The 72,089-nt window shown below is 35.0% G+C and overlaps 2 protein-coding genes across 5 annotated transcripts; both read left to right on the forward strand.

Moving 5' to 3' along the window:
- The first annotated feature begins 251 nt into the window (after positions 1–251).
- LOC104589630 (coatomer subunit zeta-1-like) lies at positions 252–10,394 on the forward strand. The gene is made up of 6 exons (XM_088900004.1): positions 252–434; positions 3,383–3,542; positions 4,202–4,349; positions 4,479–4,556; positions 9,439–9,523; positions 9,650–10,394. The coding sequence occupies exons 1-6, from the start codon at positions 432–434 to the stop codon at positions 9,707–9,709; spliced, it is 534 nt and encodes a 177-aa protein (XP_088756130.1). The 5' UTR covers positions 252–431; the 3' UTR covers positions 9,710–10,394.
- Positions 10,395–24,314: 13,920 nt separating this feature from the next.
- LOC104589617 (putative 3,4-dihydroxy-2-butanone kinase) lies at positions 24,315–53,590 on the forward strand. 4 transcript variants are annotated; one of them, XM_010247981.3, is made up of 21 exons: positions 24,315–24,744; positions 25,024–25,097; positions 25,225–25,288; positions 29,246–29,358; positions 29,470–29,517; positions 29,759–29,830; positions 29,920–30,009; positions 30,734–30,907; positions 31,531–31,614; positions 32,042–32,097; positions 44,248–44,378; positions 44,465–44,557; positions 45,245–45,309; positions 48,261–48,404; positions 48,496–48,539; positions 51,339–51,422; positions 51,577–51,650; positions 51,718–51,830; positions 51,906–52,001; positions 53,064–53,197; positions 53,328–53,590. In XM_010247981.3, exons 1-20 carry the CDS (start codon positions 24,705–24,707, stop codon positions 53,187–53,189), a joined length of 1,785 nt encoding a protein of 594 aa, XP_010246283.1. In that variant the 5' UTR covers positions 24,315–24,704; the 3' UTR covers positions 53,190–53,197; positions 53,328–53,590. The 4 variants fall into 4 exon arrangements, with proteins under 4 accessions (XP_010246283.1, XP_010246282.1, XP_088756131.1 ...); XM_010247980.3 differs by having other exon boundaries at positions 53,064–53,590; XM_088900005.1 differs by having other exon boundaries at positions 24,538–24,678; positions 53,064–53,590.
- The last annotated feature ends 18,499 nt before the right edge of the window (positions 53,591–72,089 follow it).

Genomic DNA, 72,089 nt, shown 5'->3' on the forward strand with positions numbered 1-72,089 from the left:
TAACATCCTTTTTTCTAGCAAGTGGACCTGCCCATGTAACAGAACTAACATGTGGGTTGAATTTTTATTTGAATAAACCACCTGCAAGTGGTTTTTTAATAACTACTCTCACTGTTTTGAGAAGTGGGTGTTTTTTCTCGAAAAAATGATGCCACTTGTTTGATAGAGAAGGTCTTTAGTTGAAGTTGGTAGACACATATCCGAAAAAAAAGAATGCTTCTATTTGAGAGTAGAAATAACCACCCTATATCTATTCATAACAGAAAACTTAAAGTGTTGTTTCTCTGCAACTCTTCCATCACCTCAATTCTTTCTATTCAATTTGTTTCAGTGGTTCTTCATTGTTTCCTACCTGGCTTCCATGGTATCTACAGAGGAAACTCAGATGCACTCGTATTTTTGATCCTTTGTGTAGCACAAGGGATTCTATTATGGTAATTCGTAATCTACACTATTTCTATTCTTAGAAGTATATGTTTTTCTTTTCTTCTTGCATTTTTTTGGTTGATCTAGCTATGGTTTTATTTGAAATTTTGATCCTATTTTCAATCTAATGGATATAGATTGGCTTTTAGATATTAAAATCTACAAGGGAACAATGAAACTAAAATTCAAATATGAAATGGTGTTTTCCACAAAACCTTCCTATGATCCCTTAAGTGTAGAACTAATTACATGTAGACTATATAGTCTTCTTATTTCCTATTCTTATTCTTCTTATTCTTTTGGATATTCATTTATTCTTTAATTGGTAATGCAACCCTAATAGAATTGATTTTTGTTGATTCCATGGGTTGACTTTAACCCATCCACCACCCAAAAGGAAAAATGAAAAGGTCTGAATCTAGAAACTAGAATAGAGAAAGCCTATAGATCCATGCAGTTCTATATGCATGCCTACACCTCTCCCTTTACTTGTAGACTATTCAGTTTTGAATCCATTAGACCTTCATAAAAATCTATTAAGCATGTATTTCTCACAGGTCCTTCTGTTAGACAAGAAAAAACTTGCCCAAGTAGTCTATATATGCTTATTGCTCATCCTGTTCACATGGGTCCAAATAATGCCCTAATAGCATACCTCTTGTAAATACTAACTTAACCTTTTCCATTTTGGTGATAATTAATTTGATGTGATGCAAACATAGATGATCAATTGATCCATTGGGACAAACCTAATTTAATATTGACCCTCTTAGTTCCCACTACTAGCTGCACCTTGGCAAAACAACCTCCCTAACATACTGGTAAAATCTGTCTCCTACCAAATCCAATATCACTAGGAGGTCTATCTATATACATTGATCATGTTTCTTCCAGATTTCCATGTATCCATTTTAGATGAAATTCAAGATTTTAGCACAAGTGCTTTAAGAACTAGAGCTGGACACCATATCAGCCAGAAACAAGGATGCTTCAATTTTTGAAAGAGGATCTGAGGTTTTCTAGGTTCAGTAGACAATGTTTTGGTAAATATTTCATCTTATGCGATATAACTGAATTAGAGGTGAAGTTTGTTCAGAATTTTATTGGAAATGTTCATTTTCTATATACTTTTTAAATTAGAAATAAGAAAGAGAAGATATATAAACAAAGGCTAAAAACAATGATATTCTAAGAGCCAAAGAACTGAAGAAGAATTCATAAAATGAACAATTAGTCTGGAAACAAAGATCATTTAACACATTTTATTATGGAAGCCCAGTTCAGAGTTAAGCCATTAATAATAGAACTAGCAAACACAAGCTTTCACAAAATGTTCACAATAAAGTAAGTCTCTTTGTAAATTGGGTTTTGAGAATATTGTTGTAGATGGTGATTCCTGGATTGTGATAAAATAAATGAGAAAGGGAAGAGTTAGTTTTCTTAGCTTTTGAGTCTAGAAACCTAGAGGTTATCCCAATATTTAGGAATCATTTTTTATGCTTTTGTCTAAGTGGGGGTACAAGTTGGTTAATTTTATAGGGAAAAAGGCCCTATAAATGAAATGTAGGAATCATGTTTGGTATTCTTGTTTTATTTCAACCCTTTTCTAGGTATATATCAATTACTTAAACTATTGATCGTAATTAGAACTTTAGGAGGACTCATATCATGTAGTTTCTTATTTGTTTCACCCATCCTATGACCATCTTTGATGGGAAAAATGTCATTACTCAATTGCAACGGGCTAGGCCTTGGGCCAAAGCCTATTCAAAATTCAAGGAGTGCCAAGCCCATGTTTAATTTGCAGGAAAATATAAACTCTCTTAATTTTATATTTTTAGTCATGTATCTCTTGGTTCAAATTCAGACAAGAATGTTAGACTTTCCAATAATTTTAGAATTTAAGGAAAATGAAGAAATGCTTCTTCTATGACTCAAATTAACTTGAACCCATATATATTACCATCATGAAACTAGAAAACTGATAGAGCACCAATTCTTCTAGTTTTTTTGAGTTTGTTGGAGGAACCATTGCAAGATGTGCAGAGAACCATTAGATACATCAAAGTGATAATATGAGATCTTAAGGGAGTACTATAATCTAAAGGCAAGATTATAGGAAGATTTGTGTTGTAAAAGAGTATTTTCAAGTTTACTATAAAAAATAAAGACTATTTTCATGTTATCACTTGTTAAAAGTCCCTCATACATTTCTTTAGATAAATTAAAAAGCACTTGCTTTTAATTTTATGCACAACTAAATTATTTAGATTTGTTGGATCACAAGTATGAATATGACGGAACTCAAGATTTATTTTTTAAAATTTGAAATTCTCTTGTGCCCTTTGTTAGAAAACAAAAAAAAATTATAATTATTCTAGAAATAGTGGAATTAATAGCTAAACCTTAAATAATTCCGTATATGTTTAGATAATATGGTAATAGTCTCTTCTTTAATAACTAAAGAATGACCCTGTACTAAGTATGGAGAAACTACAACATCATTTAGTTTGAAATTTACTATTTAACTATAAAAAAAAAATTAGAAAAATTAATATGGGTCTTACATCTTTGTAATTCACAATGTATTATGACTTATTTTGTTTGAAAATCAATACTAATTTATGTTGTTTTTAATGTGATTTAAAAGAGATTAAATGAAGTCTTATTTATAAATTGGTATTTACTATTTATTTGATAAATTTATTGAGTTTTTTTTATAAATAACCACATTTGTATCACTTCAAAGTGGATTTAATGTGTTTGAATAAACCTCTTCTAAGGAAGTTATTCTATTTGAAAGTGGAATTAATCACTTTTAGATTCTCTTTTCTAAAACATTGGAGTACCACGTGTCTGAATGGAGGGATTGTTGCCTGACCACATTCCTTTTGCTCAAAATGGTAGCTTTCATTGCTTTTAATCAGCCATTTATTTTCCACATTCTTTTATACAGGAGACTTGCCCTCAAGTAAAGAACATACTACTTCTGGATTCTGAAGGGAAGCGTGTAGCTGTCAAGTACTACTCAAATGACTGGTTAACAAATAGTGCAAAGTTGGCTTTTGAGAAATCTGTCTTTACTAAAATTCAAAAGACAAATGCCCGAACTGAAGGTGACAAATGCAAAATTCCCTATCACTTATATATCTTCTCCATATACTGTACTGTTTAACCTTCTTAGAGGAACTTATGTTGCCTCTCCTTTATCATTTTATTGTTGTCATTCACAAGTTAAATGAGCCATTGACATTTCCAATATATCTGACTTTTTCAACAGCAATTATATCAACAAACTAAGACAAGTTATTTCTTTTTCCATTTGTATAATGGGAAAAGGGATACTAAGAAATTTCAAAAGGCTATGGGAAAAACACATGCTCCTTGCTTCTGTTCTCATAGTTATGAACACATGAACATGTACAAAAATAATTTGTGTATGCTGAAATTGATTTTCAAAAATGACCTTTTCTATGGTTTACATTGACTTTTCTTCTATTAATTAGCTAGGTTGAAGATGGTCTATAACAAATTATTCATCCCACCCCAGGATGGAAAAGTCTCATGTTTTCATATATTTTGTTGATAAAATATATTTTCATACTAACTTTCAAGCATGGAACTATTGACCACATTTTCATCGGTGAAAATGTTCCCTAGGTGTAGAAATAGAATAGTTTCAGTTGGCTTGTGGGGAACAAAATATATTCTATTCATAGTTCAAATTTCTTATGTCTGACTACTTATTACATATGCTTCTATTTCACCAATACAGCGGAGATTGCGATGATTGATAGCTACATTCTTATCTACAAGTCAATTCAAGACCTATACTTTTTTGTCACTGGAGGTGACGATGAGAGCGAGATCATCCTAGCAACAGTTCTTGAAGGATTTATTGAAGCAGTTACACTTCTCCTCAGGTCCTAGTTGTCATAGTTGTGCCCTTCTCCCTCATTTTCTTTGCACATGGATTTTTACTTTTACTATATACAGTCTTTTAGTTTGTGTACTAATTTGGTTTCTTAATGTGTATCTTCATCATCCAACAGGGAAAATGTCAGTAAGAGGACTACACTTGAAAACTTGGATCTCATCTTCTGTTGTCTTGATGAGATGGTTGATGGAGGGTATGGATTATGTGATTCTCATGTAATTAGTGTTTAGTTATTTTGTTGTTTTTTTTCTTATTTATTGGATAAAAGTGATACATGTTTTCTCTCACAGTAAATAATGCACTAAGGCCCTATTCGCTTTTCGGTAAGTTACTTACCCGGGTAAATGCAGTTTTTTGGGTAAGTTTTTCTGGGAAACACTTACTCGGGTAAGTGCATTTACCCATGTTCTTTTATTTCTCATGTAAATAAGGAAACGATCATTTTAGTCATAAAAATCACTATTAAAAAGGGCATTTTTGTCCCATTCAAGTGTTGGCAACTTTCCCCCTAGGTGGGAAAGTTATTTATCCACCTAGGAAATGGATATCACTTACCCGGTTATTTACCCACCTAAGTGATACCTAGGAAAATAAACTTTCCCTGGTCCCACATAAATCTGAAAAAAGAACATGGGATTCTTGATCAATGGAAACCAAAATTCCATTGACCAACTTTCCCCCCTCTCAAAATCTGAAAAAAGAACACCGCCTAAAAAAGTAGGCAAATGCACCAAAATAAGTACTTGGTGCTATCCCCTCAAGAGGTGGTTACTTGAGAGACTAAGGAGAATCGTAAATTTTGTTAATTGTGGCTTCATTCCCTGTTGATAAAACATATGGAAAGAAAGCTCTCAAAAACTCTCTAAACTTGAAGGATCAAGGAAAGCTGCTTCTAGGATTTAAAGACCAATATCTTCACAATGCTCAGAAAATGGTCCTCATTTGGACTTCTAAAGGGCCTAAAATCAAAGCCATAAGTCCTTCATGAAAAGATTTTGACCCTTATCCATCAAATGATACTCCTTTTTCTTTCCTACTCCTATTTTACAGGAAATTTGTTTTCAATCTCATTGTCTTTCCTCCACTGAATTTAGAATAGAGAACCATGAAAAAAAAACATCCATTAAAATGTATGAGATAAATTATACAAAAAAATCAAGATTCTTGCTTTCAATTACTAGTGTTTCTTCATCAATATCAGATATTCTAGGCTGAAAATTTCATCTCAAAATATTCAACCATCAAGTTCAAGTGTCAATAGAATAATATCCGGGACATAGTGAGCAACCAAATAAGTTTAGAGAAAGCTTCACCATTTTGCACCCTCTAATACTTGCTAAATATGATAGATTATTTATTTGTTTGTTTGTTTATTTGTAAAGAGGAGAAAATTACGAATAGAGAAACCCCAAAGGTCTTCTAATCCAACCCTCTCCATATCTAAAGTAGGTAGGGACAAATCTACGGAATGGCTCAAACCAACTTAATAGTACATATAGTTCAATTACAACTCGAGTGTTCCTTTTACTCTGGTAGTAGGGGTAATCATGGGTTGAACTTGCATTAGAACCAATGATAAGTGTTATGATCCAGGCTCGAGCTAAGCTTTGCACCTGTAACTTTAAATAATAAAAATTTTATTTATTTATAATATTTTATATTATATGGTGTAATATATCTATGTACTATTAAAAGTATGAATGAGAATTTGGAACTTTTGTTTGACTAATGTACCCCTATTTTTGAATTTGATCACTCTCTAATTTTAAAGGCAAAAAATGTAATTTGAACTACTATTATTCACCCCCATTCAATTCCCCTTTCATTAATTAGGTATTAATTCTTATTATCTTCCATTGAATCTTATTCTTGAGTAAAATATCCCTATTTTCAAATTTAGTCCTGCTCTAATTTTGAGGGCAGAAAATGTAAGTTCAACTACTATTTTTCACCTTATTCAATTCTCACTCATTAAGTCTCATATTCAAGGTATTAACTCTCATTCTCTCTCATTGAATCCTATATTTAAGCTATTTTTCTCGCCAATATTATGTTTTATCAATTTGATCTTTATAGAAAGCATTTGGGTACATAAACTTTCTCGCCAAAAAAGAATACATAAACTTTGTAGAAAGCATTTGGGTACATCTCTAACATTTTATACTAATCATATAGGTGTGATAAAGAATAATTGCTTTTATTGATGATGAAAATAAATTACAAAATTTAAAACTGATCCAAAAAAATAGAATTGTTTTCCTTTTTTATGGCAAACAATAGTTCAACCTTTTCAGTCAAATGTGTTGATCCTTGATGTCATAATTAAATAAAAAACTTTCAAAAATATAAACACATAAAAAATTATAAAAAGTATACAAATTTTATAGAAAACACTTAGACACATATCTAATATCATATATTCATCATATTAAACCAAAATAAGTGTGATAAATAAAAATTGTTTTATATATAGAAATATAAAAAATGTAAAAAATTAAAAAATAATATTACTATCATCACCATCTAAAGCTGCAATGTGTATAGCATGTACACATTTGTTGGTATTGAAAATGTTATGTGGACTTGGGCTAGGCCAGGTTTGGCTTGGCTTTGGGCCGATGGCATTAAAAAATATGGGCTTCAACATATATAGGGATGTCAATGGGTTGGTTCTATCCGATTAACTGAGCCAATTATGTCAATTTTGGTTGTTGGATCTTGTTTCAATTAACAATTAGGTCAATTTTGGTTATGTCTGATTACCTGAGCCAATTATGGCATTAAAAAATAAGGGTTTCCAAGTTTTAATATAAATTTTATTATATTTTATGTTTGAAATGATAAAATTGATAAATAATATATAAGATAACATTAGTTAAAAATGCTCAATTTAAAAATATATAAATAATATAGTATTTCATTATCATTTTTATTAATTTTATATTATCAAAATTTAAATTTTAAGTTATTATTAAATAAATAAATATAGTTGTCAGTATAATCGAGTATATTGGGTCAAACCCGATTATCCAAATTATTAACCTAGGTGGTTTTGGGTCCATCATTATGTCCCAATTAATAATCAATTCTAGACTAGGATCACCCTATCCCATCCCATTGACAACCCCAATTCAACACATGGTTATCTATCATTGCCTAATTACTAAAATGAAGGCCTTGCCTTCATCTATATTAGTGTAACAGAATATGCTATGCGCATGTGCAAGTAAATATTATATGGTATTTTGATTGAATTTTTATAACTTGCATGCAACCCAAGGCAAGTATCGACTTTATATAGTATAGATAAGGATAGACAATCCTATTTATCTATCTATCTATCTATCTATCTATCTATTTATCTATCTATCTATATATATATATATATATATATATATATATATATATATATATATATATATATATATATCATAAGTATATTATTATTATTATTATTATTAGGAAAATCCCTTAAACCTCACCTAACTTTCGGGGATAAAGGGACTTACAAACCCCTTCCATTACTTTTAAGTGGACAAAGACATTAAATGTCTATTATGTCCATACTAAGGCTGCATTTGGCATTCCTTATTTTAAGGACTTATCTCATTTTTGCAATTAAAAATTCAGTGTTCATAAGGGCATTTTAACAGCAAAAGGGAGACAAGTCCTTAAAATAAGGAATGCCAAATGCAGCCCAATTCCTCCTATCAAGTTTGTAGATTTTTCCTATTCCAACTTTATCATTAAACTATTAATATGAGTAAATATGTTTTAGTATTTCAATTTTTGATGCCATAAACTACCTCATTTTTTATTAAAGAGAGCTTTAAGGTTTTTTTTTTGTTAAAGATTTAAGGGAATTTGCATTTGTTGATTTTACGTATGGGCAAGATTGCCTTATAATATATTTAAATCCGTGACATCAGCAGATGCTATTAGATTTACAAGGATAAAGTAACGGAAGGAGTGCATAAGTGGTTTATCCCCAAAGGTCAGGGGAGTTTTAAGGGCAGGTCAAAGTTGAGAGGAAGTTTAAGAACTTTTCTAAAAAGAACAGGGGAGGTTTAAGGAATTTACCCTATTATATTATACGAATTGGGTTGGGCATGAAGTATTGGGCCCAGGCTTGGCCCCCTATACTTTTTGGGCCTGATGCAGGCTGGGTTTTTGGGCTGGGCTAAGAATGATCACCCCTATATTGTAGTTTCCACTTACTCCTTTCCTAGAAAAAGGGGAGTGCTTGTGGCAAGCTATATTACCACAAGCACTCCCCTTTTGCCACATAAAGAAACTGTCATGGCAGAGGAAAACTTGAGTTGTAATTGAACTGTATATAGGGATATAAAGGCAATGTCAAATTGGTCTATTGAGCTCCTCAATGGCAATGGTTAGAGTTAATTTTTATATACACCAAGTTGACACATGAAAATTCTAACAGGAGAGCCACTAACCAGAATTTCATCATTTTCAATGTTCATTACAAAAACCAAGAATGTCAACCCTTACTCTAGCAAGGCTCAAGGAAAAACACTCTAGGCTCAACCTTAGGCTCATGCCTGAAAGAATAATGCACATGTTTGAGGTGCTTTATGTCAAATTCATGTCTCTCATGCACTAATTGAAGTGAAATAAATTCTCATCACAAGAACAAATCAAAGACTAATCCTAAGATTTCGGGTATATGCCTTTAATTTATATAAGTATGTAGGGTTTTCAACTCCTATTTGAGGCTTTTGATGAGCTTTGCTAGTCCTTGTTTATATGATGAACAATCTTCTTATATATATATATATATAAATAGTTCCACCACTTAGCACTCATTTTGTTCATATTAACACTGAGTACTCATGACTCATGTATGAGGCTTAAGCCTCACCCATTGATGTTTATGCCTTACAGGCATTAGAAGAACCCATGTCTCATCATGCCTCTGTGTTTTAGAACATTATTGATCTGGTAAATATGTTCTACAACTGCAACCAGAACTTGCTTATTAATGGTCAGGAGTCCATGATTTTGGGATTCTGAATCTTTCATGTAATTTCTTTGAAGTGATGACTGTGTTTTTGCAGTATCATTCTTGAAACTGAAGGAAGTATCATTGCAAGCAAAGTTTCATCCAATGGTCTGGAATCTGCAACAACATTCTCCGAACAGGTAACTCTCTTTTCTAACCCAATAAATAAATGAGTGAATAACCATAATAGAGTAGAAGATAGATGGAAAGTTCTCCCACTCTTTGTGATTCTAACAGAAGCCCAACATTCTGTTTTTTTCTTGCAGACTTTAAGTCAAGCACTAGCTACTGCACGGGAACATTTAACAAGATCTATTCTTGGATAATGTCTGCCTCGTTGAGGGGGGAAATTTAAAAAAAAAAAAAAACGAGTCTTCATTACTTATCTTTTTTTCTTGGATGTTTATTAAAACTTCAATTTCTTTTTCTTTTTGGCAAAAAATCAGCCGATTAATTTTGAGTTTACGTCTCCAAGAGCCTTTGTTATGATGATCCTTCTATCTATTATTTTCCCTTTAATTGGGTAAGCTGAATACTATTGTCCAAGTCGACAGGTCGATGGTTCAACCATCCGGATCAGCAGGTTATTGACCAAATCAATGGTTTTAGGGTAAAATGGTACTGATTGCCTGACTGATTCCCAGATCAATCGATCTGATTTTCAAAACCATGACTAGGTGTATAGTTGCATCTGTCCCTCCTGCGACTCCACATTGACAGAAACCTCGTACACTAGGATGCCCTATTAGACCCAACAAAGCCATCATCTCAAGTTGTCAATCCAGGGTATATGACTGCTACTCCTACAGAGAGAGGGGCTCTGCCTGGTTTCTTAAGCAGCTAAACCAAAGACGAAGAATTAAATCATATAATAAGGCCTGTTTGACATAATAACAGTATTAGCCTTTAACTACCAAAATGGGCAAAGTTTAATATTCCTATGTGATATACAAAGAATATGTTTACAGTAAGGAATGCTAAGTATTTGGGTTCTTCATATACTTCAAGCTCCATGGGTATAGCTCATTGAATTTTACATGTACTCTGTTCCGTCCCGACCCTATAATCCCCTTGTAATGTCTAATCTGTAATAAAAAAGACTCAAAAAAAGAACAATGTGTATCTATTGCGGAGCCCAATTTATGAAAACAAAAGCTGATGATGTGTGCTTAAGATCTTAGGTTATGTTTGGGAGTGAGTTAAAAATAAGCAATTATCAAACAAGTATTTATTTTGGGCCAGGACCACAGAAATAAGAACTTATTTGCATTTGAGGAACAAGCACTCCCCAATAAGTCTTTATTCCTAAGAATAAACACTTATAAAAGAAGCAGAATAAGCACTTATTCAAGAGACCCAAATTTTGGGCTTATTTTTAAGTGTTTATTTCCTTGATTTCTAGCCTGTCTTGGCCCGCCAGATCATTCTAAAAATACCTAAGTACCCCTATTTGAAATAAGTGTACTTTCACCAAACGTTCATGAACACTTATTTTTCAAATAAAAACTTCCAAACTCTGCCTTTGTATGCCATTGCCTTCAAAAACAAATTTGACCGATCTCAGTGCTTGAAATTGCACTTCATTTACAAAAATAAGACTGATATGACCTGGGGCCTATTTATTTGTACTAAAGTCTAATATTTGAAATATAATAATTACTTTAAGAGGTGTACTAAAGTCTTAAAGTTGGTGAACTTTTTTTAGGCTGCATTTGGCTTTTATAGGGCATTTTAACAGTAAAAAGGAAATAAGTCCTTAAAATAAGGAATGTCAAATGCAGTATTAGTAAGCTATTTAAAAGCAGGCTTGATTGTTGAGTTTTAAAAAATAACAGTTGACCATTTTAACCCTAGGGAGGAGGATGTTTGTTTAACTATTTAATAACCTAATTAAAAATTAATTAAATAATTACAAAATGATTGAAAGTTGGTAAAGTGATTAAAATTTATAAATAACTAAAAAGAATAAAATTTTAATATATAATAAAAATATTACAATAATTAAATAATAAAATAATTAGTAGTATAACTAATACAATTAATTAATTATAATTAATAATTAGTTACATTAATTATTTAAGGATGAATAATTAAAATAATTATTTAATATTATAAAATTATTGATAACTAGCGGAAATGCTTGTGCTAAGCACAGGGCAAAGATGAGCAAGAGAATAAGATAAAAACAAAAAATTTAAGTTAATTATACATGCATTATTATAATATTTTGTATTTATATACATTTTCATGTATAAATTTAAAAACATTTTTTTTTATTTTTATTTATTTTAATGACCACAAAACAAGGTCGATTTAAAATTGAGTCCAATCTAGCTAGAAATCTGAAAGATTGATTTTGGATCGAAGTCGAATACAATTGGATTCGAAACCAAAACTGAAACATCAGACTTCAAGAAATATTGAACTATGATCATATTTGAAGAATCCAATATGAAATATTCATCTAGAATTAGAGTTGGATGCAATTGAATCCAAACCCAACCCAAAATATCAAATGGATCATATTCAGAAAAGAATTTAACTTAGAGAGAGAGAGGTTTTCAAATTATCTTGGACAGCCATACCATTTGTCTTGCAAAACTGATCATTCCATTTCACCCCAATTGTTATTTTCCCAAAAAAAATGTTGAATTGGTGGATGACTTGTACAATATAGTCAAACTATTGACACATTTGACTCATAGAATGATGGTTTTCCAAAAAAAATCATAGAATTGGTCATCAACTCACTGAATCAGGTGATTGAACTATTGACTCATTTAACCTTGACAATATATTTCAATCCAAATTTTTATTATAATTATTATATTATTTTATTTTTTAAAATATCGTGGGTTGATTTGAGGTTTTCAAGTGTCAATGACCTAGACAGTTGAATCATTCAGCCCGAAAACCGGTTAGGGTACCAATTTCATTTCATCCCTAAACTACTATTTTCCCCAAAACTATTGAATTGGTCAATGACCTGCTAACCCTAGCAGTCGAACTATTAACTCGCTTGACTCATACAACAATGGTTGCCCAAAACCATTAAATTGGTCAACAACCTATTGACCTAGGTAATCAAACTGTTGACCCATTCAACCCAAACAACTTTCGAGCCAAATTTTTTGTAATTATTTTTATTTTTTAATTTTTTAAATATCATGGATTTATTTGTTTAAACCAAATGATTGAACTATTAACATGAAAACCAATGGCCAAAGCAATTTCTTTTCAGAGAACTATTTAACTTAGAGAGAGAGATTTGAGGTTTTCAAATCGTCGTTAACCTGGATAGTCAGACCATTCAGTTTAGAAACTGCTTAGGGTATCAGTTTCATTTCACCCTTGAAGTGTTATTTTCCCAAAAACTGTTGATTTGGTCAATAACTTGTTGACCCAAGCGGCTGAACTATTGACCCGTTTGACTCATACAATGTTGGTTTCCCAAAAAAACTGTTCAATTGGTCATCTACCTACTCATCTAGATGATCAAAATATTGACTCGTTCAACCTAGACAACAACTTTCAAGCCAAGTTTACGATATAGTTATTTTTATTTTTAATTTTTTTAAAATATCATGGGTTGATTGGTTCGTATTAGATGGTCAAACCACTCAACCCAAAAATTTGGACAGGTTGTCTCAAAGAAAAGTTTAACCTAACTTAGAGAGAGAGAGAGAGAGAGAGAGATTTAAGGTTTTCATCCATTGTTGACCTTGGATAGCCAAACTGTTCGACTTAGAAACTGGTTCCATTTCACCCCTAAATTGCTATTTACCTAAAATCTTTTGAGTTGGTCAATGACCTACGAACTCTAGCAATCAAACTGTTAACTCGCTTGACTCATACATTGATGGTTTCCCAAAAACCATTGAATTAGTCATCAACTCGCTAATTTGGGTGATCAAATTGTTAACCTGTTCAACCCAAAGAACAAATTTCATGCCATTTTTTATTGTAATTATTTTTATTTTTTTATTATTTTATTTTTTAAATGCTATGGATTGATTTGTTTGGACCAGATGATCGAATTGTTGACACAAAAACTAGTGGCCAAAGTGGTTCCATTTCAAAGAAGAATTTTACTTAGAGAGAGAGAGATTCAAGGTTTTCAAACCATCGTAAGAATTTAACTTAACTTAGAAAAACATAGATTCAAGGGTTTTCAAACCGTCATTAACCTAGATAATCAGATTGTTTGGCCTAGAAACTGGTCAGGGTACTAGTTCCATTTCACCCCTAAATTGTTATTTTCCACAAAAAATTGCTGAATTGGTCAATGACCTCTTAACCCAAGTGGTGACCTGCTTGACTCATGCAATGGTGGTTTCCCAACAACCATTGAATTGGTCATCAACCCGTTGATTTGAGTGATTGAATTGCTGACCCGTTCAACCTAAACAACAATTTTTTATTGTAATTATTTTTGCTATTTTTAATTTTTTGAAATATCATGCGTTAATTTATTTGGACTCGATGATTAAACTGTTGACCCAAAAATCAATGGCCAAAGCAATTATGGTTCTAGGTTGATATTATTAGGAGAGAGACTATGGAGGCATTTGATGGGATGAGAGTAGGGGTGTTCATTATATGGTTCAAACTACAAACTGAACCAAACCAAACCGAATTTGTGGTTTGGTTCGGTTTGAAAATTTTCTAAATTGCAGTTAACAGTTTTGGTTTGGTATATTGAATTTTATAAACCAAACCAAATCGTAAACTGTATACTAAAATTATATATAATATGAATATATGATATATAAATATTATATATAATATATCTAAATGGAATTCATAAAATTATAAATATATAATGAACTCTTTTTTATAATAAAATAATAAATAAATGTTTTAACTTTTAATTTTTAGGGGAGCTATTTGGGCTTTCTAATTGGGTTAAGCCCAAAAGAATCATTGAATGGTCCAAAGTCCCAAACCATATTAGAATAACCACACCAAACCGTAATAAAACAATTTGGTTTGGTTTGATTTCCATACCAAAACAGTTTGGTTCAATTTAGAAATTTCTCAAACCGTAATTTACTGGTTTGGTCTGAGATCTTCTCAAAACTACACCAAACTAGACCATGAACACCCCTAGATGAGAGAGAGGAGGGAGGGAGGGAGATTAATGAGAGAAAGAGAGTAGAAATAGGGGAGAGAGATTTGACATGATGAGAATTATGAGAATTGAGAGAGGGGGAGGAGAGAATGAATTGAGAGAGAGAGAGAGAGATTTGATAGGATGAAAAAGATGTGAAATGCCATCAATAATTGTCTTATACTGTGGTATGATCATAAATAATAATGGCCTGAGGGAGCAAGAGTTAAAAGGAAAGAGAGGGAAAAAATAAGTTAAAAGGAAATGCATCCCAAATAAAGAATAAGTGCATCAAACCAATAGCGTGCCACATGTTGATCTCACCGCACGTCTACACACTAACCAAATGCTATAAGTATATAGTTATAGATGTAAAGCATTTCATACTATAACCCTATGAAAGTAAGGCAATGATAACAGTGGATGAGTAAATATGTTTGGGATATACACATAAGGCTGAGTAAATATGTACCAATCTCATGTAGGGCTACAAATAAAACATATCAGATTTGATACTAATCTGAATTGAATCCAATAAGAGCTGGAGTAAGATATCTCCCTTGATCCTAACAAATCGGATCGAATAAAAAAAAGATGATCAATCTAGTTAATGGATCGAATTTGGATATTCTTCGATCCAATCTGCCACAACCCAATCTGATTTATTAGTTATGGAATATTATATATTATTTATATTATATCATAATTTTTATTACAATTCTATGTGAATCGGATTCAAATCGGATATCTTATAAGATATTCGAATTCGAATCATACTCTTAAGAATCCAACAAATTCTTATTAGATTCAAATCAATCAGATTTCTTATCAAATCAAATCGGAAATACCCTTTACCAAGTTTTGTCCAATCTATCTGTAGCATTCACCTCATGTGACATTGTTCGCAATAAAGCATATGGAATAACTAACAAATCATGTCAAAAAGATATTTTTATCACAAATGGGTGCAAGTTGGGTGGGTTGGGCTGGGATTAAGCTCAACCTAGGCCCAACCATAGAAATTGGGCTTAAGGTCCCCATCTGTCCAAGTCAAGCCTAGCCTGTACTAAAATTTGATGCATATAGGTTGGCCAATCAACTTACACTAACATAAATGTATATGCTTTTGTATAAACATGGCAATTGGGTTGGGTGGGTCGGGTTTGGGTTCGGGTTAGGGTTGACCCATGGGTCAATTCGGGTCATCCCAAAAAATAATTGAAATTTAAAAAATAAAGAAAAATTACATGAAAAATGTCAAAATTAAAATAATTAACCTTAAAATTCCAAATATAAAATAAAAAACTTGAACACTTAACAATTTAAAGAGTAAACAATAAAAAGTAAAGACTAAATAGAAAAAATGTAAGAGTGGAAACTTCTAACAATGCATAAATAATCCCAATTAGACTTGATAATTAGGTCAGCGGGTTGACCCATGACCCAACCCAACCCATTTTTTCGGGTCGGGTCATTTTCACATTTGGGTAGCTAAATATGAGACCCTAACCCTGTTTTTTCGGGTTGGGTTGGGTCGGGTTTGCAGGTTGGGTCAACTTTTTTCCAGGTCTATTTTTGTATTCAAGTATGTTTGTACGAGGAAATTCTAGCTAATTATAATGATAGTAATAATGCATCCAAAATTTTCTATAAACTTTAAGTATTTTTTAGTTTTATATTTTGTTGTTTTTTATTATTAATTAGATGTATATCGCAAAATCCAAATCTGATTACACAAAACATCTCATCTAAAACCAGTTAACTTAACTTAGAGAGAGAGAGAGAGAGAGAGAGAGAGAGAGAGATTTAAGGTTTTCAACTGTTGTTGACCTTGGATAGTTAGACGGTTTGACTCAAAAACCAGTTAGAGAACTGGTTCCATTTCACCCCCTAAGCTACTATTTTCCTAAAAACTATTGAGTTGGTCAATGACCTATGAACCCTAGCAATCAAACTGTTAACTCGCTTGATTCATACAATGATGGTTTCTCAAAAACCATTAGGTTGGTCGTCAACCCTCTAACTTGGGTGATTGAACTGTTAACCCGTTCAACCCAAACAACAATTTTAAGCCATTTTTTAGTGTAATTATTTTTATTTATATTTTTTAAATATCATGGGTTGATTTGTTTGGACTAGATGATTGAATTATTAGCATGAAAACCAATGGCCAAAGCGGTTCCATTTTGTAGAAGAATTTTACTTAACTTAGAGAGAGAGAGAGAGAGAGAGAGAAATTCAAGGTTTTCAAACTGTCATAAGAATTTAGCTTAACCTAGAGAGAGATCGATTCAAGGGTTTTCAAACCATCGTTGAACTAGACGATAATATCATTTGGCTCAAAAACTTGTCAAGGTACCAGTTCCAATTTCACCCCTGAATTGTTATTTTCCCAAAAACTGTTGAATTGGTCAATGACTTGTTGACCCAAGTGGTGACCCGCTTGACTCATACAATGATGATTTCCCAGAAACCATTGAATTGGTCATCATCCCATTGATCTGAGTGATTGAACTATTGACTCATTCAACCTAAACAATAATTTTTTAGTCAATTTGTTATTCTAATTATTTTTATTTTTATGAAATATCATGAGCTGATTTATTTGGACTAGATGATCAAACTGTTGACCTAAAAATCAGTGGCCAAAGCGATTCGGGCTCCAAGTCGATATTATTGGGAGAGAGATTATGGTGGGATTTGATGGGGTGAAAGAGGAGGGAGGGAGGGAGATTAATGAGATAAAGAGAGTAGAGATAGGGGAGAGAGATTTGACGTGATGAGAATTATGAGAATCAAGAGAGGGATATGAGAGAATGAATTGAGAGAGAGAGAGAGAGAGAAATTTAATAGGATGAAAAAAGATGTCAAATGCCATCAATAGTTTTGTCTTATACTGTGGTATGATCATAAATAATAATGGCTTGAGGGAGAGTTAAAAGGAAGAAAGGCAAGAGAATGCTAGAATGAAGACAAAATAAAGGCAGAGGTATCTGACCAAATTTGGCAAGATATTAAGACAATTTTTATTGATCCTAACTCTATGGAGGGCAAAATTATTTGGAGGTGCAACCCTAAGGGGATTTTCTCTATAAAAACAACATATTTGTTGAAGTGCTCTTCCATTCTTAACCCAAGCAGTACCTTTAATTGGCTAGCTGTTATTTAGAACATCAAATGCCCCCAAAAGATAAAGATTTTTCTCTTTTTCCTTCTCAACAATAGGCTTCCTACTAAAAGCCATCTAAGGAAAAAGAGGATATAACATCGATGGCTCTTGGGGGCCGTTCTTTTTTCAGATTTTGAGAGGGGGGAAGTTGGTCAATGGGATTTTGGTTCCCATTGACCAAGAATCCCATGTTCTTTTTTCAATTTATGTGGGGACTAGGGAAAGTTTATTTTCCTGGGTATCACTTACTCGGGTAAGTGATACCCATCTCCTAGGTGCGTAAATAACTTTCCCACCTAGGGCGAAGTTGCCAACACTTGAATGGAACAAAAATGTCCCTTTTAATAATAGATTTTTATGGCTAAAATGGTCATTACCCTATTTACATGAGAAATAAAAGAACATGGGTAAATGCACTTACCCGAGTAAGTGTTTCCCAGGAAAAACTTACCCAGGTAACTGCATTTACCTGGGTAAGTAACTTACCGAAAAGCAAACGGGGTCTTGTAGTTTTTGTGGGGATGAGGAAGATACTGATCATGTTTTTAAAAATTGTGCCCACACAAATCAAATGTGGCTTACCTTAAACACTCCCCTAGAGGGGCCAAATGAGAATGAAAATTTAAGTGATTGGTGGACAAGGGTCGACAATTAAAAGGAAAACAAGATTCTTTTAGCAAAGGAAAAACTAACTTTTGTTCTTTTGGCTGTCTGGAAAAATAGGAACTCGAAAACTTTCAATAATGTTTCAACTCCCATTCCAATTATTTTGGAACTGGCTCTTGATATGTTTTTGGAGTTTCTTGATGGGAGCAAAGATAAAGACATTGCCCGAATGAACAAAGTGTGGAAACCAATTATTTGGAGTTTTCCAAAATTTGGCACTACTAAAATAAATTTTGATGCCTCTCGTAACAGTGACGGAAAATGTTCTATGGCTAGTATTGTTCGTGACCATCTTGGTCAGGTGATAGCGGTTAAAGCATATAAACTTGGCACTTGTTCCATCAACCAAGCGGAAGCATGGCTGCATGGAAAGCACATATTCAAGCGACAAACTATAGGGAGCATCCTATTATAATCGAGGGTGATTCATTATTGGTCATCTCATGCCTCAACAAAAAGGAGGAAGTTCCTTAGAACTTGAAAGATATCATCTCTTGTTGCTTGAGGAGGAGAGTTCTGTTCGAAGGAGGTCTTCAGTACCAACATATTTTCAGAGAAGCTAACCAGGCGACAGATTGGCTTGCTCATGAATCTCTTTCTTCTTCTACCCCTTCCCTAGGTTTTTATATCAACTTCCTTCCCCCTTCCCTTCTTATTTGTTTTGTAGATTTTTGGGGATGTACTACCCCCCCCCCCCCCCCCCCCCCCTTGTTGTGCATAGTCACTTCTTCTCTTTTCAAAAAAAAAAGAAAGGCAAGAGAGGGAAAAATAGAAGTTAAAAAGGAAAAGAAAGAAAACACATCCCAAATAATGAATAGGTGCATCAAACCAACAACATGCCAAATGTTAGTCTCACCCCACATCTACACACCAACCAAATGCTATAAGAATATAGTTATTGATGAAAAAATGGCATTTCATACTCCAACCCTATCAAAGTAAGGCAATGATAACAGTGGGTGAGTAAATATGTTTGGGACATGCACATAAGGCTAGGCAAGGCACACAACTGTGTACCAACCTCATGTAGGGCTGCAAATAAATCGGATCATATCTGATTTGAGTCTAAACCTGATCTAATAAGAGCTGAATTCAAATATCTTACCTTGATCCTAACAATTCAGATCGAAATGAAAAAGTTGATCCATTTAGTTAATAAATCGAATTCGGATATACCTCGATCCAATCAGCCATAACTTGATTTGATATGTTAGTTATGAAATATTATATTTTATATATTAGATATGTATATTCTATATATTATTTATGTAATTATATAATACATTATTTATAATATTATTTATAACATTATATATAATATTATTTATATTATATCATAATTTTTCATTACAGTTTTAATTGAATCGGATTTGAATAGGATATTCCTTAAGTTATTCGAATTCGAGTCATACTCTTAAAAATCCAACAAATTCTTATTGGATTTAAATCAGGCAGATTTCTTATTAGTTTGGATCGGATATATCGTTTACCAAATCTGATCCAATATGTTTGTAGCCCTAACCTCATGTGACACTCTTTGTAATAAAGCATGTGGCATAACTAACAAATCATGTTAAAGAGATATTTCATAAAAAATGGGTGCAAGTGGGGTGGATTGGGTTGGGATTAAGATCAACCTAGGCCCAACCATAGGAATTGGGCCTAAGGTTTGAGCTAGGGGTCATGCATATATGTATTTATATATGCATGCATGTATGTATATAGTCAGGCTGGGCTCAAGCTACCTAAGGGTTAAGCTTGGGCCCAACCCAAAAATTAAAAAAGAAATTCAAAAAATTTGGGTTTAGGCCCAACCAAAGGACCAAAAGTCCAAGTCCAAGCTATATAAAATTGTGGATTGGGTTAGTTTGAGCTCAAGTTGGGGCTAACCAAATTGCACCCCTAATAGCAAATACCTTTGTCATGATTCTTAGGAAAACACAATCAAGTTAAAAACATTGATCTCAAAAAGACAAGTCCAGAAACTTCCAAAAGCAACTATAAATACCCACTCACATCCCCAAAACAAATCTATCACTCATAAAATCACCAATTTCTAGATCCAAACACCAAGAAAGGGCGAATATCAATCTCCAAACCCTAACTGAGGATACTCTTCATCCTATTCATTTTTCAGAAGATTCTCCACTAGACCACTACTATTAAGGGAGCTTTAATTTTCTCCCTCACATGCATTTAACATTTCCCATCATCTAATCCCTCACTAACCTCCAAACCTGAAGAGCAAAGAGGATTTCCAACCCCTATTAGCCTTTCTCCCAACTTTTAGAGTTATAGACCATCTCAACTAACACCATTGCCTTACAAGAATAATTAATAGTTATTAATTATATTAATTATATAATAATTATTTTTTGTAATGAATTTTTAAACTATTTTAATATTTAACAATTACTTAAATTAATTAAGTAATAATTAATGATTAAAATTATCATTTAGTTATTATAAAGTAATTACTTTAATTATAAAATGACTTTTATATATTAAAATTAGTATAATTTAAATTATTAAAGTCAAGAAAATAATTAAATAATAATAAATTAATAATATAAAATAATTAAAACATTAAATTTTATATAAATAAAAAATTTATGAAATAATTAAAAAAATAATAAAAAGATTAAATAATAGTTTTTTCTTATTTTATCATATTATTAAGATTTTTATTATATTTGAATAGTAATTTTAACTAACCATATCTAAAATTATTATTATTATTATTGCGAACATGTACTTCACACGAGTCATCCAAAACAAGTAGGAGTAACAAATGAGTAGGTTGGGTGTGGGTTCAATACCAACCCACCCATTAATGACCCACACCCATTTGCTACCTATACTAATTGCATGCTAATGGGCAGCAACCCTAGCTAGTCATGTTGACCCACTTGAATATTAAATTATGTAAACCAATATTTATTGAAAAAGGAAAAAACTTCGGAATTCTCTTATGTTGTTACATCTCATCCTTTAATTGATTCAATTCAAATATAAAAATTACTTTATTTTAGATAAAAGAGATTAAGAAGAGAGAAGCCACATAACCAAGGGAAGAGAGAGGGGGGGAGGGAGGGAGACAAGGTAATGGAGAGGAAAGAAAACATAAAAATTGGACATCAAGTTAGAGAGAGAAAGGACATGAAAGCGAAAGAATCCACGGCAAGAGAATTTATAAGAGAGAGAGTAGAGACTAGAGAAAGGAAAGAGAATCATGAAAATTAGACTTCATTAGGAAAAAAGTTAGAGAGAAAATACTTAAAAGATAGAGAGAGAAACCATATAACCAAGAGATAGAGAGTGAAGAAAGGAAAGAAAAACATAAAAAATAGAAGTTAGAGAATGGTGATAAAGGAGAAGGAACAACATAACCAAGAGGAGAGAATAGACAGGGAGAGAAACATGAAAACTGGACTTCATTAAGAAAAAAAAAAAAAGTTAGAAAGAAAGCACATAAAAAAAGGACAAACCACATAACCAATAGGAGAGAAAATGTAAAGGGGAGAGGACAAAAATATGAAGATCGGGTTTAATTAGGAAAAAGTTAGAGATAGAAAGAACATAAAAGATAGAAAAATCACAGTAACCAAGAGAAAAAAGAACCTAAATGAGAAAGAGTAGAGAGAGGAAATAGAAATACAAAAAATGGACTTCATAATAAGAAAAAACTTGGAGAGAGAAAAATGATAAAAAGAAGCCACATAACCAAGGTGAGAGAGAATTTAAAAGAGATACTGAATAGAGGAGAAAGAAATATAAAAATTAGACTTTACTAAAAATAGTTAGAGAGAAAGGATTTAAAAGAGAAAGAAGCAAGTAACTTAGAAGAAAGAATCTAAAAGACAAAGTAGAGAGAGAACGGAGAAGAAAGATAAAAAAATGTGAGAGAGAAATATAAGAGTTAGAATTTTATTAAAAAAAAAGTAGAGATAAAAAGTACATAAAAGAGAGAAGCCGCATAACCCAGTATGGCAGGAATTTACATAGCCAAAAAAAAGGCAAAGAAAGAATCTAAAGGATAGAGAGTAGAGAGAGGAGAAACATAAAGTTGAACTTTATTCAGAAAAACTAGATAAAAGAATAAAAGAGAGAGAAACCATATAACCAAAAGGAAAGAGAAGTTAAAAGAGAGAAACAAGATAAAGAAGAGAAAGAAATATGAAAATTAGACTTCTCTATGAAAAAGTCAAAGGATGAAGGAATATAATATAAAAATAAAACCCACATGACCAAAAAGAAAGAAATAAGACAAGAGAAAAGAGTGAAAACTATCAAAATTAGGCTTCATATAAAAAGTTAAAGAGAAAATGAGTATTAACGAGAGAGAGAGAGAGAGAGAGAGAGGCGACATAACCAATGAGGTCCAATTTTTATGTTTATTTCTCATCTTTTTCTCTCTCTCTTAGATTTTCTCTCATTTTGGATATGTAATTTTTTTATATTTATTCTCTCATTGACATTTTTCCAAAGAAGTTTAATATTTGCTTCTCTCTCTCTCCCCCCTTTCCTTGATCTTGTTTCTCTATTCTCTACTACTTTTTTTTTTATCTCCCACATTGGTTATATGGTTTTTCTCCCCTTTATTACTTTTCTTTCTCTAACTTTTTTAATAAAGTCCAATTTTAATAATTTTCTCTTCTACCTATCTTATTTTGCATCTCTTTTTCTATTTGTCTCTTCCCCTTCAAATTCTCTCACCTTTTTCCTTAGCCTGCGTTTGTTTTTGGTGTAAATGTGAATCGATGCAAAAATCCACTGAGTTCATATTTACTCACATTTGTTTTTCAGTGTAAATACAGACCGGTGTAAAACTCCACACATGGTCTATATTTTCATGTGTTTGTTTTCATTGTAAACCTTATCATTGGTTGACTTTTCATCAATAATCAATGAAAATAATATACTTAATTTTGTCGATGTGCTTTTACATCGATTATCATAAAATAAAAAGTTCCAATGGTTCAATAAAATTTTAAACCCATTGGCCATTGGTGTTGAACTCCATCGATGGAGTTTACATAGAAAACAAATACAACCTTAGTATGGGTTTTTCGTTATTTCTTTACAATGAATGAATGGGCAATTTACGAATTATTTTTGTGATGCATTAACCAAATCATTAAAGATTTTTTTTTTCTTTTTTAAGGGATATTATCTAAAACTCACCATCACTTTTTTACATTTCTCTTAAACTCACCATGACTTTTCAAAACATCTATAGAGCCCCCAGTCATTGAGCTTTATTATCTAACTTCACCTTCCGTTATGATTTATGTTTAGATGACTATTACTGACCATTAATAAGAATTGTCCATGTAAGTACTTAAGTATTTTACATGACCAAACTACCTTCTAAATGGTCAATCAAGCTTATTAAATATTTTTATGTTAAAAATTACCTAGACCTAGGCTTGCAAATTTTAGAGTCGAGCTTGGGCCTAATACTTCAAACCCCAACCTAGGCTTAACATATTTAATAAAGTTAACTGCCAAATTTTAGAGTCGAGCTTGGGCCTAATACTTCAAACCCCAACCTAAGCTTAACATATTTAATAAAGTTAACTGGACATTTTAAGGGTAATTTTATCATAAAAATTTTTAATAAGGTTGATTAACCATTTTAAGGGTAGTTTAGTAAAGTAAATTACTTAAATTCTTATATAGACAACTTTTATTAATGATCACTAATGCTCATTTAAAGGAAACCTTAAAAGAAGATGAATTTTAGACAATAAAACCAAATGACTAGGGTCTGTTGATATTTTGAAAAATCATGATTAATTTTAGACTGAGTCTGAAAAGAGTATAAATACAAATATATACATTAAAAATAGATACAAAATAATATAAAATACCAGGTTTTACATATTTGTATTTGTACTCCTTCCAAACCAAACCAATGTAAAAAAATCATGGTAAATTTTTGATAATATCCCTATTTTTAATGGATGTCAGGTACTGTTTCGGTGGTCATTTGGATCATTTTGCTTGCTCGGACAAGCAAAGGCGGTGGTAATGTAGCACTTCAAACTGACGTTGAATTTTCTACCCACCAGAACTTTGCCCACGCCTACCCACAATACATTATTCCGTTAATTGAGAACATCTTCCCCTGTATAATACAATGTAGAGGATAAATGTTCTCGATGTGTGGCTGCGATAAATGTGGGCAGGAGATCCGGACTCCAAATCACCCTGAAAGTCTTCTCTCTCTCCTCCTGGTTTTTCCTGCAGAGCTAGCTAGGGTTTCTTGTCGCTGTGGAAATCCTCGTCCGGTCACAGAAGAAGTTCGTTTAGTAATGCTGTACGAGCTTCTTTGAATCAACAAACAGGTCTGTTTGAAGGGAATTTACGTGACATGGCCTTTCAGGGGAAGAAACTGATTAATGATCCAAATGGTCTGCATTTGTTCTTTAATCGTTTGATACTTTGATTACGTTTACTGAATTTTCAAATTATCTGGTTCTCTGATTTTCTTGCTTCTTACTTTCCAATTATGTATTGGAAATTTTCTTTGAGCCGAATGCATTCTTGACCCGATTTCACTACTTATGTATGCTGTGTCTCATAACTTGATTGTTAATCTATGTTGTTTGTCGAAGAATTTATGATGTTCTGTCATTGATGGATCCTTCTTTTATTTTTTATTTTTTCCTTTCTTACTCTGCAATTCGCAGATGTGGTCACTGAGTTCATTGAAGGCCTAGTGGAAACTTATCCCGGTTTGCAGTACTTGGATGGTTTCCCGCAGGTGATGCAATGTTCACAATTTTCGTTTAATCATTCTTGTACTTTGACTGTAATGATCAGATACCCGATCTCTTTATGTATGATTATTCTGACTATGTGTTTCTCCTTTCCTGGTTGTGACACTACAGGTTAAGGTTGTGTTGCGTGCTGATGTTTCAGGTTCTAAATATGACAAAGTTGCAGTTATTTCAGGTCTGAAACAATGCGAAATATATTATCTGTAAAGTCTTTAAATTTTAATCCCAAAGATACCTACAGAAACATATTTGTGCCTTTAGTTTTATGCATGTATGTACCCGTGGCAACCGTTAGGTAAGCAGGTTGTTAGGATGAAAGGAAAGCATATAGAAGATTGTGGTAATCAGAGAGGACTAAATTTGCATTAGTATTGTTTAAAATTAACCTAATAGTATAGGTATGCCATGCAAATGCTAGAGACAAAAGCAACAATAAAGTAGAATGTTGCATTTGCATACTGATTTTTGATTTCCAGCACAAATAAAAGAGATTCATAAACTTGAACATGTTGGATGGTTTAAGTCCTTCAATCAGGGTCAGGTTGATTTTTGGTCAAGGAGATTTCACAAAAGAATAAGCAATTAATCCTGAATACTAAATGCTATTCCATTTATCAAAAAAAAAAAATCCTAAATGCTATACTTTTCTTGCTGAAGCTTGAGCATTTCATTGATAATTTTCTTTTCACTAGGTATCTGATGAAACACACATTCGTAATGCCATAAACTATTGATTTCAAGATTTGATCATGTGGAACAGATACCATATTAAGCATTCATCAAAAAAAAAAAAAAACAGATACCATATTAAGCATACATTTTTCATCAGATGTATGGCACACTAACTCTGAGATACAATTAAAAAAATGATTCCTGATTTGATGCTTGATAACCTGTTAAGGTACCTATCATGTATTCTTCAACATATGTCCTCACTTGGCAAAAAATCTAGGAGATAGTTGATAGCTGTGATACCTGGATACCAGTACAATGGTGCTGTATCTTATCAGATACTTCAACTTTTAGTGTATACTAAGTATGTGACACCTTGTCCAGCTATGTCCTTGTGATACCAAGTAACATAAGTTGATTGGGCATCATAGCCTCCAAATTCTAAGTTATCATCATCCAAGCCTTATCCCAACCATATGGGGCTGGCTACGTGAATCCTATTTTGCATTCTGTTCTATTTAATGCCATATCCATTATTAAATTATTGGTGCTTAAATCATTTCTTACTGCTTCTACCCATGTTCTGTTTTGGTCTGCTCCTAGCCCTTCTAGCCCCCTTCATCTTGCAACAAATCACTTCTTCTGGGTTCTGTTGATGGTCTTCCATGCACATGACCAGATTATCTTAGTCTACTTTCTCTCATTTTATCACCTCTTGGAGCTACTGCTAGGTTCCTACGATTGACTTCATTTCCAATCTTATCCATTCTAGTTTTTGCACTCATCCATCTCAACAAACAAATTTCTGGCTCACTCATTTTTTGGACACGTTTTTGACTGCATGACATTCTTCTCCATACATAGCTGGCCTTACAATCTTTTGATAGAATTTGCCTTTTTATCTAAGTGGTATTCATCTATCACTTTAAAACTCTGGATGCAGTCTCCATTTTGCCCATCCTGCTCCAATTCTAAGTAAAATATACAGAAAAAGTAGCAGGGCAGAACTGTGCTATGTAAAGTGAAAAGCAAGACATAATTGGATGAATGATAAGGTATTACTTATTTTGTATGATGTGATAAAAGAATGTTAGTCGCATTAATGATTGGATGAATGCTCTGTTAGTTGCATTAATTCTTTTAGACTACTACCTCACAGTGAAATTGTGGTAGTGAGGCTTTATTACTAGATAGAGGTTTGAGACACTGAGAGTCATGTAGTAACAATAAGACAAGAAGCAAATTCTCATGAAGAAGTTGAAGGCTTTAAATCTTTCCGAAGTGTGGTCAACATGCCCAGCTACTGGTAGCTTGCTTTGTGGTGATACTATAAGCACCCTAGATACAAGGAAATAGGGAGAAAAATATTTTGAATTGGCAGAACATGGCATGTTTCATCCTGGATCTAGAAAATAAGGAAAACGAATAATTTTTTATTTTTATTTTTTGACTTGGCAAGGACTTTCTTTCTGAGTAGGAGAATCTGGTTTGCCATTTTGCAGAAAACTTCTCTTTTGGTTATGAAAGATAGATGCTGCATGATGGCTGTTGCCCACTACTTCTGGAGCACAAATGAAACATGCATGCTAACTACTGTAGTGAACAAATTGCATAAGCAGGCAACCCAGGGCATGTTTCATCCTGCCTGATGGCTGACCAGGAATTATACCCAGTCAGGCTTGCATAAGCAGTATGAACAGATCAAGAACAAATTGTGATTGAATCCTCAATGCCTCTGAACTTATACTTCACTTGCTGTGATCCTTGTCACTGTTATCAATTTCTTTTTTTTATTGCTAAGTAAACTAACTTTCATTAAACAGAAGAGTCCACAACAAGAACATCAGATAACCACAGGCGGTTCCCACCAAATAACCTCCCATTCTTTCCTTTCATATACTGGGTTACTAGATGAGCTGCTCTGTTTGAATTCCTACTTATATGCTTAACATTCACTGTTTCAAAATAACTACCTAAGTTCAGCATATTGTCCAAAATATAATCACAGTCCCAAGAAACAGTTTAAATATTATATTCAAGGCTCTAATAGCTAAAAGAGAGTTGAATTCTACTATTATCTTGTTCCATCCATTGCTTTTAGCTAACTTAACCGCAAAAAAGAATTGCCAGAGGTTCCAATTGCAGCACACTAGAAGTCTAGAATAGCAATCAACTGTTTCACCTTCAGCACCAAAAAAGAAACCTTCGTTACAGCCAATGGTATCTGATCTATCATTTTTGACACCACAATCACAGTTTAGTTTAACAAAACCGTCAGAGGAGGAGATCACATCACGCTCTCTTTTTGAGTACAATTTTTCCACAAAATATCTTGAAAAAGTAGTCCATTAACAGTACAATTTTTCCATTGGAAATTGTTTTATTTCTAGATAACCAGACATAATAACACATTATGTCAATCCAAGATAAAATTAACTTTTTATCCAATTTATTATCAACCAAGTTTAAAATATTCCACAAAATATGTACTATACAACTATTTTCTTGGATTCCATCAACTCTAATACTCAAAGGTCGCATAAACAAAACAGATCTTATTGAAGGACAACTAATAAGTAAGTGAGGAATTGATTTGTCCCTATAGTCACAAAAAAAAAAAACACAAGATTTATCCTTAATCATCCCCTATCTTGGGCTGGCAAGCGTGAGAACACGGGTTCGAGTCTGAAAGCAGCCACTTTGTGCAAAAAAAATGCCAAAAGTTAGGCCTGCATCTAGTCTACCCCTTACCCCAGATAGCTGGTACCAACATTGGGTAATGGACTTTTTTGGCCCTGGTCAATGCAGTGCCACATTGAAGAAGCCAGGATCCTGACCTTTGACAGTGAACACCTAATTTATTTTTGCTGTATACAACATAAATGAGTTGTTCACTGTCAAAGAAAAGAGCTTCTACTGTAATGTTCAGGCTCCAGTTTCTCAGAAATTTGCGGAAGCAACCAGATTGAAATATCTAAGTTTGACCTTGTGTTTTAATAGTTTGCGTTTCTCATAGATCTAAAGCATCACTTTAACTTATAATTTGAAATGCTCAGCTCATAACAAAACCATAATAACTGATTAAGGGAAATCCAGACTGAACATTCTAGTTTTATGTTTTTAACATGTTCTCCTCTTTAATGGTTATACAAATTTATGCGTTTTATCTTATTCTTTATAGGAACTGTAGTAGTACAATTTTTTTTCTAATCAAACTTTAGTTTAGGTTGTTCATTAGTTTTTTCTAATCATTTTGTTTTTATTTAGTTGCTTCCTTTCAGGTGCTTTGTCATTCATTAACTTTTACTAGTTGTTTTTAGCTAATCCTGTGTTTGAAGGTGGTCTGCATGCTTTTCATATCATCTAAAAGTCCATATGGATTTGAACTGGTTTGTTTAGGTTTTTTATTGTGTAGCTCTCAGGCATTGGGTACATAAATTAATATGCTTTCTTGACACAGGGGGTGGAAGTGGGCATGAACCTGCTCATGCTGGATTTGTGGGGGAAGGGATGCTGACAGCAGCTATCTGTGGAGATGTTTTTGCCTCTCCTCCTGTTGATTCCATCCTATCTGTACAGTATCTTGCTATTTTAATTATTAATGAGTGAGACAAACACAATACATCATTATTTGTTTAAGTTAATCTTCATTTAGAAACCTATAAACCCATATTGTTATTTCAGGGTATCAGAGCTGTGACAGGTCCTATGGGATGTCTTCTGATTGTCAAGGTATTTTGCCTTTTAAGTTGATAAAGTGTAGTACTTACTTTTCAGTTGAATAAGAATATATTACATAATACATTCTAACAGCACTTATTCTTTCCATTTCTGTGACTGCATATGGAAAAAAATAACATTAGTGATTTTCATTTTAAAAGGATACAGTAAATTCGAATTCTTATGAATTTATTACATTAAGCTTTACAGTTGATCATGCTTGATATATGATTTTTTAATTTGGGCATGGCAGAACTATACAGGTGATCGGTTAAATTTTGGTTTGGCTGCTGAACAAGCAAAGTCTGAAGGTTACAAAATAGAGGTATGCATTGTTATAGAATATTATTGAGATAATTTATTTTACATTGTTTTCAAGATACTAAAAGAAAGGATGATCTTTGCACCTTGCAGATGGTTATTGTTGGAGATGACTGTGCTCTTCCACCATCTCAAGGCATAGCTGGGCGAAGAGGTTTGGCTGGGACTATTCTTGTCCACAAGGTTCTCTCTCTCCCTCATTAATCCACAAAGACATCCATGAAGGGTTAGAAAAGGATGGATCTTTTTTATTTATTGTTGCAAGGAAAGGATTTATAGTAATAATTGAAATGCCTTTATCCTAGATTCTTTTTTTTTTCTAAATATTCCCATATTTTGTTGATTTTAATTACTGGAGTTACCTGTCCTAGTATCTTCATATTGAATACTAGAAGAAAAAGCCGCAGACCTCAAAATCTTTAGTTGAGAAAAGAATAGATAAATTTTTGAACAAGAAAATTCATTGATTATGGTTTTTTACTTTTTTGTGCCAGTGCTTCTTCAAGCTTCCCAAAATCCTCTGTCCTGTACAGCCTCTAGCTGAATTATATTTATGTGCTGCCTGTTACAGTTTTCCTGGGGAACTTCTACTTGTTTCTTCTCTGTTTATTGCTACTGCTTAACATTTTTTACATCTGGAAACAAATATGATACTGTAAAAGTAAAAATTTGAAGTGATTTTACAGCTCCCAATTTAATTGTTTTCTTTATTTCTCTATTAATGTATTTTCTCAGTTATTGCTAGAAAATGACCTCTATGTTCTTCCATTTCTTAAAGTATATAGAAGCATTGTATCTGCTTTATGTAGCAGCAAATGTACAAATACTAGAATAGTTCTATTAGTAATCTTCTTATGCTTCTGCCTCAAATTTCTCGGTAATTTTTTTTTTTAATTTCAAATAACAGGTTGCTGGGGCTGCTGCTGCTGCTGGGCTTTCTCTTTCTGATGTTGCAGCAGAAGCAAAGCATGCATCTGAAATGGTTGGAACCATGGGTGTTGCATTGTCTGTCTGCACGCTGCCAGGTCAGGTCACATCAGATCGTTTTGGCCCAGGAAAAATGGAGCTTGGTCTTGGTATAGTAAGTTTCTCAATAAACTCCCTTATATTTACTTTCCTATGTTAAGAAGGTACTTTACTCTGTACTTTCTTGGTTAATTAATCTAAATTAAGGTCCAAAGTAGTGCTCGCTTTGTGCGATAAGGTGATATTATTTATGTTGTCTTTCTGGTACTAGCTGGTCACTCCATTTCTGCAAATGGGCTAAATCTTGTTTTGCATAGACAGAGACATGGAGATCTGTCAGCAAGGCAAAAGTCTAGACTAAAGAACATGTCTACAGAAAGTAAATACCGTTAAAATAGTCCCATATTATTTTGGCTTCTAACATGTTATACATGTATAAAAAAAGTCTAGGAGTTTATCTTGGCTACTTAAACTCACCTTTATAGGAAAATGGCATTTGCCGTGCATATTATCTGTTTACTTGTGTGAAATCAACAGGGATAAAGAGGAAAAATGTTATGTAGAGGTGTCCCTCAAGAATCTATGGAGTATCAGAAACTACACATTTCTGACACACACTTCAGCCATTTAGGAGAGTCCATGCAACACTGGTTAGGGATCAAGCATTCATATCACTTACCACGTTTTTTAATTTTTATTTCTAGTTTTTCTACATGGTCAAATCTGTTTCTGTTTCAGCATGGAGAGCCTGGTGCAGAAGTGACAGACCTTCAACCTGTTGATGTGGTGGTTTCTCATGTTTTGAAGCAAATTTTGTCTACGGTATGCCTCAGTGGAAAATTGATAATTATGCTACTTCTTGCAATGGAAGAATGTCAATTGAAGCTTGTCACTTACAGAGCCTTTCTTGGCCTCCATATTAAGATGATACAATCTCATTAACTGTCATTTCTTCAAAATCTCAGCATGTCAACTTCCTTACAGTTGCATTGTTTAATTTACTCCATTTTGAATTTTCATATCTTCTTGAGTCATGACTTGGAACAGGGTCAAGGGTACAAATTGATGTTAGACCTGCAGAGTATATTATGGACCAAAAATGTTTTTTTTTTTTTTTTAACATTTCGATTTGTGCATATATGACAAATTTTTAAGGTCCATAAAATCATGTTATTTGTTAATTTTATTCCTTTTTATGTTTTGACTTTTACACTGTTATCAAAGTTTATCCATCCTCTACTCATTGCAGGAAACTCACTATGTTCCAATCACACGAGGGAGTAGAGTCGTTCTTATGGTTAATGGGTGAGCCCTATGTTTCTATTCTGTGATCTAGATCATGTTCAGTGGATTAAGTTTTCTTAGCATATAACAGAGAAAGAGAAGAAAGTGTGAGGCAGAACAATATTTCCCCCTTTTTAAGGAAATTTTCAATATTAATGCTGGTAGTATTTTTTGATGGATTTAAATACTGATATTATTAATTTTCTTCTTTCTTCATTTTAGAAAAAAAGTGTAGAAAAGAAGTCTGAGCCTGAAGAGTGTTGAATATTTTCCCTCCTTTGAAGGACATTTTCAATTTTAATACTGCAAAGGAATGCTGATTAGATGCGAGTAAACAAGTATCGTGCAAACTTTTTAATTGACATTATATTGCTTTATGTATGAAAGAACTTTGTCCTTCACAAGGTTAAGAAAGCAATTTGATCTTGTAGGAAACTTTGGTCTTAAATTTCATAATGACCTTTTTCTTGCCCAAAGTCTTTTTTAATGAAAATATTAGAAAAACTATGAAATTTTCCAAACTGTGAGAAATATAATAGTAATGTGATGGCATCAAAGCTGGGCCCGGTTGTGGTGGAAAATGGACAGTCATTCCCATATCCTTTTGGATGAAGGTGGGTAAATATGGATATGGCACTAAACAGAACAAAATGGTGAAATGAGATTCATGTAGCCAACAATATAGTTGGAATAAGGCTTAGATGATGATGATGATGGCTCATTCATAACCAATAACACTTTTACCATAAAAAAACCACCATTCAAATTTAATGAGTAAGACTACTGATCGTCTATGTAGAACATGGTTTCTAATAATCATAATTGATATATTTTAGAATGTACCAATAAACCAAAAAGGCTTTCTGTTTACCCCCACGTGTATGTATCCTTGTAAGACTAGTGCTGAGATTGTTATCTACCTTTACTTCACTTGTCCCTAAGCCAATGATATTCTTTACCAAATAATGATTTTTCAGATACAAATATGACAAACATGTTACTAATAAAATATGCATGGTAAATCATCTATATATATTGATAATTAACAACAGTAACTTTCATTAAAGAGATAATAAAATAAGAAATACAAGAGAAGGTCTCAAAGCAAAAGCATAACAACAGCTTTGGCCACAACAGTCCAAAAGAACAGCGAAAAAATAAAGAAAAAAAACAGAGAAGATAGGGAGTGGCTGGAAAAGAAATTTGAGTTGGAAGAAATAAAAGAGGCGGTTTTCTCAATGGGTAGATCAAAGGCACCGGGCCCAAATGGTTTTACGATGGATTTTTACTAGGATTGTTGGGAGATACTAAAGGAGGACATAATGTTGGTATTCAATGAATTCCATACCAGAGGAGTAATTGTAGAGATAGTTGATAAGCTGTTAGTGTTTGTGGGGTTCCAACCCCACATTTTATACATGCTTTTATTTTTTTATTTAGAATAATTGGGCTGGCTGGGCCTTGTTTGTCTTTCTTTTATTTGTTTTAAGTAAGGGCATTATGGTAATTGGTCATTGTAATAGATTACAATATAAATACATCTTAGTGGGCGGCTATATACAATATTCTGCCGAACCCTTTCTTTCATACTCCTCTTCCTCTCTCCCTTTTCTCTTCTATTCGTGACCCTTCTTTCTCTTTCTTTTCTACCTTTTTAAATCAGAAAACAACTATTTGCTGGTTTAATTTATTCAAGTTGGTATCAGAGCAAAAAGTAGAGCAGTTTAGGGCTCTCATGTGAGCCTAATCCAGTCGGCCGCATGAGAAGTTATTGAATCTGAAGTATTGCATCTTCGCCTGATTATTAGAGGATCAATGGAGATTCGAATTGTCCCAAGGGGTTACACGACCTTTGGAGAGTGCCCAGTGACCAGGAAGAGTCAGAGAAGTCAGGTAAGTCAAAGATTAAGGCTTAATCTGAAGGTTAAAGGTGGCGATCAAATTCTTTCTGAGAAAGAACTCATCTTTATTGAGATCAACCTTAAAGGGAACAGTTTTTAACCTTCTGGAAGCAGTGGTTAATAGAATTCTATCTTCTTTGCCATTTCTTTAGGGTTTCTTGACAGAGATCGACCTTCAAAGGAGTAATTTTGACAGTTTTTTGACAGTTCTGATTTAAGTCAATTATTGCTGTTAGTTTTCTGACGGAGATTGACCTTAATTCAGCAGTTTTCTGATATATCTGCTATTTTCTCTGGGTTTTTTTGTGAAATCCCACGGTCAACTATTGCTCCCATTTTTTCTGTGACTGTGACTGGTTCTTGAGCAGCTACAGTTATCTGATTTTTTTATTCCTGGGTGTTCTTGTCGACTGAGGAGTGTTTCTTGGGAGTTACCAATAATCTGAAATTGATTTCTGGGTAATTCTTCCTGACTGTGAAGATTCTCAGCTGTGCTTTCTGATTCAGCAGAGACTTTTTTTTTTTTTGTCAAAGTAGTGGCTGTTAACATCCTCTTTAAAATGGAGAAAGTTGGAAGTGAATTCAAGACTCCAGGGGAAGGTTTTTTAGGGGCTGGAAGTATGATTGAAAGTTCTTTTCAAATTACAACTGTTAGGTTCGATGGAACAAATTACTTGGAGTGGGCACAATCAGCCATGATGGCTATTGAGGGTAGAGGTAAATTAGGCTATGTAACGGGAGAATATAAAGAAACCAACAAACGAAGACACATCACTTGCCAAATGGGTTCAAGAGAACTATTTGGTGATGACATGGCTGTGTAATTCAATGCAGCCTTACACCAAAATTATTTATGGGCCAAAACAGCTAAGGAAATCTGGGATAATATGAAAAAGACTTACTCCCAACCTCTTAATGTTGCTAGGGCTTATGAGCTGAAGTGTGAAGTGAAAAATCTCAAGCAGGGGGAGAAGCCAGTCTCTGTTTACTTTGCTACTTTGAAATCTTTGTGGCATGAAATTGACCATTTGGAAACCATTGAATGGGAGAGTCAGAGAGATGCGACTACCTATAGCAAGTTGGTTGAAACAAACAGAGTTTTTGAATTCCTTGTAGGTTTGAATTCAGAATTTGACATAGTAAGACTACAACTTCTTACCAGGGATAGTGTGACCTTGTCTCAGGCTTATTCACTAGTGCGTAGTGAAGAGAGTAGAAGAAAAGTGATGTTACAAGTTCAACCCATGGAATCAGCCCTAGCAGCAACAAAACAGAAATTTGGGAAAGATCAAGAAAAGGAAATAAAGAAGGAAGATAAAAGGGAGATGTTTTGTGATGATTGTAAGAAGCCCAAGCATACTAGGGATACTTGTTGGGAGTTGCATCCCCATCTTGTTCCAGCTAAATTCAGAAATAAGAAAGGAAGTGCTAATATGGCAGTCAACACTGGCAATGCATCATCTTCCAATACAAGAACCACATCTCTAGATGCCTTAGCTGCTGTCTGGGCTGCCTTGACACAATTAGAGAATGAAGCTGGTATTTCCGGGTCATCATCTCAGTCTTCTATTGTTACTCCTACCATTCCTACTTTAGCTTTTGCTTCCTCAGGTACAAGAGCTATAGCATATCACACTTCAGCCCCAGGTAACACTAGACCCTTCTGGGTAATAGATTCAGGTACTTCTGACCATATGACTAGTTTATCCACCTTGTTTACCACCTACTGTTTATCCTCAGGCAAAGACAAAGTGTCTATTGCTGATGGCTCGCTTGTTCCTATTTCTAGCAAGGGAGACATCAGATTGTTAGATGCCATCTCCTTGTCCTCAGTTTTGCATGTCCCTAAGCTTAGTGCTAACTTGCTTTCAGTTAGTAGTATTACTAAGAATCAAAACTGTTCAGTGACTTTTTTTCCCGATCGTTGTGTTTTTCAGGATCTGGAAACGAGGAAGGTGATTGGGAGTGGCCGTGAGACGAATGGAGTCTACTTGCTTGAGCATCCACAAGGGAAGGAAAGTGAAGTTGGGAGGTTGTTTGTTTCTCAGATTATGCTTTGGCATAATAGATTAGGTCATTTGTCTTTTGGGTCTTTGAAGAGTCTGTTTCCAAGTTTGTTTGAGTCAATGTAAGTGTCTAGTTTGAGGTGTGAAAGCTGCGAACTTGCAAAACATTGTAGGTCAACTTATTCTTTGAGCAATAAAAGAAGCAATGTTCCCTTTGAAATTGTGCATACTGATGTTGGGGGGCCATATCATACTCCTACCATGGGGGGGGGGGGCGTACAAATACTTCTTGTTATTTGTTGATGATTATACCCGTTTCTCGTGGATTTACCTTATGCACTCTCGAGATGAGGTTCCTTCCCTGACCCAAGCTTTCCATCAGATGGTATTGACCCAATTTGAAATCAAAATCAAAATTCTCAGATCCGATAATGCCAAGGAGTATTTTGCAAAACCCCTGGCATCATATATTCTAGACCATGGAGTTATTCATCAGAGTACTTGTCCTCGTACACCTCAGCAAAATGGGGTTGTTGAGAGAAAAAACAAACATATTTTGGAAGTAGCCAGAAGCATTATGCTCAACTCTAATGTTCCCATACGCTTTTGGGGGGATGCAATCCGTACTGCTGTTTACCTTATGAATCGAATTCTCTCACGGGTTTTGGACATGAAAACACCATTCAATCTTCTATATCCAAACAAGGACTTGTTCACTATTCCCCTTAAAACCTTTGGGTGTACTTACTTTGTTTAAATCTTGGGACTTCATCGCTCCAAATTTGATCCCAAAGCTACTAAATGTATTTTCCTTGGGTATGCACAAAATCAAAAGGGGTATTGCTGTTATGATCTTGTTTCAGGAAGGTGTTTGTGTCCATGGATGTCACCTTTTTTGAGGATATGCCCTACTATCATAGGGCCTCTCCTCAGGGGGAGAGTCGTGAGGAAGGGATTTCAGCCCCGGAAGTTCCATTACCTATCCCAGTTGTTGAGGGGGAGTGCCGTGAAGAGGGTTGTCAAAAGTGCAAGGAGTTGAGAGTGTATCACAGACAGTGGTGGAGGCAGGTTGATTCTCATTCACAACAGTCCAGGCCGATCCCAACACCTCCTACAACTTCAGATCCAGGCATTACACCCATTTTTGAGCCCACTGTTGCAGATACTTCACCTAACACTGTTGAGCCTCAGTCCCTTCCTTCAGATGACCTTGATCTCCCAATTGCAATTCGTAAAGGGAAGCGTCATTGTACTTCATTCACTGCTCATTGTATCTCCCAGTTTCTCTCTTATGGTCATCTCTTAGAATCCTACAGGTCATTTCTGGCATCTATTGCTACCATTCCTATACCCAGAACAGTGCAAGAGGCTCTTCTGATACCTGAATGGAAGGAAGCAATGCAAATAGAGATGGATGCACTTATTAAGAACAACACTTGGGAACTAGTTGACCGGTTTGAGAGGAAGAAACCTGTTGGATGCAGATGGGTGTTCACAGTGAAATATAATGCTGATGGAGACCTTTGCACCAGTTGCAAAGATGAACACAATGAGAGTCCTGCTATCTATGGATGCGAACTTTTCTTGGCCACTTTTTCAGATGGATGTCAAGAATGCTTTTCTAAACGGAGATTTGTAGGAAGAGGTGTACATGGAGTTACCTCCCGGTTTTTACAGTATAGAAGCAGGAAAGAAATTTTGTCGACTAAAGAAGGCTTTGTATGGGCTGAAACAGTCTCCGAGAGCTTGGTTTGACAGGTCTAGATTGGCATTAGAAAAGTTCGGCTACATGCAAGCTCAATCAGATCACACTCTCTTCTTTAAGAAGGCAAACTTATCTTTGACCTTACTTGTTGTCTATGTGGATGATATTGTGGTGACTAGAAGTGATATTAATGAGATAGATGCTCTTAAGCAGAATCTTCACAAAGAATTTGAAGTTAAGGACTTGGGAGAACTGCGTTATTTCCTGGGAATTGAGGTGGCTCGATCTAAGCATGGCATCTTCATCTCTCAAAGAAAGTATGTCCTTGATTTATTGAAAGAAACTAGAAAGTTATGAGTAAAGCCTGCTGACACACCCATTGAGTTGAACCATAAAATAAGTGCAGAAGGTGGAGAACCTCTTGAGGACAGGGCTATGTATCAAAGGTTGGTTGGGAAACTTCTTTATCTCTGCCTAACATGACTAGACATTTCATATGCTGTCAGTGTTGTCAGTTAGTACACGCATTCTCCTAGGACAACTCACCTTCTTGCGGTGGAAAGGATACTTGTTTACTTGAAGAGATGCCCACGGAGAGGCATACTTTTTAAGAACAGTGGACACATGAAGATAGAGGTGTATACAAATGCTGATTGGGCTGGATCTATTGATGACAGAAGATCTACCTTGGGGTATTGTGCATTTGTAGGGGGGAACCTTGTTTCTTGGAGAAGCAAGAAACAAAATGTTGTTGCTCGCTCCAGTGCTGAAGCTGAATTCAGGTCTATGGCCAATGGTGTTGCAGAAGTGTTGTGGCTGAAATCTTTGCTGGATGAACTTGGAATTGACTATGAGAAACCTTTGATGTTGTATTGTGATAATCAAGCAGCAATTAACATTGCCCATAACCCAATACAGCATGACAGGACTAAACATATCGAGGTGGACAGACATTTTATCCGAGAGCGTATTGCATATCAAGAAGTGTGTCTTCCCTATGTTACCTCTGACATGCAACTAGCTGATCTCTTTACTAAAGCAGTCACAAAATTCAGGTTGGAGACAGATTTACGCAAGTTGGGTATGACAAATATCTACTCCCAACTTGAGGGGGAGTGTAGAGATAACTGATAAGCTATTTGTGTTTGTGGGGTTCCAACCCCACATTTTATACCTGCTGTTTATTTTATTTATTTTTTATTTAGAATAATTGGGCCAGATGGGCCTTGTTTGGCCTTTTTTTTATTTGTTTTAAGTAAGGGTATTATGGTAATTAGTCATTGTAATAGATTACAATATAAATACATCTTAGTGGGCAGCTAGAAACAATATTCTGCTGAACCCTTTCTTTCATACTCCTTCTCTTCCTCTCTCCCTTTCCTCTTTTATTCGTGACCCTCCTTTCTTTCATACTAAAGGAGGACATAATGTTGGTATTCAATGAATTCCATACCAGAGGAGTAATCAACCCTAGGCTAAACTCCACCTTCATTGCTTTGGTACCCAAGAAAAGTGATGCAAGTTATTCAAAGGATTACAGGCCGATCAGTCTAGTAAATAGCCTTTATAAGATCATCATTAAGGTGCTGTCCTTTAGAATTAGGAAGGTGCTCCCAACAATCATAGCAAATGAAGGGGAGCAGATAATAGGTCAGATACTTGTAGCAAATGAGAGTCTAGAGGACTATGAGAGATTCGGGAGAAGAGGTGTGGTCTGTAAACTAGATCTGGAAAAGGCTTATGACTTGGTTGATTGGTCCTTCCTATTGGAGGTGATGATTAACTTTAGGTTTGGAGACATCTGGTGCAAATGGGTGATGGATTGCATTAGGGATTGTTATTATTCTATTTTGGTGAATGGGGGGGACAGTGGTGGACTATTTCCCAGCTTTGAGAGGGATTAGACAAGGAGACCCCCTATCCCCTTTTTTGTTTACATTGGTTGCGGAAGTGTTGGGGAGACTAATATCCAAAGTAGATTCTAGGGAGTTAATAAGGTTGGAGAGTTGGAAGAGAAAATATACCACTTACACACCTACAATTTGCAGACGACACAATTCTGTTTTGTGAAGGAGGGGATATCGATAGGATTAGAAACTTGAAGCTCACTATACAACTTTTTGAGCAAATGTCAAACCTTAGGGTGAACTTTGAGAAAAGTTGTATAGTTGGAGTCAATATGGGGGAAGGGGAGGTTGGTGAGCATGCAGACATTTTGGGGTGTGTAGTTTCTAATTGGCCCTTAAATTACCTTGGTTTACCTCTGGGGGATAATCCTCAGAAAGGTGATTTTTGGGCCCTTGTTGTGGAGAGGTTTGAAACAAGACTTGCCAACTGGAAGAAAAATTATTTGTCTCTTGGAGGGAGAATCACCTTAATTAGGTCTACTCTAGCTAACCTTCCTGTCTATTTTTTATCAGTCTTTAAGATTCCAGCCAAGGTGGCTAGCAAGCTGGAAAAACTAATGAGAGATTTTCTTTGGGAGTCGGGGGAGGAGAAGAAGGATCATAAGGTCAGGTGGGAGGTGTTATGTAAGGGTAAGAAGGAGGGAGGTTTGGGAAGTGGGAACATAAGGATTAGGAACTTAGCATTACTAAGGAAATGGTTGTGGAGATTTTCATTGGAGAAAGAAAGATTGTGGGTTAAGATATTGGGAAGTACACATGGGCTGGTAGACAATGAATGGGACTCTGAGATTCTAGCAAGGACTATAAGAGCTTCTCCTTGGAAAGCTATTCAAGCCATCTTGCCCTTGTTCTCTCCATGGATCAGGTACGACTTGCACTCAGGTAACCTCATTAAGTTTTGGGAACATGTTTGGGTTGGAGATTCCTCTTTGAAAGATCAATTTCCAGGCCTTTTTACTATTTCTACCCTTAAAAATGAACCGATTTCCTCTTTTCTTGTTCCTTCTAATTCACCTTCTGGGTTTGGATGGAACTTGAGCTTGAGAAGAGATGTCAAGGACACCGAGTTAGCATGTACTTTAGCCTTATTATCCATTCTTGAAGGGGTCTTCGTTGAACCATCAAAGACAGATAATAGAGTATAGATACTCACTCCCTCGGGTTCCTACACTTATGCCTCTTTCTTTAAAGCCCTTTTACCCCCTCCTTCTATCGGATTGTCTTTCCCTGTTAAAGAAGTGTGGTGTCGACCTATACCTCCAAAGGTTGGGAGTTTCTGTTGGGAAGCCTTTCTGGAAAGAGTTAATGTAGGGGATCTACTTCAAATAAAAAGACCCAACAGTTGTTTGTCTCCTCACTGGTGTGTTCTCTGCAAATCTGATGGTGAGTCTAGATACCATTTACTAACTTCTTGTCAATTTGTTAAAGTTATTTGGGAATGGTTTACTTCTCTGTTTGGGTGCAGGTGGACTCCCCCTTTGAATGTGCAAAGCTTATTTACTTCCATTCCATGCCTAACTGGCCAACCAAAAGGGCCAAGATCATGTGGATATGTGGTAGGGCTGCGGTGTGTTGGACTGCTTGGGAGGAGAGAAACTCAAGGATATTCTCAAATAAGGAGAGAAGTTTGGAAGTAATCCTGGAGACTATCCACATTAGGATGATACATTGGTTGAGAACATTGGAATTGTTTAAAGTGTTTCAGTTGATGAGATGATAAGAAACTGGAAGGAGATTGTAGATTCAGGCTCAATTAAGAATACCTTAAGTTCCTGCTGGACACCTCCACCTCATGGGTTTACCAAACTGAATTTTGATGGTGGCAACATAGGCAATCCAAGGCCCTCCGAAGTAGGGAGAGTGATAAGGGATGAAAAAGGGAATTTGTTAGCCATGTATTCTGGTCCGATTGGGGTGGGAGATTCCTTCAGGGCTGAGATTCTAGGAGCATGGTTTCAAATGTCGCGAAATTTTGCTAAAGTCGCCCGACATATGTCGATGTCGAGGCTCACCGACATGAAAATGGATGGTAATATAAAAGTTACATTATTTCGGTTGACATTTCCTATATTTCGGAAATGTCGACCAAACCGGTCCAAATAACCAAAAAAATGACAGTTTTTCCTATTATGTTGATAGGATGTCGAGTAATGTACATTAATAATATGATATATATATTATATTAATATAATACAATATACTAATATAAATTATTCCATTAATAATTTCTATTTAATATTTCAAATAAAATACTTATAAAAAAGAATTAACAAAAAATAAAAACAAAAGAATAAATTAATTACTTTACAATATAAAACATAAAATATTTTTCAAGTAATAAAATATTAACTAGTTAGTATTTTTAAAATATTTATTAAAATCACAAAATGTTTATTAAATTTTATAATAAATCATAATAAATTCATTAAGTTTTATAAGAAATCAGAATTTATCATAATCTTAATACTACAAAAAGGAGAATCAGTTTATTAAATTTATAATAAAACATAATGTATTATAACTTTAATATTTAAAAATCAGAATAAATGTATTTCTATTTACTAGTGTGAAATAAATATATTAGAATTGATAATAAATCAGAATTAAAAATAAGAAAAGAAAATATCGGATAACCTTGTAAAAACATCAAAATGCATAATAAATCAGTAAATCGTCATTTACTAATTTGTTATTGATCTTAGTTTCTTAGCTTTATATAATGGTTGGGAATAAGATAATAGTCTAGAAATATGTATTAATGCTTCTTTTATCATTTTACAAAATATCATTGTATATTTCCACATATTTCATAATATTTCCACAATGTCTCTAATTTTTATAATATTTCCCCTTGACATTTCCGACATATGTCCTATATTTTGGTAAGCGACATTTTCATCGACATCGACATTTTAAACCTTGTCTAGGAGCTCTTGAAGGGATACAAAGGGTCAAGGAAATGAATATTAAAAAGTTGATCATAGAAGGTGATTTTGAAATTGTGGTGAATTGGCTAAAAGAGGACAGTTCTATGCTCTGGAAATACAGCAATTAAAAGAGGAAGTTCAAGTGGCTCACCAAGGACATTGAAATTCATTGTACATGGATAAAGAGAAGAGCAAATGCATTGGCAGATGGTCTAGTTAGGCAAGGGGGTGAACAGAAACTCTATCTTTTGGGCTGTTTTGTAATTGTCTCATGGTTAGGATGTACTTTGGGTAGTTGGGAGTTAAGTTTCTTTAGCTCCTTCCCATGTAACTCTGTTTTTCTCAATCATTAATAAAATTCATTGTTATTGATAAAAAAAAAGAAAAGATGTATGTTGAGATAGAGTTGACATATCCTACAATACCTAGGTATTTTATAAGCTATAAGGGTCTTATTGTGTCGGATACTTCAATTTTTAGTATAAATTTCATATCTTACACCTTTTCCAGCCTTGCCCTTTCGGTATCTGGGTAACATAGGATGTCCTGGGTTTTCTTTAAGTCTGATATATGGATCTGGTATGATGTTTAGTTCTGTCTGGTATTTGGGTCCCATATAGAATATGATTTCATTGGGTCAATGGATTTATATATTAGGGCATCATGTGGTGTTTTGTGTGGGAATGCACACTTAAGTTATTTCTACTTCGGTTTATCATCGTTCTATGTTTATGTCCTTTAGATCTTTGTAGAGAGCGAAAGAGGGATTGGAATTATTACATTTTCTGTTTTCTCAGATGGTGGAATTTTGATGCTCTCTGCTATGGATGTAGGTTACCCACCAAACGACATTAAATTTGTTCTCGTATCCTTAGCTTTTTTGTTTTATTGTTCACTTCTCTATTGGTTGACACCTCCTAATCAGGGGCATGTGAAACTTATTTTTATGGGCGTTTTCTAGGCAACTTGGAACCTTCTAGAGAGAGGGAGGGGGATATAGAAACCAGTTTGGGGAAATGATTGCAGCTCATTCTGGACCTATCATAGAGGGAGTTCCACTAGAGGAGAATTTTTGCCTGTTTGTTACCAATAGAAAGTTGTGAGCCCCTTTCTGTGGTTCAACATCCAACCAGAATTATGAGTTGAACTTTACATAGTCACTTGGCCAGCAAGAATTGATTAGACTTACCTGGGAGATTGTGCTATACTTCAAATTATTGTTTAATCTCATTTGATTAACCTGAATCAACTCGTCTATAAGCAAATTAACTGAGATGATCCTGTATTCTTGCTTAATCCCATTCTGGTTCTCATAACTCTTTTTATCAGTTGAAATGAAGTTACCATTTCCATCCCATTCTTTTCAGACAATTCACTTAATGTCTACTTATTTTCTGCTGTTCATCATTTACTTTTTATTAATATGGCTGCTGGTATTGTATTGTAAATCAAGGGTATTATGGTCATTTTCTTATATATGGAATGGAAATTGATGCCTCATACTTATTTGCTCCACAAAATTTTCTTTTCCCATCTCTTATCTTCTTCCTTCATTCTTCTCTTATTTGATTCATTAAGCATTAAATATAATGTAGAAGAAAAACAACTCATTCCTATGCCTATTGTTGAGGTTTCTACTTTCCCTTTCATATCATATCCTCAGTTTAAGAATTTCCTAGGTTTCAGAAGAGATGATTGACAGCTTCACTTTTTTTCTGGGTGAAGGTTAGGTGGCACTCCGGTAATGGAACTGATGATTGCAGCAGGAAAGGCAGTTCCTAAGTTGCAGCTGGAACATGGACTGGCTGTTGCCAGAGTGTACACAGGATCATTTATGACTTCTCTTGATATGGCAGGTACATTACCATGGCATGAAAAATAAATAAAATAATATTCTGTTTTGAAAATGCTAGATGCTCAGAATTGTGGTTTTCTATGGCAGGATTTTCAATTTCTATTATGAAGGCAGATCAAACAATTTTGCAGCGTTTGGATGCCCCAACTAAGGCTCCATGTTGGCCTGTTGGTGTTGATGGTAGGAGATAATGAATAGGAAAACCAGAGTGGATTTCTTGTTTTCTTTGTCTCATTCTTTGACAGCACTGTCCCTCCAAAGGCTTCTACTAATGCCTAATTTCTTGATAACTGCATAGTTTTGTATTATGTATGCAATAAAAACCAACAAAAAAAAAAAAAAAGAAAAGGGAATAGCCTGATTACAAGCAACACATCTTTGGAACTGCATAACTTTCCCTCAATTGATAGTTGTGGAAATTTTCTTTCCTTTGGTAATAGTATTTCACATCCAATTCATATTAACTTAACAAAGCTTTCTAAGTGATTTAGGGTTGGTTGCATTAATCTATATCCTCCATTCCTCTTTATCTAAGGTCTTTATTTTGTGAAATGTAAACCTAGAGGTCTTTTGTCGCTACTTCAAACAACATTATCTGTAACCTTCCTTTTTCTCTTCTAGAATCTTCAAATGCAAAAGACCAACTGTCTTAGTCAATTTCCCCTCCATCTTGTCACTTATTGAGGTTATCTTTTGATTTCTTCTAATGTGCTTGCTTTAGTTATATCCTCATCACCCAAACAAGAACCAAAACAAACTCTTAGAGTACTGATGGTATATTATCATTGCTGTAGTTATGAGCATTGGTTATTATTTCCATTGTCATTATTTTTGTTTGAGCTTATTAGAAATTTCTTTGATCTGCAGGAGATCATCCACCTGCTAAGATTCCTGTTCCAGTTCCACCATCTCGTTTGACTAGAAGTGATGAGGTAATTGTGGAAGAATTTATTCATTATGTTAAAGACTACTGCTCTTCTTGATATCCTAACATTTCGGGTTTCTCCTGTCTCTTTGGAAACATCCAATAAAACTGAAATAATACAGAGATGTTAGGCTTCTCCTGTTTTTTCCCTTCTTCATTCGTAGCTTTTACCATTACATGATAATTTAGGCTATAGAAAACTGTTAGGCTTTCCTATGTTCCTATTTTCTAACTTCTATGCCATGGAAGTAGATTGATGGTTCTGAAAGAAGCTGTTAAAATACATATGCAACTTCATCCTAAATATATAACATCATTATCAGCCGATACTTATGACATGACATCAATTTGAGGCATATAGTGCTTATAAAATGATTAGTGTAGATGCTAGATGGAGAAAAAAGAAAGATTTCTATTGCACAATGTATCAGAATGGATTGATTACCCAGAAGAATGGCTGCTCTAATGGGCAAAGAGTATGGTCTTTGGAAAATAGAAGTATTAATGATTCTCCCAGTATCATGCCATGATATCCTTAGATATAAGCCTCCTTAAAATGGGTGTGTAGTAGCACCAATTTTATTAATTAGTGTTAGTTTTCCTGTCATAAGATGGAATAATGTCAGTTGTCATGGTGATATGAAATCAATGGATACTTGGATGAATTAAAAGTGATTAATGTCTATATGAAGCTCTATGATCATCTGATGTTTATTGAAGGATATTGTTGTAGGAGCTAAAGGGTTAAAATTGGAATTTTATGGAAATTTTATGTATTTTTGTAAATTTATACAAGGGTATTTTGGTTATTTTACATACCTGTGGTTCTGCCCTAGTAGATTTGTTTTTTTAGCTATTTTTAATTTGTCTTTAAAATTTCAGTTTTGGTGGTTAAGTTGTTTAGGAGTTTTTGTTTTTTTTTTTTTTTTGGGTAGTGTCTATTCTGTATTTTCCATTCTTTTCTTTGTTCTAGTAGGATTTGCTACTCTATATTTGTTGTTTGTGTATGTGTGTGTGAGTGTTTTGAGAAAAAATGTGGAAAATGATATTGGATTGATATTTAAGTGATTTTTATGCTTACTATGCTTATAGCAGAGTGATTTCCATATACCCTAGAGTGGTTCTAGGTTTTTTCTCCCTTCTTTCTCTCTTTCTTTTCTCTTTAATCTTTAATTAGTGTTTCAGTACATCAAAAGCTCACAAGTTCTTTAACGAAGAAGTTATTCAAAATCTTTTAAAGATTGGAATTGATCTAGGTATGTTTTCTTCAGGTTCATGTTGATACAAAATTTTCCTATTTCAGAAGTTTTCGTCCTTTTAAGCCAAACCATGTTTACTCAATCCCATAATTGGACAGCCCTACAGATCTTCTTAACCTTTCATTTCACTAAATACCCTCTCAAAATTCCAACTAGTACCCTAGATTTCATAGTTCCTGAGTTTCCTTTACATCCTAGAATTTTTTGCCTTTAGTCAAAGACATTCTGAACTATACCAAACTTGCTTTCACATCCTAGGTCTATTTTTCCCAATTTAATACTTTTCACAATTTTAGGGAAGATCTACAATTGTTGTAGTCAAACTTCAAGACTCTTCCTGACCTAACCAATCCTTACCTTTTGTCCTAAAATCATCCTTAAACTCTATTAAAAGGTCATTACCCAATGTTGATCCCATTTATCTGGGGTCTTGGGAGGGGATTTCATTGAAAAATTTCAATCCTAGACCTATTTTCCCCAATTTGATACTTTTCACAATTTTAGGGCAGATCTACAATAGTTGTTGTCAAACCTCAAGACCCTTCCTGACTTAACCAAGCCCCTACCTTTTGTCCTAAAATCATCTCTAAACTCTAGAAAGGCCATTACCCAATGTTGGTCCCAGTTATCTGGGGTCTTGGGAGGGGTAGACTGGATATGATCTAACCCTTGGCATTTCTTTTGCAGAAAGTGGCTGCTCTCAGATTTGAACCCATGTTCTCACACTTGCCATCCCAAGATTTTACCATCCATAAACTCTACTCTACCTAATTAATTCTTTCCTAGACTCACCATTGTGTCATTCTAGTCCTGCATCAAATTGGTATTATAGCCAACAGTCCTACATTTTTTATGTACATATACATATATGTATTCATAGAATAGGTATGCCATTCATCATTTTCTAGTAGCCTGTACAGTTTGGTTTTCCATGCATATACATATTGTATTCATGGATTTTGCTACATGCTTATGTCATTTCAAAATTTCTCAATAAATTTCTAGTTTTCACTAGTACTAAAATTTTCATTAGGGTCTAATCTGACATTTAGTTTTTACAAGACAGGTGTGGTAGAGAAAATCTGGTATCCATGAGTAAATGGGTTCAAATATTTAAAGAAATATTTTTAGTTTGACACATTAGAGACTAGTATGTATATAATCACTTCCATTATCAATAGTCCTTGAGTTGACAAGGATAGAGTTTCTTTTTTGAGTGCTGTGTAATATGAAGAATAAATGGTTTGGATTGCATTTCTGGAATAGGCATGAATTTTAAGGATGTTTTAAGACTGTTTGTATTATGCTCACATCTAGGAACATGGAAAATTTAATGTGATTAGCCTTGGTTGGGATGGTTCTACCTTTGGGCATGGATAGATTTTTTTTTTTTTTTTTTCTGGTCCAGAGGGGGTAGAAAAGGATAGAAAATAGCACTGCAAAAAGAGCTCCTTTGGGCATGGATATTTAAGAGTTCTAAGGGCTTTAATTCTGTCTGGGCATTTAATTATGATCATAGGTAAAAACATGCAAGAAATAGAAATGCCACCTTTGTGTTAATTGTTTTCTCCAAACAACTCTAGTTGATTTCTAATATTGAAGATATGTGCTTTCACCATTTTATCTTGTTGTTGTCACTTTTCTTTTTAACTTTTTAGACTCCTTATCACATTTTATAACTTAACCTACTGATGAATAGGCATTAAGTCGACCTCAAGAGCTCAGCCAGCAAGGTTATATTCTTGAAGCTGCCATTGAAGCAGCAGCGAATGAAGTTATCAGTCTTAGAGATAGTTTAAATGGATGGGATAGCAAAGTGGGTGATGGTGACTGTGGGTCAACTGTGAGTTGTCTTCATAATCTATGTTGTTGTAGTTCATGTTCCTTTGTTTTATTTATGTGGCACGAGGGATCTGAGTACACTTGTTTTGCAGATGTTTAGAGGTGCAACAGCCATCCTTGAGGACATGAAGAAGTAGTAAGTTTTCTTTTGTCAGATTTTTTTTTGACTTTATTTCCTTCATTTACTTGGCCCATTACTGAACCTCACTTTTTTTTTTCTTGGTAGCTTTCTGTACTGCTATTTAGTTAAAAGGGACAACAACAGTAAAAGAATTTCTAAAACCCACACTCCTTGCCCCACATTCATGAAGTAGGGACAAATAGCACACGAGTAACCATTGAAAGATTAGCAAATAGTAGTTTTGCATGGGTTTCAGTTTCTCTGTACTTGTTGCTGATTTTATGTTCTAGAGAAAAGTAGTGGGAAAATGTATGGTTATTTATTTTATTTCATCATAAGGGATATTTCTATAATTTTACTCTTTTGAGATTAATGTATAAATGCTAAAGCTAGTGATTTTGATATCATGACTCTGGCCTCCTTAATGTGCCAATTATATGACTCTGGCCTCCTTAAGGAACCAAGGCATTTAAGTTTCCTGTGATGAGCCCCACTCATCACCTAAAGTCCCTACGACTTTACCCAATGCATATAAAGCTCAATTGTATAATGAGTGCCTCATAAAAGAAAAGCTCATCAGTTAGTGTAATCATGAATGTACAAAGAATTTGGCTTTTAAATGAATATATGGAAACCTCATTTCCAACATGATCTCACTCTAGAAAATTATTCTCATCAGGTTTAGCTGCAGTGGTATGGATATTTGGACTACCATTAGTTCCCAAGTGATATTTAGAAATGCTTTTAGGGTCTGAACTAGATGCCTTCACAAAACAAATCAAGGAAATACAGGTAGATCACGCTCCAAGAGATCAACAAGTAGATTTGGAATCTTTTTACACCCAAAATAGGTTTCCTGGCCAAGACAAAAATAGTTGATAAATCAAAAACAGATTCTAGGTTTCCCAAACACAGAACTAGACTACAATTATCCAAAACACACACACACAAAAAGACTATTGCTCAGCCATATAAAGCTAAACCTTAGACTGGACTATAAATATAAGCTGGAGAAATTAGTTAAACATACTCAATACTAATCCGAAACGAGGGAAATAACCTTTTGATGGCTTCTAAAAAGTCATGAAACAGATGAATCCAGTCCCATATAGACAATTCATAGATCGAATCCAACAAAAAAGGTCAACTCTGCAATTTCTTTAATTTTCACAAAGAACAATCTAGAAAAATTGATGTAACAGATTCTAAATAGCAATCAGATTTATGCCAAAAGACTTCTAAAATTTAGCCTGATTAGAAACTAGGGTTTACTCCGAGGTTATATCTGACCGTACAGCCTGCTAATATCAATGCTTGGCAGTGATTACCTAAACACCTGATCAGTGTTGCAGCAATCATTACAAGATCTGAGCAGTGTTCTGATACCAATTTATCTAGTTTCTTGATTTAAGTGATGAATAGAAGAAGAAAGAGAAGAGACGAGAGTGAGTGGTCAAAAGCATTAGGTGTGGCCCTCTGATTAGTATTTACACTTATACTTATCTACATATATTACAATGATACCCATGATTACATAAAGATTGAACTGCTCTTATAGCAAAATGCTTTCAACACAAGGGAAGTGGTAAACAGAAGAGTTGTAGTCTAACTGCATTGGTTGAGGGATGTTCTATATCCTTTAGTGGTATATTGCTGTTCTGGGGAGAAGTAGCAGGGTGGAGCTAGCTCTTAAAGTTTTACTCTTCTTTCTTATTGGGGTATCTCTTGATTTTTCTGCAATATTATTAAAGAGGTTACTAATTTGTTACCAGTCCAAAAGGAGGCATCATGCTCCAACCAATCAAGTTAATGGTTTCTTTGAAATATTTTAGTTCTTTCGGAATTTTGATTTGTGTATTCTTGTATACTAAGTTTTTACTATTGTTTCTTTTCAAGGAGAAAAAGGTGGTGTGTCACTTATTCTAGGTGTGTGCTTTACCTACGTTTTGTGCTTGAGGCTCTGGGAACCCCTTGTGCTTTGGTTGCACCTTCTTTTTGTGCTTTGCTTTCTAATATTCATAGACACTTCATTCATGCTTCCGAATATATATATATATATATATATATATATATATATATATATATTGCTAGAGTCTTTGCTTTTGATCATTTTCAATAATATTTCGAACTAACCTTGGTAAACCTTGAATTCGGAAGCATGATTTCGCTGTGATATCTTTTACTATTTTTATGTAAAATACTAATATTGGCTTGCTAAATCGTAGGAATTATTGAGAAGCACCTCATATTTAATAGGTCTTCATAATGTTGTGTTGCTAGAGTAACAATAATTAACAAACAATGAGATTGTTTATGCAAATGAAAATTAAAAAAAAATGCGGTCACAAATAAATGGTACATCCTTGTGAGGAAAAAAATGTCATGTTTAAGTAATTTCAATGTTTCCAAGGCTTTCATGAAATCTTCAATAAGTTGAATTCTATGTTATTTTTTTTATTATTTCAATAGTTATACTCAATATTTCATTAAAGCCTGGTTTGGTAGTTCACAAGCTACTTTATGGATTGGATATGGTCATTCTTCCGAAGCTTTAAATCTATCTCTGCTGTTTGAGTTGCGCACAGTAAGCAATTTGTTTCCTAGTTACTTATGCACAGTTAAATCATTTATTCGGTGTATATATTGGTTGCTAAAACAATATGATTCAACACTAAATAATGGAATCCATGTTGTTTGAAACCGAGGATAATTATAGACCTTGTATGTTTTCCATGTTTAAATTGGTTCAATGTGATTATCTCTGTAGAGTTTAGTTTTCTCCTGAGGATTTAATCACACTTATCTACTTCACAGCTATCCTCTGAATGATGCTGCAGAAACAGTAAATGAAATTGGCTCTTCTATGACAAAGGTTATGGGAGGAACGAGTGGGATCATGTAATGTATTCACCTTTATCCTAAATTTAGTTTGGAGTCAATATCTGGAAGTTGAAAACCTCCTAGTGTCCATATGGTTGCAATTATTTCCAGATGTTAAGGTTCATCTAGTGGTTGGTTGTAATCATCTCTTAATCTTTTGCTCCATGTGCAGATATGATATATTCTGTAAGGCGGCATATGCAAAGTTGAAAGAAAGCACTTCACCAGTGGTTACAGCCAAACAATGTAAGAAACATTTCTCCTTTGATAAGTTTGATCATGAGCACCTCAGTTAACAGTTATCTTGCTCCAGGGGTTGATGCACTTGAAGCATCCATTGCTGCAGTCAGTAAATATGGAGGGGCAAGAGCTGGTTATCGTACACTGTTGGATGCCCTTATTCCAGCATTGGAAGTTCTTCGAGAGGTGATCAATTGTTACTGTGCTTTTTTTATCTTCTGTGGTTTAGTAGTTTATATTGATTATCCATTTCATGAACAGAGACTAGATGCAGGAGATGATCCTGTCGTTGCTTTTGTTCTCTCATCTGAAGCAGCACTGAGTGGTGCAGAGTCTACCAAACACATGCAAGCACAGGTAAGCTTTCAGTGCCACCCTTTTCATATCTTTGTGCATTGTTGAAAGCAATTTTCCACAGGAATAAGTGAACGGTGTTGTGCAAGGTGCCAACCGGTTGGTTGGCAAAGTCTCCTGCTGATTGAGCGGGGACTTAGAATCGAAACCCACCTGCACTGGGTTCCGGAGGGGGGGGGTGTTATGGGTTTGGGGGATGGGCTATTCCCCATTGTGTATTCCCCCTGGAGCAAAAAATAAGAGAAAAGTAAACTCGTTATATATGATACCTTATTGTGAACCATTGCTATTGTTTCCGGTGGTGCTAACCCATATAGTAGCGGTGATCATTTCAGCTCAGCCCGGGCCCGGCCCACTCCGCCCACATATAACTAAACATATGTACTTTTTTCTGATAGATGATTTAAATGTGTACTTTATATGTACTGTATTATTTTATGTTATATTATAATGTACAAAATAATTTTTTCGCTCCAAAGGGGCTGTACCACAACGGGGTGTAGCCCATCTCCCAAATCCCCCCCTCCCCCCCCCCCCCAAAAAAAAAAACCTAGGTGCAGGCGGGATTCGCTACAACCAGCAGGAGACCTTACCAACCAACCAGTTGGCAACTTGCATATAAAAGACGGGCCTGGAACAAAGCCCGGCCCAGGCCCAGGCTTATGTTTGGGTTTGGCCGAGCCCATGCTTAGGTTATAACTCTTGTCGTATGTGCAAAGCCTAGCCTGGCCCATGATCACCCCTACCACAGATCTCCCCGGGTTACCTGTTTCTTGGACAAAAAATAACGTAAAGGTTCACCATGGAGAGGTCCCCTAGACAGTTTTGACATGAATAACGTCAAGTGGTAAGTGGTAATGTAGATCTCAATTTTGACATGAAAGACCTCCCATCCCCCCCCGCTCCTAAGTAGGTCCCCTAGACAGTGGGCTCATTTTGATGCTCAGAGACCTACGACTCATCTGAACGTCTCCAACTAAATCTTTTCAAATGCATATACATTGCTTTTAGTTCCTTATCAAAACAAAATACATTTGAAAACTACTGACAGCGTTGCTTTTGTAGGCCGGTCGTTCGTCCTATATCTCTGGCGAGATCCTTGCATCTGCTCCAGATCCAGGAGCCATGGCTGCAGCGGCATGGTATAGAGCAGCAGCCTTAGCTGTAAAAAGAAAATTTCAAGCTTCATAACCGGGAGAGTATGGCTACTGAAACTCTCACTACATCTCCTGGTCTTCTGTTGGGTTAAACAGGAAAATTTTGCGCAGATTTTTGCGCGAGTCTTGTTTTTTTTTTTTTTTTAACTCATTAGGCTTTCCGTTTATGCAGTTGTGCATATAGCTGAGAGAGCGAGAGCTTCGTCTCTATATGTCATAAAATGTCTGATTTGAAGAACGCATGCATCAAAGAGTTTACACTACTTGGAGAAGAAAAGAACAATGCCGAGGCATTGAAAAATCCGATGCGTTTGTCATCCTGAATCTTGTTAGGGACGGTTATTAGATTATCGTTCATTCAACTTCAGATGCTACAAACAGAAGCTTGTATTTTTGGTCTGGGGATGCAACACACTCTTGGAATAGTTCAACGAATCCATCAGATCAGACCCGGTTGTCTTCAGAACCGATATTGGTTCTGGTTCAATTCCAGATCCTCAATATTTTATGTCTGGTTGGTTTCAGTTCTAGCTGGTCCCAGCCTAGACCCGACCCATTGACAACCCTAGTAGTAAGCAATAATATATTAGCATTTAAAACTTAATTTTATGACTTCAAATTCAGATCGGGGTTCCTCTAGGGACAGTTAATTTGGTGTAGATGGTACAGTTAATAAAATACTCTAGGGGCCTCCTCTATCCGGAAAAAAAAAATTCCTTTGGCAAATGATCTTAAAATAATTGTCAAAAAAAAAAAAAACCTAAGATTGGGGCATGAGTAAAGATCCAAGTTGCACTTTCTGGGGCCTATTGGACCAAGAAATGCACCATCAAATGACTGATCTAAATTGGGATCTAGAGAGTTGGTGGATGAGGTTTATTGACGAAAAAATGAACCAAAAATACCACAGGAGAATTGAATTTGCATCAACCTTCTTCTGGTACCTTTAGAAAAATAACAGGAATGAAAAAAGTCTTCGAAAACAAATATTGGTCCCCACATGAAATAGTTCATAAAGCCAAGAACTATGTGATTGAGTACATTGAAGTCAATGAACCAGCTAATAAGGATCAAAGGGATGATCTCAAATCAGTTGAATTGGATCCGTTGGCTTGCCCCGGAGCCAGGTACTATTAAAATCAATTTTGATGCGAACAGCCAAAGAAAATAGAGGCCACGCCTTTGGATATATAATCAAGAATCATAGAGGGGAAATGCTAAAAGCTAAAATGGGCATTGTCGGTTACACTACAATCTCACTCAATAGCTGAAATGTAGGCTCCTCTTGAGATTCATCTATTATCATCGAAGGTGACTCCCTTCTAGCAATCAAATGTCTACAAGAGGTTGTTGGAAGGTGCCGTGGACATGTCGTTAATTATTAAAATGCTGTTTATTATTAATTATTGTTAATTAATAAAAATATTGTTAATTATTAAATTACTGCTAACTGTTAATAAATACTATATTTATGAAATACTATAATTATTGAAAATATGGTTAATTAACAGTATTAAAATACTGAAATTATTAAAAATACTATAATCATTAACATTGTTTTTAACCGTTAATTATTAACAGTTAACAGTATTTATTAAAATACAGGTAATTATTAAAAAACTGTTAATTATTAAAATACTGTTAACTGTTAATAAATACTGTATTTATGAAAATACTATAATTAACGTCCACTCCCTCAAGCTGAATAGGGGAGTGGACGTTCAGCTTGTCTCTAAGCGCAACAAACTGAGAAATAGGAAGGCTGTTTACCTTGTCTCTAAGCATAGCAAACTGAGAAATAGGAAGGCTCTTAGTTAAAACATTAGCAATTTGTGCACTAGAGGGGAGGTAACAAACAATCAACAAGCGACAGTGTGCCAGATCACGGACAAATTGGAAATCTACTTCCACATGTTTGGTTCTTACTTTGAACACAGAATTAGCAGCCAAATACAGAGCACCCACATTGTCACACCACATGATGGGAGCTGAGGGAGAGAAGACCTTCAGCTCCTTGAGTAAATGCTGAATCCAGATGACTTCAGTGATGGCTAAGGCAATGGCGCGAAGCTCGGCTTCTATACTGGAGCGTGCTATTGTGTGCTGTTTCTTGGCACTCCAGGAGATTAAATTGGGACCCAGAAAGAGAGTGAAGCCGCTGGTGGAGTTGGTGGAGCACCTGTCATCGGGGCAGCCAACCCAATCAGTGTCAGAGAAGGCTTGAAGCTAAAAAGAAGTCGAGGGAGGAATTCGCAAACCATGAGATATCGTCCCTTTTAGATACCATAAGATCCTTTTTACAACTGCCCAATGTGTTGTGGTATGAGAAGAGAGAAATTGACATGTCTTGTTAACAGCAAAGGCAATGTCAGGTCGAGTCACCATTAAGTATTGAAGGGAACCAGCGATACTGCGGTATGTAGAAGGATCAGGTAGAAGTTCTCCATCATTCTTGGATAAATGACAACCAACTCCAAGTGGAGTCTTCATTGCCTTAGCGTCAACTAACTCAGCCAAAAAAAAAAAGCAAATCACCTAGATCCTTCAATACAAAACACTTTGAGAGGTCTGAAATGAGAGATTGTATAGCAGAGGGCTTGTTCCTCGTAATTATAATGTCATCTACGTATGCAAGGACGTAAATGGTGGTGTCACTTGAATAGTAGAGAAACAAAGAGGGGTCACAAGTAGAACCTTGAAAACCCAACTTCAAGAGATGTGAATATAGCTGAAAAAAACAGGCCTATGGGGCCTGTTTAAGCCCATATAAAGCTTTACGCAATTTACACACAAAATTGGGTCGAACTGGGTCCACAAACCCAGGGGGTTGGGCCATATAGATATTTTCATCAAGGATGCCATGTAGGAAAGCGTTATGCACATCCAATTGCTTAATGGGCCAGTCTTTGGAAACCGCAATAGAGAGAACGGAGCAAATGGTCATAGGCTTGATCACAGGGCTGAAGGTGTCAGTGTAGTCAACGCCGTATTGTTGAGTAAAACCACGAGCAACCAAATGGGCCTTGTAACGGGCCAGAGAACCATCAGAGTTGCGCTTCAGTTTAAAGATCCATTTGCACCCAACGATATTAGCACTAGACCTGTTCATGGGCCGGGCTCGGGCCGGGCTTTTACTCTTCATTAACAGAAATATGTTAGGCCCGAGCCCGAGCCCGGCCCGACCAACGGGCCTACAACTTGGGCCCGAGCCCGACCCCAATAAAAAGCCCGAAGCCCGAGCCCGAGCCCGAAGCCCGACCCAATAAAAAAAATTAGAAAATTTCCCTATTCAATAATCAATATAAATCAGAATTTATTTACATTAAAAATATATATAAATTCAAAATTTATTTATATTAAAAAAAGAATATAAAGAAGGGAAAGAGGATGTGGAGAAGAAGAATTCGGTTGGAAAAAGAGGGGAAAGAGGTGAAAAAAAGAGGGGTATTCAACTAAGGTTTTTAGGTTTAGTTATAGGTCGGGCCGGGCCGGGCTCGGGCTGGGCTATTTTGACAAATCCTGAGCCCGGCTCGAATTTATTGCAGGCCGGGCTTTTTGGCCCGAGGTTAAGCCCGCGGGCCTATATACTGTTCAAGCCCGTCCGGGGGTCGGGCCGGGCCGGCCCGGCCCATGAACAGGTCTAATTAGCACTAGGTGGAGGGGGAACCAACAACCATGTACCATTTTTTATTAAGGCATCATACTCAGATTGCATGGCAGCACGTCATTCTAGAATCTTACTAGCAGTGGCATGAGAAGATGATTCAGTAGGGGCATTGGTAGTAAGAAGAGCACAAGGCAAGGCATGACGAGCTCTATGGTGTTGTGTAGAAGGAGCAACAATGGGAGCACGCTGAAGCACATCTTATAGGGGGAGAACCTTACGTGGTGGTGTATCACTATCAACCACAATGGCAGAAGCCACATTAATTAGTGGAGGGTGCAACAATTGGAGAGGTGGCCCCATAAATGTTGGGTGAAGTACCAAGAAGAAGAATTCTTCACTGAATAATTAAGATAAACTCAATATCAAAAAACTATCTTAGCATTCCCCTAGCAATTCTTTATATAGGCATACACCCTTATGGCTCCTACAAGAAAGCTTCATAATCTATGAAAATACTCAATAATAAAATCCTACTAAAACTCTTCAAAAAAAAAAGTCCTAATTGAACAAAAATTCGGAAATCATGATCTAATACTAATTTGGTAATTACATTAGCTTGGTAAATTCAAACTAAGAAATTCCGTGTTGGCGCTAACTTGGTAAATTTGAACTAAGATGGAAATTCCATGTTGGCGCTAACTTGGTAATTGATTACTCAGTTGGATTAGTGACATCATCAGAACTTCTTATGTGTCTTGGAGTGGTCCCAACTTGCATAAAACTTATTGGCCTTTTCCTGTACTGCACATCCTCCCCAGGTTGGGAAGAATTCGTCATCAGATTCAAATCATCATTTGATTGATTGTCAATATATAATACCAAGTGTTTGACATTGAAAACATCATGGGTACATATATGGTTGGGTAACTTTAGTTTATAAGCATTCTCATTGATAACTTCAACTATATTGCATGGTCCAACCTCATTGGTGCCATCTTTCCTCATTGCCCAACCGGTAGGCGTTCCTCTGTTAAAATGGCCCAAACATAGCCTTCCGCATCAAATATTACTGTCCTCCTATATGTACTAAAATGAGTCTTCGAAAACCAACTTTGTAAATGCTTACTCAATTGGTCTGAATCCCGTACTGCATCATTCTCCTCGAGTTGGAGAGAAATCAACCTCGGATTCATGTTACTGTTTAAGAGGCTACCAACATATGTTGTTGCACTTCCACCGCGCTTCTTTGTTTCTAACTTGTTGATAGATAATTGGTGATGTAAGCTTCCAATACGAATTGAGATTTATTCATTGTATATCTTAAATTTTGAAGTATATTTCTTGCACTTCACAGAACCTAAATCTTCTTTTATTGACCCTTTTGAACATTGCAAAAGTGCTTGCCAATGAGAATCTTCATAGACATACATGTAGACAATGTGATCATAATCCTCATGATGATAAATATTATCTCCGTCATATTGAAATTCATAATGAATGATGGCATATTCCTCAGTAATTGGTTCTTCATCATAGATTGGAGGTTTGTTCCAACTAACAAGTTCCTCTTAAAGAAATATTCTTGAGGAGAATAGTCACACCTCCTTTGGAACCTCTACACCTTTCAGCTCAAACCCCTTGTCAATTAAAGCATATGCAACACCCGTCTCCTTTAAGGCACTTATGAATTCAGTCATGACAAAAAGGCTAGAACCCTCATCGAGTTTCGGTTTAGGTATAATCTCTTGTGATGGACATATGGTCAGACTTTTCTCTTTAAACTCAAAAGAGTAGGTGTTCTTTTGTCCGTCATGGACTATGTAGTAGTCCAATTGCCACGGGCTCCCAATTAGCAAATGACAAGCATCCATGTATACAAAACCACACCGCACACGATCACTATAATTATTGCCAATAGAAAAGCTCATTAGCCACCACTATGTAACTAAAACCTCATTCTTTCTTTTTAGCCATGCAAGTTTGTAGGGGTGAGGGTGTTGTTGAGTTTTTAGGTTCAACTTGCGGATGACTACTTCCTCTATAACATTCTCACAACTCCCGTTATCAATTACAAGACTTGCAACCTTTCCACCCATAGTACACGTGGTGTGGAAAATATTGTTTCGTAGCCAATCCGATGATTTATCCCTAGGAGTTAGGAATGATCGCTGCATCACCAAGGCCTCTCCCACATCCCCATACACCATTTCTCCCTCTAAGGTTTCTTCATCATAAGGGTCAAACACGGGTGGGGTTGAATAGTCAAATGCTTCCAATTTGATTTCACTCTCATCTTCTACAAACATCGCCCATTTTCTTTTATTACCCCTCACACATTCAATAGATTTATGGCCTAGTTCACCACACTTAAAACACTTCAGTCCAAGTGGACCTACTTGGTTTTAATTAAGCCCACACTCTTGGTTTTGGTTCAGCCCACGGGACTGTGGCTGAGTAGTTGAATTTAGAGGCGGGTTAAGATTACTATGTGGGGGTGGTCTGGCCACATCAATTTGGGTTCGGCCCAATTCGGCTACTTTGCTTCTCTATGGTTAGAGCATGTTGATGTGTCATAGAAACATCATAGCAGTCAAATAGGTCTAATATATCCAGGATATTTGATCTCAACCCACTTATATACCTAGCCACCAATTGGCCTTCAGTTTCAACTAACTCATTCTGAGCCACTAATAGATGAAACTTCTTTGTATACTCATCTAATGTATCAATTCCTTGCTTTAGATTTTGCAATTCTTAATAAAGTAAACGAATGTAATTATGGGATAGAAATTCGGACCTCATCTTTGCCTTGAATTTCTCCCATGTCTTAATCTTTTTCTTGCCGCTTCTCTGTCACATAACCTTCAATTGATGCCACCGTGCTGCTGCTCATCCTCTAAACCAAGTGGTTATTAAGGACACGATCTTATTTTTTGAAATTTCCTTGAATTCAAGGATTTCTTCTACCTCAAAGAGCCAATCCATGAATTCTTCTAGAGTCATGCCTCCTTGGAATTCCGGGATATCAACCTTGAGATTTGTTTTCCACCGTCTTTGGTCACCACCCGCAACTATAGCCGATCTGGTTGCCTGCCTTGATGATGAAAGGGAATGTGTAGAGATACTTGTGTCAGAGTTGTTGTCCTCTCACAACAATTTCAACTCTTGAGTAAGTGTATTGACTTGTCTTCTCAGCTCCGCTATCTCTCCTTGTGTTTTGTTGTTGGGTTCCTATTCCATGATGTGAGCAACTTGTTTCTTCTTAGGAGCCATAATCTGAATAAGAATCAAACATGAGCTCTGATACCAAATGGCGTAGTACGGAAACGAAACACGTTGAGAAAAGCTTCAAAGAAAAGAGCAGAAGTCAAACTACGAGGAAGAAGAATTCTTCACTAAAAAATTAAGAGAAAATTTAATATCAAAAAACTATTTTAGCATTCCCCTAACTACTCTTTATATAAGCATACACCCTTATGGCCCCTACAAGAAAGCTTCCTAATCTATGAAAATATTCCACAATAGAATCTTACTAAAACTCTTCAAAAAGAATGTCCTAATTGAACAAAAATTCGGAAATCATGATCTAATACTAATTTAGTAATTATGAACTAGAATAGAAGTCCTGCTCTAACACTAGCTTAGTAAATTCGAACTAAGATAGAATTTCCGTGCTAGCGCTATCTTAGTAAATTCAAACTAAGATAGAAATTCCGTGCTAGCGCCAACTTGGTAAATTCGAACCAGAATAGAAGTTCTGCATTGGCGCTAACTTAGTAATTGATTACTCGGTTGGATTAGTGACGTCATCCGAACTTCTTATGTGTCTTGGAGTGGTCCAAACTTGCATAGAACTTATTAGCTTTCTCCTATACTGCATCATCCTCCCTGGGTTGGGAAGAATCCGTCATCGGGTTCAAATCATCATCTAACTGATTGCCAACATATGGTACCAAGTGTTTTTCATTGAAAACATCATGGGTATGTATATGGCTGGGTAGCTTTAGTCTATAAGAATTCTCATTGATGACTTCAACTATCTCGTATGGTCCAACCTTCCTTGGTGCATCTTTCCTCGTTGCCCAACCAATAGGTGTTCCTCTGTTAAAATGACCCAAACATAACCTCCCGCATCAAATACTACTTTCCTCCTATATGTATTAAGATGGGTCTTCGAAACCAACTTTGTAAATGTTTACTCAGTTGGTCTGAATCCCGTACCGCATCACTTTCTTGGAACAACCCCCAAGCTGAGTAATTAATAAGGCAACTACTAACAGTGAATCTCAACTAACTAAATTCATGAATTGCTCTATAAGACTCAAACTTAAAAACTAAAGAAAGCATAGAAAAACTCAAAAAGATTTGAAATTATGCATTTTTTGGAATTCCATAATCAAATTACATCCTCGAGAAGAATTAGCTATAGCTTTGCCTAGAGAATTCCGGATCCACTCTATTTGATGCATTAGAAAGTAGATTTCTAGAGTTTTTCAATTGGATATGTGAAATGCTCATCTTCAATGTGATACACCTACAAAATTGGTTGTAAAATTGAACAAAAAAAATCCTATAATTGAATAGATTCCAAATGAGTTTTGAATTCAAATTCAAATTTAGATAAACCCCCTTTTGTGTATAGAGACATTACCATATCAAACTCCCCTGCTTGAAGAAGATTCATCCTCGATCCTTGGCAGCTTCATAAGAGTGACATACTATTATGCTTCCGTTGTGCTGCTCTGAGAATGACATCTTATTAGGTAATTGATGGTGTAAGCCTTCAATACAATGCAAATTCCTTCCCCACATTTTCTAGAGTTTGAAATATATCTTCTACACTTAAAATAAGTCAATTATTCCTTTAGGCTATGTTTGGTTTGAAGGAAAAGGTAGGGAAAGGAAGGGAATGACGGAAAACCTATACGATGCTTGTAAAAGTTTCCCTACTTTTCCCTTCCTTTCCCTGTATTTTCCTTCAAACCAAACATAGCCTTAATGACCATTGTGAGCCTTGTGAAAATGCTTGCCAATAAGATCCACATAAACTTGTATGAGCGCAATGTGGTCAAGACCTTTAATATGATAAAAGTTGTTCCATAATTTTGAAATCCAGTATGGATGATAGGAGTCCTTCTGAGCAATGGACTGAAGACTTGAATACTTTTCAAAGCAAGACATTCTTCCTCAACATTTTCCTTCATATGGGTTGTGTTTAGTTTTGGCAAATGACAAGAAACCCTCTTTGATCAACATAGACAACTTTTTCTTCTTATTTCAACACCTGCTTAAATTGTGGATTTGGCATCCTCTTCAGCATCTTCTTCATCAAAGATTGGAAGACTATTCCGATCCACATATTTTTCCTCCATAGATATCATTAATGAAAGTGTGACCACAAAAATTATAATTATAGTCAACAATAATAATAAGATAGTCAATAAATTATTTTGATTTGATTTTACCTTCAAAATTTGGGTTTGCTACTTTGATTTTAAAATCTTGTTGGAAACTATTGTTCTTTCAAGCATGACGATAAGGAAAAGTTGTCTTCACGATAGAAGGGGTTAGTCTCTTTTCATCTTCATGAGAGAGTTCATCCTTCGAATCATCATGACTCAAGGCTTCAATGTGTTCTACACGTTGTTGGAGTTGTTGTACTTGCCTCTTCAACTCGTCCATTTAAATATCACAAAGGTCTCGCACTTGTAGAGGAGAATTACCATATCCACCACAGACACACCCATGAACCATTTGGGAAACTAGAAGCTTTGAATCTCAGAAAGGAAGGAACATTGCTCTAATACCAATTTGATATCGGAAAAATCTCAGAAAATGGGGTTGAAGAGAGAAAGAAAACATAGAGATAAGAGCAAAATAGTAGCAGAACTCAATTCTCTGAGGAAAGCTAGAGGCCCAATTATATTCAACTCAAAATTCTGGACTCCCCTGTCCAGCATACTACAAGGCTAATATAGACATACTTGAAACAACCCCCAAGCAGAGTAATTAATAAGGCAATTACTTACAATGAATCTCAATTAACTAGATTCATGAATTATTACTCTAGAATACTAAGGCTTAGAAACTAAAGAAAACATAGAGAAACTCAAATGGCTCAGAATTATTCGGAATCCCATAGTCAAACTACACCCTCAAGAAGAATTAGCCATAACTTCGCCTACAGAACTCCAAATACAATTCCGTTTGATGCATTAGAAAGTAGTTCTAGAGCTTTTCGTCTGGATATGCGAAATGCTCATCTTCAATATGATACACCTACGGAATTGGCTGTAAAGTTGAACAAAAATCCTATGACTTAACAGTTCCCAGAGAAGTTTTGAATTCAAATTGAAATTTGGATAATCCTCCTTTTGTGAATGGGGACATTCCCGCATCACATAAGGATGACTTTTTTCAATAAAACTTTGTATAGATATTTAGAATGATGGATTTTATAAGAGGGTTTAATTTGAAAAGCCTTTTGAATAGTTTTTTTAGAAAAATATGAAAAAAAAAATCCCCTTTGTGAGAGAAGATGCCAACATAAAAACTAGGGTTTTAGATTGAATGTTGCAATGAAATTTGGTAGGATGAAAGGGGATAAAGATCCAGGGGAATCCAAATGTGAGGGCAATGGAGATTGCTTGACATAAAAGGATGAAAATGACTGAAATTAGAAAATTTTGGATTTTTATATAAGCCAAAGGAAAAAGTGCCTGGATCAGTTTCAATCTTTCAGGGATGTTGAATGAACTCATTTAATGAATTTTTTTTTTGTCTTTTGATGGCTTTAAGGGCTTATTGTACAATTAGAGAGAAAAATAGAAAGAGAAAGTAAAGGGGAAACCTACAATCATTTAATGAAGAGCCTAAACTCACTCTCTCTTCTTATTTTAAGTTAAAAACTTATAATATATCTTAGGCTGCATTTGACATTCCTTATTTTAAGGACTTATCTCCTTTTTGTGGTTAAAATGCCCTTATGAACAATGAATTTTTAACAGTAAAAAAGAAATAAATGCTTAAAATAAGGAATGTCAAATGTAACCTTCAACAAATTCAGTTAACTCTTTCTTTCACGTTTTTGCACTTGGAGGTGATATGGGCATCATGATGGCTTTAAAGTCAACCTATAAATATATTGGATCTGTTTTAGGGTTATTTTGAGTATTTATTTGTTTTAGGGGTATTTTGGTAATTATACATAATTCTAGCGGGTTTAATGTGATGGTTATTTTATTTTCGTCGTTTTTAAAGTTTCATAGTTATATGGTAAGTAGTATAATAGGAATTATATTGCTTCTATTTGGTGAAGCTTAATAGTGGCAATTTTTGTAATTTGATTGAACAGTAATATGAGCCTTATCATTTTTCTAATAAATATGTTTTCTAAGCCATGGGCGGAGAATGAATTAAAAGTGATTGTTTTTGAGGAGTAAAATTCCTCCTAGTATTTTATTTTTCGATTTTTTTTGAATGTGAACCTCTATTCTCTTCTTACACTCTCTTTTGTATGTAATCAAGATCTTTTGGTTAGCATCTTATTGCTTGATGAATTGAAAGGTTCCTCCACAAATGACAAATCTATGACCCTCTTCTGATTCTTCGATTATTGAATTGAATGAACCTGCCAAATCCTCTTGTTATTTGTTTCCATTAAGAATATAACCATTAATTACGTTACCCCTTTAATAATATCTAATAATAAGATCAGTGTTTTGTTTTTTCCTACTAACTAGCAAAGCAATTTATCAAAAGTAGTTAATTTATTTTCCCATTTTCATACTATTGAAATTTTTAGAGCATAACCCCATTTGGGGTTGATAATCAATGAATTAATTATAAAAAGAGCATGCAAATGTAGAAAAACCTTTTAAGATTTTAAGGTAAAAAACATATAGCTAGACAAAGTAGTAAGCCCGATGTTATTATTTTGGAGTTTTTATTGATTCCCCCATCTTATAAATTTTTTATTTTTATTGGTTTGTACAGTTTTTATTGGAGTTTTGATCAAAAAACTAGAAACCAATAAAACTTTACGAAGTGGGGAAACCATAAATTTCCCTTTGAGTTAAAAAAAAAAAGGTGCCCCCATAGAATGTGAACATGGAAAATTGGGATTCATTGATATTGCTTCTGAAATTTTTGCACAATAAATGTAATAAATGAATGTGCTACAAGAACAATTACATAAATATGGATACATTACAGCCATGGCACAACTCTTTTGAGGAGGGTCAAGGCAAGGAAAAAGAATAAATCAAAATTAAATATAATAAAATTTAATAAAACAACCAGGAAGCATCTGAGTACTTGTGCAGTATATATGTTTTTGAGCTTCGAACCATCTTCAGTACTGTTCAATGAAGCACCGGAGTCATCAGATATCAAAACAATTAATTCAAGAATATTTTGATCTGAAGTTGGTTTCATTCAGTTTATGGACATGTGTTGTTTGGTATGGTTGTGGTACATGAAGGTCCGGAAGGTGGTACTGTGCCTCTTAGGGATTGAAGTTGCAGCACCATATCTTCCTTACTTCTAATTAACCACTCATTTCCATCGTCAAGAGGTCGAGCATCTGCAAGAGGCAAGAGTAGAACTGAAAACAAGATGATCAGTGTGATCAAAACTTTCAACAGATTTCTTCTGAAAGACCCCATTTTTCTGATGAACAAGTAAGCTGTTTTTTTTTCCTATATATGAATGGATTCAATGGTGCTTGGGGTGCAGGTATTTTACGTGAAAACTGAAAAAGAATGGGATAGATGTTATATGTCTGAATGATGATGAACAATTAAAACCAGAGAATACATATATATATAGATTTGTTATTGGGTTAATTTGCCCACTAACGCTGGAAAAAAAAAAAAAACTGGGTCTAGTCTAAATTTTGACTGCCGAAACGGACAGGATGGTAGTAGCTAGGATGCTTATAAGATCATTTCCTAGTTTTGAATTCTGATTTGAAATTCTTGACCCACCAATCCATACGACGACCCAGTTTAAATTCAAGTCGGATTCCTTGCTGGGGATTCACAGATTGATCAAATACGGCTCATTAGTTTCTTTTAATTTATGGGTTGGACTTCAGAGAGGATCCATCTGAACCCAATTACCCATTTAAACGTACACGTTTCTTGACCAGACAATTAAGCAAATAAACACAATTCTGTTGTCAAAAGCACAATGTTGTTTTCTTTCTTTGAAAAGTTTTCAAATATTTCTGGTCAGTTCATGCAAGGTTGACCACGCGCCATTTTCAATATTTTACACTTTTTCTTGAACACTTCAGTCTGACCTTTTGTTTTCTTTCTTTGCATTATTTTTCAATTACAATTTGAATCTGATGATCAGATTTAGAAAAACAACTTTGAATATCAGATTAATTTTTGTGCTACTTACATACTGTTCTTCAAATCAATTGAAATTGGGTCAAGGTCAGATTTGAACAGGACAGTCTATAGTTGTATGTTATGGAAAAAAATAAATCAATTGAAAATGTCCTGCATTCAACTAATTAAGATTATATTGACCATCCAGATTATTTGAATGGCAATGTTTAACTTAGTAAGTGCTGGGAGTCCATATCCAATTTGGTTATAAATGGTATTGTGATTCTATATATATTACCATTTTCTTATCTTGTCTCTGGCTGCTTTGTTATGTTCTTGGATTAAATTGAATGACAGATTAAGATAAACCTTGGGGCTCAGCTCCATTGGTTTTTTCTCAACTTAAATTAAAAGATTTAATGAGAGGTAATGGGCAATGGGATGAAATTAAGTTGGATGAAAATTTTCATCCTGCACTTATATATTGAGCATATCAAATAGTAAAAACACTGATATGTTGGATGCAGATTTTAATTCTCTGGATTTGGACTTCTCATAGATGAGGGAGATTTTTGGTTAAAGCTATAGTTATAATAATGGCCTTCCCTCTAACTCAACTACCCTTAAAAATAGGGTGCAGTTTCTGCACTGTAAGTCACAATCTTAAGATATTTGTATTTTAAAATTCCGTAAGAGTTTCATAGTAGCTTCCCCACCACCAACACGGCAACACCTCCACAGCTCCCATTTCTTCACATTAATTTGTGCTGTGGAAAATGGAAATACAGCAGTTATTACAAGTACAGTTTATAATCTCCATATTAAAAATCCAGTATGGCTGCGTTTGGAAACGATGCAAATAGATTGTAAATTTCAGTTCAGGGTAAATTTGTACTCTGATTCATGTTTGTTTGTATTCGGTAGCATTACATTTATACATTGATAAATGATAAAAAATACATTTTCCAATGTATATTTACATTGATAATAAGATGTAAAAGTACATTAATAAAAAAGAAATAAAAGAAATAACTTGAATCTCAAACACATAGATATATACAGTTGACAGTTGCCACCGATCAGAGAGCAGTAGTGCAGTACATGTCATTAGCTATAGTCTTTACTGAGTTCAGATCAGTTACCGACACACAATCCCAAGAGTGTCCCAACTAGCCAATCCGGCCATACAGTGAGAACATTTCTCCATGAATAAATGATAAGAGAAATGTTCCTAATGTACAGTTGAAGTGGCCTTATGTGAGGATTTTGTGAGACCGGATCTGCTCCTCACATAGGGAATCTCACATTCACATCCTACCATGTGAGGCACCCATGTGTGAGGAGCAGATCTCGTTCCGGATTTTGTTGGTAGCACTAGCAGATCCCCACCCGTATTTACTTAGGTTATATTTGGCTTGAAGGAAAAGGTAGAGAAACCATACAAGATTTTGTATAGACCAGTTTCCTACCTTTCCTTTTCCTACTTTTTCATTTTAAACCAAACACAATCTTAACAGTAGTGTTGGACCTGTACAATCGTACTTATTGATTTTTAAGTAATAATTGTCACGTGGCAATTATATATAACGGATTCCAACTTTTATGGTAGGTCCCACTCTAGCTCGACCCCAGAAATTGACAGCAGTCATTTAAAACCGGGATGCAAATCATCAGTCCCTCAATAAGTCAAGAGAGATATTGTGGGCCAAAAATCTGCCTAAAACGTCCTCGCACATGAGACTTGCGCGTTTGAAGTGCTGTTCTCATTTGGACGGAGGAAAAAAAGTCATATGATCCGATATTTTATATTTATAAATATATATATATATATATATATATAATACATATATATTATTTATTTATTTATAAATATATATTTTATATTATATTTTTATAAATTTATTATATTATTTATTTATTTTATAAAAAACATGTATATATGATGAAAATAAGTAAAAAAATATTTGTATTTTTGTTTTTATTTTATTTAAATTAGTATATTTTATTTTTTAATAATTGTTGATTTAAAAAAAAAAACAAGTTGGGTTGGATCAGATTCAAAGATCTGACTTACTGTTAGGATTCAAATTCAAATCGAGTCCTATCAAATCCGATCGGATCTTCAGATCAGATGGGATCCGATATGAATAATGTTAGATTGGATTCAAATATACCCTTATTCGAATCCGATCCAATCCATTTGCATCCCTACCTTAATGGTGCAATATCAACCTAAAATAAAATGAAAAATTCAGGGTACATTTGATTTATTGGAGTCAAAATCCTTTATTGGAATAAGTTAGAATGAGATTAAAATATTCTCAAAGGAGGGGGAGGGAATGGCCATTCCCTCAAATAGGGGAATATCATTCTACTAGGAATGGGAATGGGATTCCGATTCCACCCAACCAAACAGTTGAAATCGGAATGGTCCATTCCAATTTTCATTCCAGACCCTTATTAATGTGAACCAAATGGACCTTCAGTCTTTTGAGGCCATGTTAGCATTATTATTGGGTTGGTTGTTATTTTAAGTTAGTGTTTTGAGGCCATGTTAGCATTATTATTAGCAAAGTTGATCAATTTATTCAGTTTGAAAATAAAGAATCGATAGTTGTGTGAATCCCACAACAAATCAATTTTATCATTAAGGCCTCATTCACTTTTTGAGAAGTTACTTACTCGAGTAAATGAATTTATCCATGTTCTTTTATTTCTCAGGTAAATAGTATAATGAGTGTAATAGCTAAAAAGCCTATTATTAAAAGGAGCAATTTTGTCCCAATCAAGTGTTGACAACTTTCTCCTAGGTGGGAAAGTTACTTACCCATACCCACCTAAGAGATGGGTATCACCTAAGGCTTTCGAACCATCGTTGACCCAAATGGTCGGACCGTTCAGTCCGGGAAGCATCCAGGAAACCGGTTCCATTTTACCCCAAACCCGGTCCTGGCCAAAAACCATTGAATCAGTCAACAATCCATACACAGGCAGTCGAACCGTTGACCTGTTTAATGATTTTGGCCATTTTTATTTTAAATTTTTTTTGTTAGAACGGGTTATCCATTCGAACCGGACAGTCGAACCGCTGACCCAAAAATTGGTGGCCAAAATGTTTCCATTTCTGGGTCGTTTTTTGAAACCATGGTATCACTTACCTTGGTAAGTTATACACACAAAATAATTTTTTTTATGAATCCCACATAAATCTGGAAAAAAAAAATATACATATCTTCATCAATATTTCCCACCAAGGAGAGTCGTAAAAACATTATATGACTCCACTTAGGATACTGTGCAAAGTTGTATTTTTACTCTTTCCAAACTGAGACTATCATAGTCAACTCTTCTAATTACAATGAAATTTATGGATAAATGAAAAAAAGTTGTTTAATTTATTTAAATAAAATTTATGACCATTGATCAATATCTCAATGGAAACACTAATATAATCTAGCTAATTGCATTACGCAAATAAGTAACTATTTAGAAAAATAAAGGAATTATAATCGATAAGAACAATTTTTGGGTCTTATTGTTAATAAAAATAATATTTTTAACATAATTTTTAGAATAGGATAATTTCTTTAGAAAATATCAAAATAAGGTAAAAATATTGTTCATCTCCTTCCTTCTTCAGACCACTAAACAAATCTCCCCACCTCTGGTCTTTTTCTGTTTCCTCCTCCTCCTCCTTCTTCTTCTTTCTTCCTCTTCTTTCTTCTTCTGCAAATCAAACCAGCACTGCAATCTTAGACCGCACGTGAATCAGTGTGAGTGGAGACGCCGACTAGAGTCCCCTAGCTACACACCAAATCGAGATCATTGCCATTCTCTGCGAAGATGACGTAAAGGCAGCCGAGACTCGTGGAACTGCACCTATCGTCAATCTCAGTTTTATTAACGGCGTTTTGGCTGGTAATATGGTATGGCAGAAGTCAGAGGATATTGCTTCCAAGATCCCGAGATGCGGAGGTGTCCGTTCACATTAGGTTTGGGCGAGCCAAATCGGAGGTCGAGAGATTTGTTCAATGATTTGAAGAAAAAAAGGAGATAAACAGTATTCCTATCCGAAAAAATTCTCCTATTCTAAAATTTATATTAAAAAAATTATTTTTATTAATAATAACATCCGAAATTTGCCCTTAGGGCCTGAGTATTTAGAATCACTGATTTCCACTACCAAAGTGTGTAACAGTATATCCTTTGTATTATATAATAAGTACAAAGAAACAAATGATATGTCATCACATCAAAATTCAGAATTTATGGGTGGTCAAGAATTTCTTGGAGTCTGAACCAGCTGAATTGAATGGGTTAGAGAAATTAAACACGCCCAACTCTTTGACAGGTTCAAGGAAAAAAGAATCAAATTAAAAAAAAAAGAAAAAGAAAAAGAGAAAAGAATCATCTTGTCTTGGTAATTCTGTTGAATCATATCTTTTGAACTTCTCTTCATCTTCAACGTTTGGAGCGGAGTCAATCGAATATATGGAGATGATCAAGACAACCGATGTTCGACGCGAGTCTCATTGTCGGCCGAAGCAGCGGCGCCGAAGTCGACAATCACACCGGGAAAGACCGGCGGTGCAACAAGGACGTGACCTGCAACTTTCTTGGATTTAATTGGTGGGCAGACGCCACCACCATTGTTGGGTCTGTACGTACATCCTGAACGCCCGGAAGGTGCCACGGTGCCTCGCGGGAGAGATTGAAGCTGAAGCACAATGTCTCCGTCCAGAAGTCTGGTCGCCACAAGCGTCCGGAAAACTGAAAGCAAGATGACGAGAACGATAGAAATTCTGAAAAAGAGAGTTATTCGACAAGAACCCATCTGCGTTTTATGAACAAATGAGCTGCTTATCTGGTGCGGGTTGTGAAGTCTTGATTTGTATAATTTGTGGATTTTCTGGGTAACAGAATGGAACTCAGTCTCTGTGTGATAAAACAATTGAATGAAAGACAGTAATAATTATTATAAATAGATTTGTGCAGCGTTTAGCTTGTTAAATGCTTCTCCAAAACCAGCTGGAATCCGAATTTTTGACTATGGAAACGTGTTTTGGGGTCTTGTCCTTTTGAATCTGTCTCCAGTCTCCACCGCCCCCTCCCCCGCTTCTTTTGAATCTGTCTCCACAGCAATTAATACGACCAAAGACACCTTTTCTCTGTCATATTAGCTCCGACCCAAGTTAAATTGACTAGGGATTTCCCCACTCTGATGGTTCTATATCTGCAGTCTGCACACAACTGTCTTCTATTTTCGATTTCTTCTTCCCATATTCATTTTTTGGGTCAGAGGAGATCATAGATCATATGGTCGACGGGTCGAGGCAACTACGGGTTGGTCGAACAAAGGCTAGACCCTAACCTAAATATTCATGTTAGGGTTTGACCAATAGGTTAGACTGATAAATGGTTCAACCACCTGGGCTAGCTGGTCTTTGATCAAGTCAGTCGTAATATAGATTTAATTGCATTGTCCAAATCAATGCCGGTTTGAAAATGTTGGTGTGAAAAGAGGTGACTCGGCGGTGACTCGTGATCCAACTTAACCCAACCCAACTCTTTTCGAAGTTGGACCGGTAAGGGTGCAAAATCCGATCCAAATCTATTTTGTCGGATTTCGATATCTCCCATTCAATTTTCGAATTAGATAATATAATTCAATTAAAAAACAAATGGAATTGGAATCACCCCTCTATCTAATCCAATCATATATATATATATATATATATATATATATATATATATATATATATATATATATATATATATATTTTTTTTTTTTTCTTTATATTAAATTTTTTAGAAATTAAATTGAATCAAATCAGATTGGAATATTCAATATTCATAACATATTCAGTTTTAATTCAAATCCGATTTAATATATTTGCATCCCTATAGATTAGGACATTGGGTCGGGTCACCAGACAAGTGGCCCGAACCCACTTTTTTTGTCACGTCGTGGAATCAACTTTTTGCCAGG

Source organism: Nelumbo nucifera, chromosome 3 (assembly GCF_055504915.1).
Source record: "Nelumbo nucifera cultivar China Antique chromosome 3, China Antique-T2T, whole genome shotgun sequence".
Classification (NCBI taxonomy): domain Eukaryota; kingdom Viridiplantae; phylum Streptophyta; class Magnoliopsida; order Proteales; family Nelumbonaceae; genus Nelumbo; species Nelumbo nucifera.

Coding starts and splice junctions, on each gene's coding strand:
- LOC104589630 (XM_088900004.1), top strand. Junction 3,543..4,201: donor GACAAATGCCCGAACTGAAG/GTGACAAATGCA, acceptor TCACCAATACAG/CGGAGATTGCGATGATTGAT. Junction 4,557..9,438: donor GATGAGATGGTTGATGGAGG/GTATGGATTATG, acceptor GTGTTTTTGCAG/TATCATTCTTGAAACTGAAG.
- LOC104589617 (XM_010247980.3), top strand. CDS start 24,705: ATGGCCTTTCAGGGGAAGAAACTGATTAATGATCCAAATG. Junction 45,310..48,260: donor GTTTGACTAGAAGTGATGAG/GTAATTGTGGAA, acceptor ACTGATGAATAG/GCATTAAGTCGACCTCAAGA. Junction 48,540..51,338: donor CTTGAGGACATGAAGAAGTA/GTAAGTTTTCTT, acceptor TCTACTTCACAG/CTATCCTCTGAATGATGCTG.